Genomic DNA, 72,089 nt, shown 5'->3' on the forward strand with positions numbered 1-72,089 from the left:
CCCTATTTCCTTTTTAAATAGTCCTCATGATGTCAGTATGACGTCTAAGATCTGTTCCAAAGAGACTTCTACCCCTAAGGTTAGCTAAAGCCCGTGGGTAGATTTTATATATAATTTACAGAATTCAAGAGTATCCCTCAGTAGTTCTCCAGAATTCTAGAGTACTTGAGGCAAACATGGAAGCCGTTGGATGAGGCTACATGCCCACAACCAGGAAAATGCAGCAGAAAGTAAGTTTTAAAACATGGTTCAATGAACGGTGAAAATCAATGAGGGGGAAATGAAGCAATTTTGCCTCAGAGATTTTTCACTGCTCGTTGAGTCAAGTTCACGTGCTAATGTTTGTTAACCTGGCAGTTTTCCACACTGGTAAGTCTTTCAGTGTTAATTATGATCACCTGCTATCAACTACCCACGAAGCAACTCCATTCCCATTGCCTTGGTGGGTAAGAGACACCAGTTTTCAAACTGATATTGGATTTCAGTGTTTTTATTTTTGTAGAAATATTGCTACAAAGTCATCACATTTAGCTAGGAGAAAAAAAATTTACAAAATAAATTTTCAAATATCTATTTTGATAATGCACCAAATTCCCTTAGTAATTGGCTGTTTTCAGGATATTTTCACACATCGTTCGTCTGTTTTGTCAATATTTAAAGATAATATCTCTTTTAATCTTCATTTTCTGGAATGACTTTTGCCACATTTCCCCTTCAAAAGGCACATGATGCAGGCTGAAATGTTTATTTCAGCTTATGACACTTATTATAACATTAATTTTTTTAAGAAGAGATGGTCCAGCTATAGTATTTTATCTGGGTAAGTTCTGTAAAGGTTCTTTATAGTAGGAGCAATAAATTTGATTTATTTATTGTGAACAGTTCTGAATCCCTCTCTATTTCTGCATATCAACCCTTAAGAATATATATTGTGTAGAAATGAATGGAGAAAAGGGTTGCTAAGATGTTTAATGAATTTAAGAAAATTTTGCTTGCAACCCTTGAAGACTCTCAGTTTGAAACTTCTTACTGGTCCAGATTTCCCCCCAATCTTGGACTCTGAAACTGTGATGCAGTAGGGGCAGCAGTAGACGATGTCATCTGTTTCTCATACCATAATATACCCCTTATGAGGAAGGCCTAGGGTTGTATTTATCTTCCAGTGAGCAATATGGATGAGAGCTTTCCAGCTCTTGGTTTTAGACATTAAGATGCTATTATTGCAACAGAGCCAAAGCGCAGCCTCAGGGAAGTAGCTTGGGGCCAAGTTTCATGGTCTACTTTTTAAGCTAATAAAACTGCAGCTTCATGGAGCTTCCTCCAAGATGTCTCCAGAGTCTTTACTGCACCAGGATCTCAGCATTAGTCTTGTATGCAGCCTTTCATCGATAGCAAACCTGAGAGTACAACTGAGTTCAGAATCAAGATATTTTTCTCTCATATTTTACCGAATGGAGACATTTATTGTGATTCTCACTTGTGATGAGTCAGCATTCAATGGTAATTAAATCAAGGAACAGAATATGTTGTTTTTACTTTTTCTACATTCATATTTTTATAGAATGCTTGTGGAATTACAATCTTAAAAAAACAAAAACCAAGATTTTTTATTTTGTCCAATCCTCCAAAATTTTAGGTTGATTTTAAAGAGGAAGGATATAACCATAGATAATTTTATAGCATTTTGAATGAATATTTTCATAATATTCATCAAATATTTATTGATTGTCTGGAATGTGTTGGCATCATAGATACAATTTATATTTCTTTAAACAATGTTCCTTGTTCTATGAGCTATCTAAGAAAAGATAAAGAGAATATGTAGGACCGTAAGCAAGCTCTTAATGAGTGACTCAGATGCTTAGACAGAATGGCAGAGAATGGTGTGCTCACCGTGCATCTGGATCAGTTTACCTCAGAGCTGGGGCTGAAGAGCAGCATTTAGACCAATAGATCATCTGAAGAACATTCCACATGGTAGAAACATTTATTAAGATATTTGTGATAATACTTAAAATTTATAATAGAAATAAAAATTTAAAATAGATAAATCAGCTTCCAAACATTTCCTCATTTAATCAAGAGCCAATAATTTGATTACGAGAGTAAGGCTGTGAAAGCTTTGGCTGATCCTGGGTCTCTGCTATTAAATTTGATCATCTGAAAACTCAAATCAGTGACCACTTTACTGGGAAAAATATTCACTCGAATGTAGGGAAAAAACTCACTACAATGAACAGAGTATAAGAGTTAACATTATAAAGATAAACAGAATTCAGACATCAAGAAGTGGGAAGGGCCTGAGACTTGACCACAGTGACAAGCTAAGAAGTTAGTGTGCTGCAGTCCAATGGAGCTGTCAGAAGACAGGAGACCTCTAGGTCAGAAACAAAGGAGAGTTTATCACTCACATGAATAGCAGTAGCCAGTGTAGCAGCATTTGGAAGCGATTTCCTGAACCCCAATTGCCACAGGGTGATACACAGAGGGCCAGGTGACACCTGCTCATGCAGTGGGCTATGTTACTGCAGAGGAACGCTAAGCTTAGGGAACCTGAATCTTTTATAAGGGAAAGTAAGCAAACCTGCCCTCTCCTCCAGATGGAAACATTATCCCTGTTTTCCAAAGCCATTCACTATACAAACACCCTTATAAAGACAAAATCCAGAACAAAGGCAGTTGATGTCTCTGCTCATAAAACAGGCAGAGACACGATAAATCCAGAAAGAACTATCTCTCAAAATCAGATTAATAGCGAATATTTATAACTACAGTCTCCTTACAAGTATTTCGCACGCATTCTCAGAACATGAACAACAAGCTTGTGAGGTCAGGACTTTTCAGGTGGAAAAATGAAGCAAAGAGAAATGGGCAACTATCCCAAGGTCAAACAACTTTTCATTGGTGAAACTAAACCCAGAGCCTGTCTTAACCACTATGAAATCCATCTAATGAACTGTATATTGTTCTCTCTACTACAGATACTAGTTACATTGTCATTAGTGACTCATATACCATACACATTAAGCTAGAAGATGGAGCAATTAGGTTTCTGCTTAAGTAAGGAAGATCATCTAATGTTTTCACCTTCAGATGTATCTGTGTGGTTTTTCAGACCTGAGAATATGATGCACGTTCGAGGTTTCAGGGATTCCAGTATAATATTCTCTTTAGTTCTTTTCTTAATAGGCAATTGTAGCATAATATTGAATTGGACACTGGGAAACCTGGGTTCTAGACTAACTACATCATCATAGGGAAACTATTTTCTCCACGTTGGATCTGCGATTCCTTGTATGTAAAACAGTGTGGTGATCTCTAAAGCTATTCTTGCTCTACATTCAAGACGATTATGTACCTTCCTGATTCCAATCTTTAATATAATTTTGTATCTCTGACAATGTTAAATACTTGGCAGGCTGTAAAAATTATTAACTATGCTTGAGGAGTAAAACCTTTAGAACAAAAAAAAAAAAGAGAGAGTTCCCAGGCTTATGCTAAATGACCATAATGCTCTCCAGCTGAACGTGGGTGTAGTTTCAGAATCCTTCTCGACAATTCCAGGCAGCTATTGTGTATATTGATTAGAATCAGTCTGTGAGATAAAAGTATTTTCTCTCCCCTTTGGAAGATATTGTATAATAACAGCACTTTAGAATTACTGAGCTTAATAGAATGGCTGTGAAAAAGCTGAACCCTTTTACCGTTTACTTATTTTAAAAAATTGGAAGATTCAGCGATGAATAAGATTGCAGGTCTCCCAAAGGAACTTAAAGTCAAGTACGGAAGAAGACATGTTGTAAATGATTACATGTGATAAAGTGTGTTAAATGCTGTACCATGAGTATTTATAATTAACAGAGATGATCAAAGAAGGGAGAGGTCAAACATGCTTAGAGGGAGACTTCACAGAAGTAAAATCAGATACGAGAATGAGTTTATTAACTGGACTAAAGGTAGACAGTATTGCAAGCATAGAAAATACGAGTCAAGCATCAAGGTGGTTAGTTTGCTGTGGCTAGTATGGAGGTGACAAGTACCTGAGGGACAGAAATGAACCCTAGTCAAAAGTAAAGGCAAGACTTGTGTGCCATCAGGGGAGTATTTACTCTATATCATAGGAAATGGCATGTAAATGGACATTTTTAGAGGCAAAGGGGCTAATATCACATTTTAATTTATAAAATTTATTCTGCTGGGAACATGATGAAGGATAGTTTTAAGGGGCATAAGAAGAGAGGCTGGGAGCTAGTTGGAAGTTACCGTAACAGTCTAGGAAGAGACAGTCAGAGTTTGATCTTGGACAGAAATAGTAGGGATGAAGAGGAATGGATTGGTTTGAGAAACATTTAATTAACCCAGGTACCTAGTGGACACTGGGAATGGGAAGGAGAGAGGAATCCAGGATGATAAGTTTCTGTCATGAGTAACTGAGTGGTCAGTAAAATAATTAACCAAGAGAGAATACAGCAGAAGGATAAAATCTGAGCTACAAGGTAAGGAGGAGAAACATGACAAACTCAATTTTGGACATGACAACTTTCAGCTATTGAGAACCATCCAAAGACAGATGACAAAAGGAAAAATGGATTTACAGAGCTGGACTCTGGTAGGAGCGCTGTGCTATAGAATTGCTTAGGAAAAACGATAAGTTTAAGGTTAAGAAAAGAATCAGGAACTATATTGCCAAAAATCCAACAGAAAGAAATATTTCAAAAAACAAGGAGTGTTCATGACAGTCAATTAATAGAAGAAGAAAATAGTTTATCTGGGACTTAGTAAAACTTCACTGGTGATCTTAGCCGGAGCTGTTTCTTTGGGAGTGATTGGGTGGAACAGGCAGAAGATTGAATAAGAAGTGAAAATGCGGTGCGCTAGAGCTATGGAGCATTTAAGATGCTTTGTGATGAAAGCAACAGGAATTCAACTCAAAATAGCTTTTGGATGAGCTGACTTATGATATTACATAACAGAAATTCAGAGATGATCCAGGCTCCAGGATTACTTACTTCAGTATTTCAAAGTAATCAGGGCGTTTCTGTTTGATCTATGCCATCTTCAGCAGGTCTCATCTTAAGACTGGTTCCCCCACAGCTTGAAGAAAGACTGCAGGTACACGTTTTTTCATTTACATTCCAAAAAGAGATAGAAGCCCACCCACCAGCATGAACTAAAAGCCAGGTCTTTCGGTTGTGTTAGGCAAGTTCAGGAAACATGTCTACCCCGGACCAACGATAACAGCCAGGCAAAATCCAGGTGCTGCGAACTAGAATCCACCTCTGAGGTTGGGCCTGGTGGAGAGTTGAACAAAATTCGGGTTCTATCAGCAAAAAAGTGGGGCAATATGTTGCATAGGCAACCAAGGGTGTCCATTGTGAGCTACGTAGCGTGAGATTGGTCACTCCCACAGGCCAGTAGCTAACAGGGAAAGATATGCAAGTGACTTTATAACGTTGTGCTTTTGCCTTTTGATCTGTTTCCTATTGTTGTTTGTGAAATTTGAGCGTGTGGAAGGAATTTGTTAGAGAGAGACTGAAGAGTAATGAAGAGACAGTAAGATCAGAGAGCCTCAGAGAGGACAGGAGCAAATGGGATTAAGGGCACAGAGGGAGCCTTTACTGACAAGGAGCAGGAATGGTGGGTTGATGTTTAGGGTTTGGGGGAAAGTTAGGGATGAAGTTAAGAGAACCCTTACTCCTGAGGGGCTTTATTTTTCTTGTCAAAGGGGAAGGAGCCCAGGTCACTTGGTAAGAGTGATGGGCAAGCAGGTGCTACCCAGGAGTTTGTAAGGAAAGGTCTCTTTTTTGCTTCTTGTAATCCTTTTTCTGGCTCTAAGTCAGAGCATCAGTGTGATGTCCTTAACCCTCCGAGGGCTCCTTGGCCCACCCTGTCTCATAATTGCACTCTTGGGCCACTTTGAAGCTATCACTTTTAATCCCCTGCCCTCTCTGTCTGCTTTCTCGCCTCCTGACCACCCTAATTTCCTGCCCTTTGTCTCCCTTGCTTTTCCTCTGGGGCTTTTGGCTCATGTCCATATATCTCCACTGTCTTCTGTCATGACCTCCAACCACATTGTCTGAGAGAAAGCTAAAGATTCCATCTGAAAAGGATGAAAATAGTCTTATTTTATCCAAAATAGCTTACTACAAGGCAAAAAAAAGGGAAGCTGATACTAAGAAAACATAACCAAAAATGCCATAAGAATCACTTTTCTAATTTTTTTATTTAGCCCTTGATAAACAGTATATTTATATTAAAGAGTGGTAAGGTACATATTCATACAAATTAATATATAAAGATAAAATGAAATTTTATTTCAAAATAATACATTTAATAATTGCAGCATTAGATAATTATCTAATGTTTTTATTTTCCTCATCACTCCATAACTTCAATTTCTTCTAAATTAATAGCGATCCGTGCCAGTAACTTCCTCATTTGTCTGAAATATTTGCCAATAGAACAGTAAAATACTTGCCTATTTTATATAGGTTTTTCATTTGTGTAAATACTACTATTTAATTATAGAAACAGCTTGATTTTTCAGGTACATAAAGTGTTTTTGAAATAGACATAAGACTAAATTTTGGAGTGGGCCAACGTTGTTTTTTGGGTTTTTTAAATAGGAAATGGACAGAAACTCACTCTCCTTTCCGTAGTAGCATGACCTACATAAATTGTTTGTGGCTGTGATTTTCTCATTTTCCCCAGTGAGAGGGAGAAAGATCCCTTCCCCCATCACCCTCCTGCTGCCACAAAAGGGGAAAAAATGATCACAGGAGCTTTGAATACAATTTTTGTTGAGCTTGTTGTTTTCCTCACCTTAGGTGACCAGATCGATAGACAGTCCAGCAGCTGAGAAAAAAATCAGATGACTGGAATACAGCCAGAGGCAATTTCTCTAGTGCAACAAGAGTCCATTCTGAGATCACAAAATTTAAAAGAATTGGTATGCAAGGAGACAATCATATCTCAGTAAATTTGAAAAGGGAAATGCAGATATTAAAGTGACTCACAATAATGCTAATGTCAGAATCACTCTTCCAAAAAAATCCGGTATAATGAAACTGACTTTCCAAGGCCATGAGTGGTTTCCCATCTTTAAAATGTCTGTCTTTATGGTCACTGATGAATGTGTGATAACCACCACGCAGTCAATGCTGCTCTACTGGACAGCCCACTAAGATGGCTGCTCACATGCCCACTGTTTTTACAATGAGCAGCTCGTGTGGCCGGGAATCAAAATGGAACATCCAGCCTGAAACCCAGTGTGCTGCAGAGGCAGCCTTACTGCTCTGTGTGCACAAGAGATGTAGCTCCTGAAACTCAACTAGCTCTCAGACAGGACGGGGGACTGTTATGTCCAACCTTCCTCTCCAGTCCAGGAAATGGATTTATCCATTCAGACATCCTCTTATTCAAAAGCATTTCCTCAGCTCCTACACTGGGTAAGGCATTATAGAAGCCAGCAAATCACAAAAATCTCCGGGAGGTAGGGGACTTTAAAGGTTGCTTCTGGGCCTAGAATATGCTTCTACATCCTATTAACTTCATTTTATTAGCTTTAAAAAATTCAACTAAACTTTTATCTTTTCTGGGAAGTCTTACTTAACATCACTCCTCCATCCTCCAAAAATTCTGAGAGGTGTCTGTCTTTCTAATATGTCTTTATGTTCTAATTTCTACTATAATTTGTAAAGTAAATGACAATGATAATAACAACAATCAACATGTACTGTTATGTCAGGTTCACCACTAAGTAGCTTATTTGCACTATTTCATTTAATTCTTGTGATAACTCTTCCTATCCCTTTAAGACTGCCTGTCCTTCGCTATGGCACTGTCCTCTGTGGACATGGGGGTTCCGTGGGGCTCAGAGTGTCCTTATAAGACAGGCCCTCCCCCAGATGCCTCAACCTCATGAACTATCCCAGGCCTAGTAGCTTCCTCAAGGAAACCATTCATGCCTTTGGTGACCACATCAAAACCTACAAGAAAAATCAGTGACCCAGCTTTCTCATACTTTCCAACTTGAACTGATCATCTATCTTTGTGTGAATCTAAGGGTCCCTCAGAATCATGCCATCTTACCTTATATACCTGTTTAGTTCAGTTACTTTAAAAGTACTTCTCCAATTTATTCAACTCTTTTGATAAATCTTTATATGCATCACCCTAGCAATTGAGGGCATTTAGGAAGAAACTACTAGTTACTGAATGCTTATTACACAAATTGAATTATTTAATATTCATAACCACTCCATGAAATACATGCTAATATACTCATATTTTATAAGAGGAAACTGAGGCACAGTGGGGCAAAATACGTTGTTCAGTTTTCACAACAGAAAGTGGTTGTGACCAGGATTCACACCAGGGCCATCTGATTCCACAGCTTTCGGTCTCCTCGCCTTCACTACATATCCCTCTGCCTGCCCGCTCTACAAAGCTCAGAGCAGATTTTAAGGTCCTTATATAAGGAACTTCAGTTGCACACCATGTCCAGACTCGCCATACAGAATAGAAGCTCCTTGCAGGCAGAGAACAGTCCTGTGACTCACCCATCTATACTTAGAGCTCTGCATGAAGGAGCTTGTCCGTACATATTGATGATTCCCTAATGACGGGCAATAGTTTTCATCCAACTTGCATTGACCCACTTGGAACAAAAATTCCAGAGAAAGAAAATGTGGCTCTTCCCAGAAACCCTGCAAGAATGCTAACTACAGTAACTTCTATTTGTCATTAAGAAACAGAGTCTGCTTTTACGGATTCAAATTTGAAAATAGTTAAGCATCTGGTAAAAAGTATAGGATAGTGAAGTCAAAAATATTAAAACAAAGCCCAACTTCACAAGCACTGGAAATGATATGCCTGTACTTCCTATAATGGGAAATATCCTGTTTTCTTGGATTCACTATAAAGGTATTACGAATTAACACTGCATGGGCACATGTAGCAGCAATATCTGACCTGATATTTCCTTGAATAGGAAAGGAACTCATTTCCTAATTTTGCTCATATTTAATACTGAAAGTTCTATGTTTTCTATCTTAATAATATTTATAAATATCTTATACTCTATATACTATATATGTGCCTATGTATATAATAATGATAAGTAACTCTATTCCAAGGATATGTCTACTTAAAATTTACATCTAACGTTTTTTTAATGATCTTAAGTGGACAGTTATAGAATTTTTTGTTGGTATGAAAAATGATTTTAAGAATATCTCCACAATGTGCATTCATCAGACAGTTTAAAATGTTGTTAATAAGCAATTAAAGCATCCTTAGTATTCAGACGCTGAATCCATTTGCTGAAGATACGTCCGTCTTAGTGTTTTAGAATGTGCATTATATCTACTTCATTCTTATTCTAGGAACATTGCCAAAATTCTTTCTCCAAGGGGAAAAAAATAAGAGGCATAAATATTGTCTTGAAACGGAATGAAAAACTTTGCTGAAGCAGAAGAACAGTTTAATAAAAATTGAGGCTTTTTAATCTTTAGTAATTCAGACATCTATGTTTAAACTCATTAAAATTGTAATTCTCTGAATTATAGGTACATTTGATTTCTTTTGGAAAAACAGAAAAATAATGGAATTTTTCATTAAAAGAGCTACAAAGGACACACACATATAAATAAGCAGTACTAGATTTTTGCGACATGAATAATTTGAAAAACACATGTTGACAGAAAATTTTTCTTTTTAAAAGTCATTCTCGGAATGTTCTAAAATTGCTCTTATAAGAGGAACATTTCATAGCATTACCATTTTAGGGGGAAATAAAACCCTACAAAATTTATTTTGAATGACTTAAAACATGGTGTTTAATATCCATTCATTTCAATTCTACCATGAAAAAAAGTCAGTCCCAGTGTAATGAACCACTATTATTTATTTATTTCAAATTCAATTTATTAAAAATGCACTCATTGCCTGAAGGCCATTGGGAACACACATAACGACACAAAAATACAAAAAATAAATTAAATATATCAACAGCCCAACTCCTCATTAAAAAGATTAACGGGTTGAAACAATGCCACACCAAAAAGATATATTCTGTATTGTATGCATATATAATTTAATTATGACAGCTTACTCATTATCTGGCATCTAGTGAGATTAATATAAAGATTTAGTTGAGTTTTGATTTTCAATTTTTTGGTTGAGGAAGGCTGAGTAAGATCCTTAAACTTTCCAAGTAATGAGGCAACTGTTAGCTAGGATCCAGCAGAATAGCTATGATGGAGCTTTCCTAGTACACAGAAAAATCTTTTGGAGCTTTAGACAGAGGCCAGATCCTGATCATTTAACAGTTTTCTTAGCTCACTAGTATAATTCTTCCTCTTCTCCCAATAACTGACTTTGAGTTCATTGTGCATTATATTAATGGGCTGAAAAGATGTAGCATCCACAGAAAGGGAGAAGTCTGTCAGTATAAGTGGAAAACTCTTTACATTTTACTGAACACTTCATAGGACCCATCTGGCCCCAATAGCTCCTCTCTGGTTATAAATGGCACTTGAACTGTCAAATGTCCTCCTGAAAATGTAAATACAGGAGAAAGAGTCTGAAACAGGAAACTATGGATTGTATATATCACACAGGGAGGAGGGGAGATGGTGAGCCAGGCTTTTCCATTAGCAAAATTGTACAAATAAATTTATCAGATTAGCTAGCTTTCACATTGGAAAGTAGCATTTAATGTCCCGAGGAAATTGATCTGTTGATTTGGGTAGTGATGACAGATATGTGAAGAAGAGCCTTCAGCACTGTGTTGGGGGCTTCTAACAGAAAACAGTGGGAGAAGGTACCTAAAGTAGGAAAAAAGAAGGGGTATCAGAAGGAAACAACATCTCTCCCCACATCTCAATTTTGCTTAAGGCTAGCTCTGATCTAACACCATATTGGTCTACTCACATAATATTTTTTCCTTTCTTTAAGCAAGAAAAGTCACACTGTTATTAAGAAATACTAAATTACTGTATCTTTAAAACAATTTTGATGGCACCTGAGAACCTGACAGTAATTATCCAGTTATTATAAATCACAAAAGCATCATACTCAGAAGACTGGCTCGGTCTATATAAAGAAAGCTGCTCCCACTTGAAAGCAACAAAGAAAATTCAGGATTACCTCAAACATGGCTTGTGACACAAGGGATGATGAAGGTTAGGCTTCATTTAGAATAAGAGAATCATAGAATCTCCAGTTTGTAGAACTGAGTTAAAGGTCACGGATTCCAGGAATCTGTACTAAGATCAAATGCCTTCTGCAACATCTCTACCAAGTTCTCTTCCAGCATGTACTTGAACATCCTAATGGTTGGTGAAATGCTGGATGATTGAATGGATACCTCACCATGATCAGGCTCCTGGCTATTCTCTAATGTTACCTTTTACTGCTTGCCTCCCTGGATTATTCTGATGTGCCACACCAATCTTCTTGCTGTTCCTCAAACACTCCAAGCCTCAGGACCTTTGCACTCGCTCATCCTCTTTGTATACTCCCATCTCTGTGTGTCTTGCTCCCTCCTTTCCTCTGGATCTCTGTTCAAATGCCATTTATGAGTGATGTCCTCCTTGGCCACTTCAGAACTTTCATCCTGCCTTTCCTGTTTTATTTTCTTCCAGAGCATACATTGTTATCTGTCATACTATATATATAACATTTTATTTCCATATTTTAAAACTTTGTATGTTGATTGATGGCCTTATCCCCAATGTTTATACAGTTGCTAGTTCATAGTCAGTGTTTAATAAATATTTATTGAATGAAAGAATGGAAGGTACACCACCCAATTGTACAAGTCAGAAACCTGGGTGTATTTTATGCTCTATCCTCTCTTTAAATGCCCACATCTAATCAATAACAAAGCCCCACTGGGTGTACCTCGAACAGAGTACTCTACCCCTCTCCACTGCCACTTCCTAGATCAAAGCCGTACCACCTCCTCCTTAGATTAATGCAACAGCTTCTAAGTCACTACTTCAGGCCTAGCTTCTGCACATTTGTTTTTGGTAATGCAGCCAAGTGCTATCTCCAAAGCACAAATCTGTCCATCCCCTTCCTTGCTAAAAATTTTTCGGTGCTTATTTTCCTCTAACCGAATCCAAACACTTAATGTGCTTCTGATTTTTTTTTATCTTCAGCCTCGCCTTTCTTTGACTTTGTCCACTCAAAGTATCTGATTAGAGACACTTTCTCCAAGAAGTCTTTACCAATCTCCCTGAACTATGATAAGCGCTCTGTCTAGGGGCTTTTCTAAAATACGCTGTATTTTCTTTGATGTTGAAGTTATATTGCATTCTATTTTTTTGTTTAATGATGTCTTTGCTACTAATTTGAGACTGCAAGCACTCTGACGTCAACTGGCACGTCTGTCTTGTTCATTACTGGGCCTCCAGAGCCTATCATAGAGTAAATATTCAATTCAGTACAAACTGTTAAAAGAAGGAAGGAATTCGACCCTGAATTTCAGGATGTTGCCTTTATCTTGGAGAGGAAATTTTGGTGTCGTTACAAAAATAGGGTTAATTTGTCTGAGGTCTCCGGAATTCGTCAGCAGCAGTCTTGAAACAGTTGCTGAGGTCTGGGTAAGAAAATTATGTAGACTGCACAGGCAACAGTTCGCTCAGCAATTCTGTATTGAGGATCAACCACATGCCAAGAAATCCTCCAGGCGGTAGACAGAGTGGGAAAGAAGATGGAGAAGGTCCCTGCTCTCGGGGCTTCCACACTGGTTAGGGAGACAGACAGCGATCCAGCACACACACAAATAAACATGATCATTTCTTGTAGTAATAGATGCTATAGAAACGAAAACAGGACGCCGGTGATAGAGAGTATCCAGAAGGGGAGTATTTTTGTACAGAACAGTCAGGGCAGGATTTTCCTCCCCAATGAAAGAATAACTTTTGATCTGAGTGACAAGATGGATCCACACATGCAAATTTCTAGGAGGAATAGTTTTTCTAGAAGGGGTCCTTCTAGAAAAAGGTCGGCATACACTTGGTGTGTTTCAGGAACAGAAAAGGTGGTATGATTGGAATGCTGAGCTGTGAGGCGAGGGCCCAGATTATTTACAGCTCTATAGCCATTGTGAGCGAGAGTAATTTTATTTTAGGTTCAATGGGAAACCATTGGAGCATAGCTACCACTTATAAGACCAAAGTTCATCTACGCAGAGTCCAATATATCTCCAAACTAATATAGTGATTCATGCAGCACACACATTTGATACTGCTTCCGTTTAGTAACTCACAAATCATTATAATTAGAAGGCTAGTGAAAATACTGCCCTCTCTCCCTCCATTTTATTCCTTTCTTTTCTTTTCTTTTATTCAGTAAGCACCAAAGTAACTAGTCCTGGGGGGAGATAAAGTGATGAATAACCTCATTCAGCTCAAAGAAACAACAACAAAAAATCCCCAGTTGAATGGTCCATTGCAAACAGCAAAATGGTCATTGTTTAGTGGATGAGATTTCCTCTCTTTAGTATCCAGGCAATGACTAATGATTTTCCTCCAAAGCTTCCACTTTTAAAAGAATGAATAAGCCCCAAAGGCCTCGGAGAGATAAGTATTACTTTCCTCCTGGTAGCTCAGCTAGTGACTGAGAGGAAAAAAGAAACTGGACAATATTTCAAAGCCAAGATCTATAAATGTGATAGCAGATACCGCACTTCTGTACTCCTAAATCGTTTGGCTTTTATGCCATTCTATGTATTTTCTGCCTTGTCCATAAACTCACTCATCTGAAGTGAGCTTGCTTCGAATATGTTTCTGGGTACCCTCACATCAGCATAACTGCATCCCTGTGCATCCCAGAGGAGAGCCATCTCTGTGACCTGACCCACCACTGGAAGACTCCTGTGAAATTGGATGATCAGTGGTCATATCGCACAAATAGCAATGGTACCAGACTTAGGTATTTATTTGCATAGTTTTATTTTCTAGGGACTTCCAAACAACAATAACAACAACAAACTATTACAAGATAATTGCTTGCCTTTTTGAAGAAAAATAGCACATTGAATGCTAATGTAAGTTTCAAGGCATTACTTTCACTCTCTCATCTCTATTAGGAAAAATGTCATGGGTTAATATATTTGTGCCCCACTGAGAATTAAAGAGGAAACAAAATGTTTAGCGTCTGTAATGAGGCCATGCATTAATGTAGGAAGGTCATGCGAGATCACGTATAATAGATATGGCAACATTATTTTCCACAGCAGCCAAGGGGGACTCAACTTAATGATGGGCAATACTTTGAGAAATATTTATTTTTGATGTGAAAAGAAAATAGAACTAGAACATTCCGGATGATGGGAACCATAAATAAGGTTGCCTGCAAAGGATTAGAAAGCAAAAATACTCTTCTCACAAGCTGCATCACCTCCAAGTTCAAGGACCCCATGAAGAGATCGCAATATTTTGTGATGGCAGTGGAATACATTGCCCAAGTTTCATATGTTGAAATTAGCTTTAGTTTTTGGGAGAAATTACCAGATAAAATGAACTAAACATGGGTAATACAGGCACCAGAAAGTTATAGAGAAGCAAAAACCCTAAATGGAGCAAACCGTCCTATATTTTCATTCATCAGTTAAAAATTAACATGGGTTGGTTATAAAATTAATCTTATTGACAAGTTCAGTGTGTTATGGGTTCCAAGTCTATTTTGGGAAAAATGACTTGGTTTGAGATTTTTAGAGGTGACAGTTGTAAATAAACACCTTCAGTACTCAGGATAAAGATTGAACATATTACACTTTAAAAATATAACAATTAATATGAATTAGAATTTGTAGAGGAATCTTTATATAGTGTTTCACAACTTGCAAATTTTACTATACACGGTATTATATAATGAAAATTCTAGGCTTTAAACATAGCACATTAATTTAAAGAAAAATAAGGCTAATCTAAACAGGTAATTCACAAAAGAAGACATGTAAATGACTATTAATCATACACAACATGTTAAATGTCAACAGTAATAAAAAAAATGAGTAAAGAAATTACATCGGGTCTTCTTCTTTTTAATAAATTTATAAGGATTAAGAAGAATGACTAGATGTGGTACTGAGGTTGCTAGGACTCCAAAAATTTCTTATAAGTGTGATAACTTCAAATACTGCTTACGCGCATTTGCATGTTGACTGCCTTTCTGGAGGGAAATTTGTCAATGTGTATTTAGCAATTAAACTTCTTGTAATGATCTTAAAGAAATTATAATAAAGGACGCAAAAACATAGACCCCAAGTATATCTCAGAATGCTGTTTTCAATAACGAACATTTAGAAACAACTAAAGCATCCCACAAGAAAGGATTAATTTAGACGCTGATGCGATATTTGTATAAATACTACAGAGCCTTTTAAAAATGCTGTATTTGGGTGGAAGTGGGTGGGGTCATTTTCATTCTCAGTCCTGATGTTTCCTTCCAGGTAGTTTAATGATCTGACACTCCTGGCTTCTCTTCATCTTGTCACATCTCCTTATCATGGGAAAATGACCGATTTTGATTAGCGAGTTTGGAAACAGTAAAAGGGTACAGGAACACTGTCTTTTCCTCTTGGCAGTGAGTTTTCCTGCCATTGGAATTAGCTCTCCTTCACTCTACCAGTATTTAAAATTGTCTAGACAGCAGTCTTGGAGAAGAAGACCTACATCGGGCCACAACTATCTTTTACTGGGTTTGTATACTGTTCAATTTGGGGTTCAGTATTAATATGGCCTCTGAACTGAATTTATAAGGCACATCTTGCAACCTAGTCTTTCTCAGTGTTAAAGATGACATTTGGGCCCCATTCTGCCAAAACTTCTGTCTTATATCACAAATGTTTACAACTTGGGCAAGGAAGAAAAATACTCTTTATTGCCCCCATCAACACACCAACATAGTAAAAGAATATTTAAAGTCATAGAAGTGTTCACAACGTATTGCTAAGTAGGAAAAAGATAGATGCAAAAACTATAGAGTATAAGGCTTTATGCAGACTATTTTAACAATATTTATCTCTGCTTATAGATTGATGAGTGTTACACATTTAATTTCTTGTATTTTAGCTTGCATCTATTTTTAAAGTTTTCTGCAATTAGTTTGTGTTATTTTTCTAATTAGATTTAAAATGTTACTTGGATGAGTTATTGCAGAATTCTGGAATCTTCTTCCTAAGAGGTTATTATACACAGGAGAGAAGCTTGTCTGTGTGAGATGATAGCCCTGATTCCATATGAAGACAAGGTAAAAAATTAGATAAACACTCTAATTCATTCCAGAACTAGGACCAGTCATCACATATTTGATGACTTATTGGTGAACAGGACGTCATTACTGGATTTCTGAATTTCTTTCTCTGACAATTTTACCATAGGAAAACTGAACACCTATGTGAAATTTTAATTTCCTAATGTATTCATTATCTGCCCAGAGCTGTAGGATAGGCTAGCTTTGTAGTCAGATTTATCCAAAGACTTTTCCCTTTGCACATTTGAATATTCAGAGGTTCAAATAGGTTCAATGGCATGCTTCAGAGATGTGTTAAAAGGTAGAGATTTCTCTCCAAAAAGCCATTCTTTAGAAATACATTTTGTTCATTAGCTACTTGAAAAGACTTTGAATGTTCGCATTTTTTCTTTCATGAACGTCTGCATGAACTTTTTCAATATGGTCATAACTCCAGACTGAAAAATCCTAAGTAACTCCTCATAAAGATGTTTCCCCCCTCCGCTCAACCTAGCCCAGCTCTGTCTGGTAATAAACTCCCAGAAATACGCATTTGTAAATGTGCACCAAACAAATTTAAATTTCATTCACTCTGGGTACACATACGTCAAAAACAAATTATGAGCAGATAAGAATATAATTAGCAAAGTTTAAAAACAGCATATTTAAAAACCTTTAAGCTTCCACACAACTGCCATATTTTATGATAGAGTCAGTCCAATTTCCCAGTTTGTTGAGGAATTTTTCCATTTCCTGCTGCATGATTTCAAAAATTGCATTCCTAATCCTAGTCCTGTGCTCTTCCAACATGTTTAGCTACGAGGAATCAAAAGCAATTTAACATGCTTGTTTCCATAATATTCCTGTTCATAAAAATTGAACTTTAAAATTTTAAAGACATAAACATATTGCAGGGTAACATCTCCAGCTTTGTTTCTTAGAAATATGGAGGGAGTCTTATGAGGCTCCTTATTGGAATAATGATTTTTAGGTTTGTAGTATCTGGTCCCTTAACACACTCCAGAAGGAGATCAGATACCTTTCTGGCTTCTATTTTATATGAGCACTATCAATGCACAGGTGCTTAAATATCCATTTAATAAAAAATGTCAGCAATTAGCCTGGGTCCCTCTCCTTTTTGACAAAGTAGGTTTCAGGGCTAAACCATAGAGCTGTACAGTTGGTGTACAGCACAGCTCCAGAGCACAACCCAGGGGTGCCACTCACATAGACTCTGAGGTGAATGGTATCCCCACAGAGTCATTTCTATCTCTTCTAGATGTGTATTAGATACCAGCTTTAGCCCCAAAGAGCAGAAAGCTTACAGTTCAAGACCACCACAGCCCAAGGCCAGAAGAGTGAACTTTGGCAGTGAGAGGAATGAGATATACCCACTCTTGGAATATTAAGGAGTGACTGAGATTCCTACTCTTCCTGACATAAGCCTGGATATAATTTGAAGTTGAATTATGAGTAGATGCGTACAGCATTAAATGACTCATACGATCAGAGGAAGCAAGGACGAGAGGGAAAAAGAGAACAGGCATGAATGGAGTGCCATTCTGTGTTGGTTCCTGTTTTAGGCGGTGTACATTTTGTTCTCATAATAACCAATGGCAACTTTATTTAAGTAAATCGGTTTTGTGGCTTAAATTATAATGGAAATAGCAAATTATCTTGAAATAATGGAAAGAAAGAAAATGTAAAAAGAGAAAGAGGCAGCAAATACAAAAACAATTCCTGTCCCTAAGCCAGCCAGCAGGTAGGTTCATCTGGCATTAATAAGAGCCCAGTTTGGCAAAGGAGATACATAGTTTCTCGTTCTTATTCTTTTCAATTCCAGTGAGGTGAAAAAATTCAAACTTCCCCCAAATGATACTAGTGATTGCCTTCTTGCTATGAGAATATGCTTATTTGTTTAATTTTCCTTTGTTAAAATTTTCTTAGCCATTCATTTCAATATACAATTAACAACAGATAGGAGGGAAAGAAACAGTAATTCTCACTTTATTTTTGCATTAGATTTTGCAATGGGGCCTGACGTTTGAGGTTAAAAGAGTAATAAAACACAAGGACTATCATTCATTCCTGCTGAAAACTAGGCTAATCAGAGATCAAAGTCTGGAAAATGAGAAAAACAGCCTAAAGTCTCAGTATGTTCTAAAAGACAATAAAGTGCCCAACACCTTCGTAGTGTATCCCTTTTTATATCTAAATCCATTTAGGTAGATTATTCTTAAGAAAATTTACCTAGCCAAGAAGCAGATGGGGATGGCATAATTCCTTATATCTGCTCCTTCCCTCAGGTTGTTAATGACAAATGCATTACAGTTATTTATTACCCATAGATTAAAAGTGTCAGTGTGGTTCAGTTCACAGCAATCTTACACTTTTAAAATGTATTGGGAACTGGGCTTCTTCCCAGTGCTGACAATGCACACGATTACTTTCCGGGGGACTATGTTCCTCAGGAGTACTCTTCTTTATATTTATTACTTTAAAAAATGAAGGTACCATCTGCTCGTGCCTCATAGTTGTTTAAATTGTTTAGAACCCCAGGTCATAATGAGAATAACCATGGCGTACTTCCGTATAGTTAATTTCATCTGTAAATGATGAGCTATGAAGTACTTCCTCTTAGCCCTGCAGTGGACAACAATACACACAGGATGACCTGTAGAAACAATATGTTTTCCAGGGCAGAGAGACACTTTAGACCTTTCCAAGTGGTCTAACGTAGCAACATAAAATTAGTTATTATTTTATACTTCAGTGTCATAAATATGTGACACAAGTAAAATTCTTTATGATTAATTTATACTGGATAATGTTAGACGAATACTTGCACTTATAGATATTCTACTTAATCTTTCTTCTGAAACAGTTTAAGACACGGGACAGACATAGGTCAAAAGACACATTATGAAGACATGATAATAATTAGTCTGTGACTGCAAATTCATTCCATAAGAAATAAAATTATTTGAAATATAGTCATAGGAGCTATAGAGGCTGTAAAATTCTCCTTAATATCTAAACAATGCAAATGGACCATAATAAAGAATAGAAATGTACAAAATGTTGTATCAGAAACTAAATATACTGTAATTGGTTTTTAACCTAGGATCTATGAATATCCTAAAATTATATGCAAAAATTGGGGGTTTTCATGCATTTGCACATTTTCTAAGAAAGGGTCCATCCAATCTGTTTGCCAAAGGTTCTAGTCTCTAAATTTATAAATTGTTATTTCATATCAAATGAAATAAATACAATGCATTTTAATAAAATATTGTTTTTATTTAATTATTCAACTGTTTTAAAGTTTGTTTAAAATAAAGCACTGCTTAAATACACCAGGTACCAGAGACTAGATTCATAAAACATCTGTCACTTTAAAAAGGATGGTAACTACAGGAGAACACAGGAAATTTAATAAAGGGAGATTGTTATAAGTGTTCAAACTGTTAGAAAAATAGACTAAATAAAGCCAAAGCTGAACATTTGTTATATGAGTACTTCTCAGCAAGAAATTTGCATCGAGTTCATAACTCTGGTGCAATAGCGTTTGGTTCATATATTTAAAATAACAACAGGTTTGATTATATCGTGTTTTTGTTTTTTTTTTTTTTTTAAAAGATTTTATTTTTTCCTTTTTCTCCCCAAAGCCCCCCGGTACATAGTTGTGTATTCTTCGTTGTGGGTTCCTCTAGTTGTAGCATGTGGGACGCTGCCTCAGCGTGGTCTGACGAGCAGTGCCATGTCCGCGCCCAGGATTCGAACCGACGAAACACTGGGCCGCCTGCAGCGGAGCGCGCGAACTTAACCACTCGGCCACGGGGCCAGCCCCGATTATATCGTGTTTTTTGAAGCATTCCTGCACAGATATTAGGCTGATAACTACTTGGCATCATTGTGTATATACAAATTACTGCATAAATTAAGAGCCTGAAATGGAGCTGTTTATTTCCTCCTGTTTCCAACACTTTGTTTCTGTGGATGTTAAGTTTACTTTCGGCCCATCAGTTCAATGATTATGTTGCCGTGTTCATCTTCTTAATATTTTCACGTTTGACAGGTTCTCTTTGTACTAATGAAGAGAAAATTATACCGTATCTCTGCACTCAAGGTGAAGATGTATTTTATACGACCATAAATATTTTTTTAAGAGAAACCGATTTAAGCATTTGTAAGCAATGGGCTTCCCTGAGGGCTTATTGGGGTAATAGGGTGAGGGGTGGAGTATTGCACAACTATTATGGCCTCAGGCTTCCTAAGCAGTATAAGAACAAATACTTTGCCTATATGCACGATAACTGTATCAGATGCTTCAGTGAGAAAAGTAACTGAGAGCAGCTTAGGTACCACCTTAGTTAAACGCATTCCTGCCTAACTCTGGGCCACTCATCTCCTCCTCCGCTTTGCCCTCTAGACACAGGGAGTTCTTTTCTATTTATTAGAGCACCTAAGATGTTTTATTATAATTAAATAACTCCTCTCTCCTCTAATATTGTCTGTCCCAGTAAATGTTATTGAAAGAAGGAATTGGAACCCCGTAACCCAGCTGGCTTTTATATATAGTCCAATGTTACATAGTCACGGAACTTGCTCACAATGACCTTCTAAATCTTTTAACAAGGAGTAGTTTGAGTATAAGTTGAACCCCAAATTTGAAAGAGAGTGTTTTCACATAGAGATTTAAATAGACATCTGTATCACAAAATACTATGGATCTTAAGTTTATTCTAATTCTTATTTAAAATGTTTCATTATCATTTATAACCTTGGGCATCCAACAATAACATTTGCTAGAATTTTAGAACCTAACGCTTAAACTTTTTTTAGTCCAAGGGTTTTCCAAAATGTGTTTCATAGAAAAATGCCCCCCAGGGCTGGGATGGGTAGTGGAGTATGAAAAAAGAAGAAAGTAGGTCACAAGCAGAAAGCATCGAGTTTTATCTGTTTTATCAGTTTTATATAGTTGTATCTTCCCTGTAAGCTTTTCTTTGATTAAAGAGTTTCACAACCGATAAAATTTTTAAGAACACTGCTTTGTTCAATTCCTTATACAAACAAAGCCTAAAGAGGCCGCCAAATAATATACCCAGAGTCACATATCTAGGTAGTTGAAGAAATTTCCCCAACCCAAATCAGTTAACATCGGATTCAATGTCCTTCTTTACCTTTTTGGCACTAAAGAGCTTTGTAAATTAAAATTTCATCATTACTTAACTAAAATGTTGGATCAGGTGTCAACATCTTGTAATTTTAGTAATTTGTACCTATGACCTTGCTTATAAGGTGCAAACCATTAAATGCACAGAATCCTGTGCTGGTTTACTGAACCCAGGAGAGGAACTAAGAGAAAACATGGACCTCTTTCAGCCACAGGGAACTTCCCCCTTGAACACCTGCGTGAGCCTCCTCGTAAGCATCCCTGGTTTAGACTTTCCTGCTCTCGACTGTCTCCCAGAGCTTGCAGGGAGATTTTAATTTATATAAGCTGGGCAAATATTTGATGGGTTCCCACTGAGTTTACAAAGCTTGATACTGAGTATCAAGATGGAAATGAATAGCAGTGTGCTCTATGTAAGGAGAAAGAAGATGTCTAGGAAATAGAAAGCATTTCAAACGATACAGTTTATTGCCTGCTTGTACAATCATTTTATTATGTTATTATTTTCTTAATTGGTAAATTCAATAATACTATACAATAAGCAGTGTTGCCCTAAATGATAAAGCAATGGCATTAAACATCTATGGCCATGGTTCTGCACCTTTTAATGTCCTGGACTACATTAACTATCTCACCACTCTGGATCTCCTTTCCAGAAAAATGTCTGACTGCACATGCGCACGAGTTATTTAACTCAGTTTCAATGGAAGTTCCCACTGAAACTGCTGCCTTGTGGTTCTAATAATCACCACCTCTGAAGAGACTTAGAACTCAATCTTTGCCAGGCAACACTAACTAATTGTAAGCATTATTTGAGCACTGTCTAGACGTCAAGTACAATGTATCCGCCTTGCAAGCATTCTCTCATTTCATCTTTACAATAACCTTAATGTAAGTCCTATTTTCATCCCCATTATACAGATGAGGAAAGTGAAGTATAAAAACCTAATTAACTTGCCCAAGGTCACAAAGTACGTGAGTGCACATATGGACATCATCTTAAAGCTAATGTACTTAAATATAATACATCAGTTATCTAAATAATTATTCTCCTGTTAACATGTGGAAACAACTGAGAGAACATAGTGTGATGTCTCCCACACTCCACACCTCCATTTCCTAATGTCCTAAGTTACGCTTAAATTACAACCTAGTCTTGAAGGTTACCATCGGGCAAATTTAAACATTTAATCTGCCTAATTCTTCTCACTTTTTTAAACCAATTTAATCATTTGTAAGTGGATAATTCAATGACATTAAGTACACTCACAATGTTGGGCAACCAGCACCATGATCCATTTCCAGATTTTGTTCAACTTTCCAAACAGAAAGCCTGTCCCCATTTAACAATAACTCCCTATTCGCCCCACCTCTAGTCCCTATAACCTTTATTCTACTTTTATCTCTATGAATTTGCCTATTCCAGGTACCTCAAAGAAATGGAATCATACAATATCGATCCTTTTGCGTCTGTCTTACGTTACTTAGTATAGTATTTTCAAGGGTCATCTATGTTGTAGCATGTAACAGAATTCCATTCATTTTTGAGGCTGAAAAATACTCCACTGTAGGTACAGACCACATTTTATTTACCCACGCACCTGTCAGTGGACATTTGGGTTGTTTTTACATTTTGACTATAGGTAATAATGCCACTATGAACACCGGTATACAAGCTTCTGTCTCTGTCTCTTCTTCAATTCTTCTGAGTATGTGCTCACAAGTGGGATTCTAAAAGTCATATGGCAAACCTACTTAAGTTTTAAAACTTTATTGGTTTTTTATTTCCCATTCTTCTCTGAATAACTTATAAACTGCCCCATCTCCGTTCATCCATGAAGTTTCTGCTAGCTTTCGCAGTGCTGATAATATTTAGAATGTTCTTCCACTCCTTGTCATAAAAATAACTTTAGCGCTTGATACGTGTCGTTTCATTCTAATATTTTTAATTCTGTACCAAATTCACTACGGTGACATTTGTGATGAAGTAAAACATAACACATGATTACAGCATAATATTTTCTCCTTCTGTGTCTTCTTATTTCTTTCAGTGTGCTGTTTTATCTGGATCATTATTTTATGCTGAAAGGAGAAGGAACTAGTCCCAAAGGCTCTAATAGATTCACCAGCTCCCTTACCATCGGTGTAGACACAGTGGAAATCAGTGTATTGAAGGAAAAGGGGCATTGTTTTCAGCTGACATGCAACATGTATTGAAGATGCAAAAGGTGTTTTTTTCACACGATGTCTTAAAATTACCGTTTTATTTTTAATATACATTACACGGATGGTAGTGTGCGTTCTTCCTAAACTCTTTCTTTCTGTCAACTCCATGCATCCTCAAGAATAGTATGTGAAGGCAAATCTACAGGAAGTATCGTTTCAAAGATAGAAAGGGAAGCAGGGAGGGGAAATGAAATAACACAGACTGAGCACCTTCTGTCTGTCAGACACTGGAGTGAACTGGCTGATTTATACGTTTCTTCCCATCCACCTGTCCCAATATCATAGTGAGGCAGGGAGGTCCCTATTGTACAGGTGTAGAAACAGGGCTTGGAGGGGTTAGTGTTGGCTCCAGGTCATGGAGTCAACAACGGAGCTGCCACTGCCTCACGAGATGCAGAAAGACTGCATGGTGAGGATGAGGCGGGGCACCTCATGTTGAGTCGCATCTCACCACTTCGTCCTATAGCTGGCCACTTACTCAATGGTGTCCTTAGGAGACATTGCCTTATATGACTATGCATCCATGCGTTTATTTTTGTTATAAATTGCAAGTCATTTATTGAATCTAAAAGTATCTATTTTAGACGTTTATTTGGAATCTCAGGTGACCAGCCAGATGAATAGGGCTCAGATCTGTAAGTACATTTAACTAATTAACTAATATACAGTTAATAGGGCAAGAAAGTGCTATTTTTTTCTTTAAAAACCATTAACAGTGTGTTGGTGGGAACATATCAACTAATTATCTTTTAAAATTTATACATTGAAATTTACAACAACTTTAATAAAGCTTTTTCCAAGGTAGACCCACTTTGAATCTGGATGACAGCCATAGGTTACTCACAATTTGGTGATTAGTAATGTCTTTAAGATAAAATTATAGAATCCATGAGAATGTACAACCTTAAATATAATTTAACACCCATTCCCCCACACATGCAGTAGATATGGTCGATTCTCATTTACAGATAGAGTTATCCTTTTTTTTTTTTTTTTTTAGTGAGGTAGATTGGCCCTGAGCTAACATCTGTACCAATCTTCCTCTATTTTATGTGGGATGCTGCCACAGCGTGGCTTGGCGAGTGGTGCAGAAGTCCACGCCCAGGATCCAAGTCTGCGAACCCCAGGCTGCCAAAGTGGAGCACCTGAACTTAACTGCTATGCCACGGGCCAGCCCTAAAATTTTTAAAAAATAGATTTTGATTGTGGGAACTGAGACTTTAAGCAATGACAAATCCTACATTCCAGATTGTAGGACGATGAAAGGAATTCCACAGCACGTAAACAAGTTCGAATGAAAATAATTGATGGAGAAACTTTCTAACCATGACTGTATTACCTCAATGATAATTAGGGGCAATAAATTAATTCCACATCTGAGTGGGAAATTATAGAACAAAGAAGATCCCATCGACGTGAAGATATTACAAACTATAAAGAACAATTCTAGCAACGCTTTGATTTTTATCCTTTAATTTGTGAAAGTGCAGAGCTGGTATTTCTCTAATTAATATAATGTTTGTTCTTATTAAATTCAAGCTCTTAAAATGATTAATTCATCATTTAGATTGCCTGTAATTAACGCTATAGATTTATCGTGCAAGTAAACCTTTTAGGGAGCATTTCTTTGATAATTTAAGCTGAGAAGTTCATCCAAAACTTTTATGAAAGAAGTAGCAACCACAAACATGATAAATGATACATAAACACATTTGTGTACCCCCCCACACACGTATCTACACTTCTAAATACACCTATATTATGTCTTATTTGTGACAACTAATTCCCCTGTTGCACAGCATTGAGTAATGCTACCCTGTAATGCTTTCTCTTGACCCCACTCCCAGCATCAGCTCTCCTGAGTCCTTTCTATCATCCTTCAGATCCCAGGTCAAATATCATTTCTTTCTTAAAAGAGAATTTGTATGTTACAAAATATCTCAAAGATTCACTAAATAATACAACAGCTACTACTACCTATATTTAACAAAAGTTAACATTTTGTGATGCTTCAGTTTTCTTTTTTATATGACTTTACAAATACAGATAAGGTCAAACTCTTCATTCCTTCCCCTCCCTTCTTCCCCAGTAGAACTACCCAATGCTGCTATGTATGACAGAGACTCTGCCCGTGACCAAACTTCAGTCAGGATTCATCGAATCCTCTTCTCAACTAGGCCTCAATTTTTGGATTTTCATGTTTGTCTTTGCATGGCCCAGTTTTAGCCAAAATCCTGCTAACTTAGTCTAGGCAGAATCCCCTACCCTCAATATCTGATTCCCCTCGATATGTAATCAAGTTTCTTTCCCCTCACTATCTCTCAGGTGACGTCTGATCACCATGGCCTGCCTTCACAGGAACCCTGTCAGGTCAGTTTACTAAGAAGTAATTTTCTATCCATTTTCCCCCACCCTGCTCCTTGGCTATAAATCCCCATTTGTGCTTATTGTATCCAAAATTGAGCCCAATTCTGTACATAGGTGGCACCGGGACAGATGTATCATTATTCCTTCTTATAGAACTTGTCCTTTTCCTTCGAAGAACTTACAGCACTTTGAATTATATACTTGGTTAAGTACTTAATTGATTAATGTGTCTAGAGTATAAGTTTTTTTTAAGATAGTCATCATATTTATTGTGTTCATCAATTATTACATGTTGAAAGTATTTTGACTAAAAGAATTGTTGCTGGGGAACAAAGGGGTCCTCAGATTAATAAGAAATGGATGGTTTGAACTCATCCTCAGATAAATAAGCTTAACAGCAGCAGTGTTTGGGAAAATCATGTTTGTTTTTCATGTCTGTGGCATTTTTCTTCCAATAAGCATTTATTAGTCACCTATCCTGGGCCCTGACATTTTATTAAGTTATACTAAAGGCCAAAGTGAAAGACATATTCTCTGCCCTCAAGTAAATAGCAATTTCCAAGAACATTTAGATATTCTTTGAAACCGACATCTTTGGCAGACTTGACTTAAAAAGTAATATCCTTGTTATTATCTATTGAATCGGTTGTAATCCAGGTCTTGTCATATGGGAGCTCACAGTACGTGTTTAAAAAGTGATTCATAATGATAAGTTACGAATCTTAATCAGTAACTTCAAAAGGATTCTCGAATAGTCACTCACTTCATTAACTGCCTTTATTTTTAAAGATTTTGGCGACTAAACATCAATGTTACCTTTATGGATATTTGCCTGAAAGTGACGGAAAGCTTTGCAACTATAATGATGATCCATATGCCCTACAGCAGAAATTCAATGCAAGATAATGGCCTGCGTAGATGTGAAATTGGACATGTATGCCGAATGGCAAGAAATCAAAGATAAATTAATGAGAATGCTCATAATTACATTTATGTGTTTTCCCTATAATAAACTTTTGAAATGAAAATGCACATCTGATTTGTCCATGTGCTTAATGAAGGGGAAAATTCAATCTAATTACATTCCAGTTGAATATTTACTCCTAATGCAGTACTCTTTTAGTTTTTTAATATTTTACTTTAAAGGATAGTTCCAATAAACATAATATATCAAACTAGCAAAAAAGAAGTTTTCTCTAAAACTAAGACAATGATTCTTTATTCCATTATACATTAAAATTCTCTAAACACAAATACATTTTAAATCTAAAGTTCACTTATGCAATACTGTAAAAATATATTCATGAAATTCTTACAGATTCTTTTAGAGCGATCACTCAGAAAAATACTATTTAGAAACAATAGTCTTTCACCTTAAAATTAAATGATATATAATTTAATATTTTAAAAATAATATGCTATTAATAAAAGTGCATTCACCTATCTGAATTTGGTCTTTTTATTCTATGATTATATCACCTAAATCAATTATAAAAGGGTGATAAACATTTTGTTTTCATGTGAATCTATTTAGTTATAAATCGTATTTTGTTAGATTACCATCCATGTGAGGAAATTAATAATTAATCTTTCAAATTTTTATTTCCAATCTAAATTAAACTCATTTCTCCCACCTTCTTATTAAATTAGTCTTCAAATCCTGTCACTACCAAGAAAAAAATGTCTATGTGTTCAGATAAAAAATAGATACTATGTGCATCTGAGATACAGGTAAACATATTTCTCTATAAAGTTTAAATCCGATCAGGAATTTATTTTTAACCCCATATGAAGACAAATCACATACACACAGCTGGATTGCACATCAATTGTCAGTCATTTTCCTCTCTGCCATATGCCATCTTTTCAAGGCAATATTGATGTGATAATAGAAAGGAAGGTAACTGTGGACCAAATCCGGTTATAATACCCCACTACTGCTCCCAATCACTTTCTGAGTACCATTCTTCCCTTTCACTTTTAATTTTGAGAAGAAAATAAATAGGGAGGGGGCAGGTAGGGAAAAACAAACAAAACAACTGGAAGTCACAACTGTTTATGAAGAAACAGAGCGAACATTTATGAAAGGCCCGGGGTTCTCCGATATCCAGCACTCTTTTGGAGGATGGCATTCCCAGCCAAGTGTATGCACAAGGGTATTTAGTATGAATATATTCAGTTGAAATAACATTAGCTCGTGCTATGGACTGAATGTTTGTGTCCCACCAAAATTCATATGTTGAAGATCTAACAGCCTGTATGATGGTATTAGCAGGTGGGGCCTTTGGGAATTAGCCAAGGTCATGAGGGCACAGCCCCATGATGGAGTTAGTGTATGTAAAAGAAAAGGAAAGACCCAGAGCTTCCTCTCTTCCATGTGTGAGGTTACAGCAAGAAGGTGGCCATCAGCAAGCCAGGAAGAAGGCCCTCACCAAGAACCACATCTGCTGGCCCCTTGATCTTGGACTTCTCAGTCTCCACAACTGTGCAAAGCAAACGTCTGTTGTTTAAGTCACCCAGGCTATGGTATTGTGTTACACAGAGTTTGCTATTTGTGATTCAAGTCTACCGGAAATAGGAAGTTGCACCTGGCAGCTAAGTAGCTGTTTGTGGCAATTACTAACAATCTTTTAAAGGAGACTTTTGAAATCACAGTAGTTATTCGTATTGCTTTTTCTAGAGCTTTCTCATTATCACAACTTCTCACAGGGTTTCTTCCCAAAAGATCAAGAAGCAACATTGGGTACCTTAATATCTTCTTAATCAGGCAACCTCTAGCTCAATGGAGCTAAAGCAAAATGGAGCTAAAAACAAACAAATCCTACCATATACACGTTAAAAGAAGAACAAGAAAAGCTGCCATTAACACTTACATAGCCCTTACTACGAGCAAGGCATTTGATAGTATCTCATTTAATGCTCAAAACAACCCTTTGAATGAGATAATATTACTATCCCCACTTTACAGATAAAGAAATTGAAGCATAAAAAAAGTGATTAATTTGCCCAAAGAGACACAACTAGGAAGTGATCAGTTCAGAACTAGCATCTCAACAATCTCAGTTCAAATTCCTTGCTTTTTAATTGATTCACACTGAGTTTCTAAAGTATTAATGGATGCAAAATTAAAGTATTTAAAGGATAAAAATACTTGTTTATAGCTGTTAGAACCAGGTGTATCCACTTACAAATAATTCTTAGTGTGTAATGTCTTTTCTTGTTAATATAGTCTTTTTCACTAGATTTTTGATTTTTAAAGTATTTCTAAAAATACAGAAATTAGAAAATAAAGGATAAAGGAAAAAAAGAAAAGAAAAATTGGGTATACTTCCCTCCTCTGATGACCATTCCAGCTCATTTTCTAGTGGTTATTTTTCTAACAATGGAATTACATTTTTCAAAATTTGAGCCAAACCTTATTTACTTAAAACACGCAGATGATATGATTTCTCTAGTTTAATACGGAAAACTTCCAGTGAACAAGCCCTGGCCTCCTTTCTGTCATTGAAAGCAATTTAAGGTAGTTAATCTCATGCCATAACTCTTCAATATATGGCTTTTTGATGTATTACAACTCTAAGTTGGAGATCTAATTCAATATATAAGAATAAACTCATATTAGTGCACTAGAAACTTTCCTTTTGGTAGTTTTGTATATAGTCAGGAGAATTAATGCACTGTGTACTTATCCTAATTTTGTATTTTATTTAATTCTATACTTAGGGTTGCCAGACAAAATACAGGATGCCCAGGTAAATTTTAATTATAGATAAGTTTTTAGTATAACTATGCCGCATGTAATAGATACTGCTTTTCTTTTCTTAACTCCCCAGAGCTCCAGTATATAGTCATAGATCCAAGTTGTAAGTCCCTCTAGTTCTTCTACGTGGGATGCTGCCACAGCATGGCCTGATGAGCGGTGGGTAGGTCTGTACCCAGGATCCGAACTGGCAAACCCTGGGCCGCTGAAGTAGAGCGCACGAACTTAACTACATGGCCACAGGGCCAGCCACTGTAGTATATACTTTTATTTGCAAAATCTGGTAACTCCATATATACTCTAGTGTTTAAAATGGTACATGTGAAATGTTTTCTTTTTTGACTTTCTTATTGGGATGTTTGGACTTTTATTCTGAAAAGTTTCATAATTGAATAATATCAGCACTTTGAAAAAATGCCTGGGAATCGAGCTTCAAATTAAGATCTGATCAAAAATCAGTGCAATACTTTTGGATATATGGCTAGAACTGAAAAGGCAGAGCAAAATAAAATTATGAAAATCATGGAATTTGATAATTATTACATGAGTTCAATAGCTGGTATTAGAAATAAATAAAATTATAAGTGCTGAGAGCTTGAAAGCATGTGAAGTACAAGGCGTAAATTTAAAGCAAGTCTATGGGAAGCCACTCCACCTCCTACCCTCCCGACACTTACACACACTCTCTGTTTAAATTTAGATTCTTTAGTTTGTCCTTCTCTTGCTCCTGCCCCCTACTTGTGGAAATGCCTACTGCTAACGCTTTCTTAAAATATGTTAAAGATCAACACATCAACATTTAATTAAAGCTTTCTTCCAGAAACAATGAGAAAGAGCACTGGAAAAAAAATATCTTTTCACATTGAATGCTGTATTTGTAACAGAATTTTCTATGTGTGAGTATTTCCAGAAACTTGTGAATACAGAAAGTTTAGCCAGTAATTGAGGGTAGGACCATATTGTTCAGTTAGACTGTATTTAATAGTATTTTCACACTTATTATTTGAGACATAGAAATTTTAGAGAATCACACTTAGGGATGCTACATATAACCTATTTTCTATTTGAAAAAGCTCCCAGAGATGTCAAATTTAGGAACAATGGAAATTTTTCAAGTCAATTTTATTTTTCATTTTTTTTTTAGCCTTAGCATTTAACACCTTGACCAAGACACAGCAGGCACCAATGAATGGCTGTTAAACAAATGCTAATTCACTGTTTTCCCAAATGCCTCGCCTTCTATTGTCTCCCTGAGCCTGGCATATATGTTGCTCCATGCTCAATGAGGTTTGATCTAAATTTAAAAATGCTTGCTGGATTAAACTATTTTATTTATAGCTCAAAAGAAGTTGATCCTCTTTGAAAGTGATTTGTGGCTTATTCAATTTTTTTTTAATCACCAGCAAATGGTATAGTGTCTAACATAGAGTAAGCAGCCAATAAATGTCTCTAGGATGATCGGTGAATGAACGAACAAATGTGCTAAAACACCCCATGTTGCTCATTTAGGCTTTACTGCCCAGTGCATATGTTGGAAATTTCCTTTGATTAAGTCACAGAAGTTTGCAGGCTACTTTCAAGGTAAAATAGGAGAGTACTATAGGAAAAATTAATGGAATCTTAAGTGAGAAGATATATCTTTTTTTTTTTTTAAAGATTTTATTTTTTTCCTCCCCAAAGCCCCCCTGGTACATAGTTGTGTATTTGTAGTTGTGGGTCCTTCTAGTTGTGGCATGTGGGATGCCACCTCAGCACGGCTTGATGAGCAGTGCCATGTCCATGTCCATGCCCAGGATTTGAACCAGTGAAACACTGGGCTGCCGAAGCAGAGTGTGCAATCTTAACCACTCAGCCACGGGGCCAGCCCCAAAAAGATATATCTTGATGTCGAGGCTCTTTCTATTCTGGCTGAGGAGCCTCAGGTAGATATGTTATCTTAACAATGGAGGTAATAACAATACCTCCTCATATTAGATGTAAAAGGATAAATGAAAACAGGATTCAATTGGAAAGCTTCAGCAATGAACAAATAGGGAAGGAAGAAATTTTCCTCTACCCTCTAGGTTCTTCTGGCTGGTCTAAGAATTAAATTGACATGAGACAGAATAACATGAGTAAATCAAACAAATTTAATCACACATGTACATGGGAGAAACCCAGGAAAACTCAGTAACTCGCCAAAATGGCTGAAACCACTTCCTTAAATATCATCTTCAGCTAAAGACAAGAGAGGATGTTGCAGGTAGTGGTTTGGGACTTCCAAGGGGAGGAAGGCAACACACATGGAGATGGAAAAGCACATGTTTGGTAAACAAATGTTTGTCATGCCTTGTAAAAACAATTAGACATCGAGAGGAGTTTGATCAAATGGGCCTTGCTAGGTTCCTCCATGTCTACCACACCGAGTTCATATTATACTGTAGTTATCCATGGCATTAACTGCTCCCTGAAACAGGCTTTCTATCTTAAATTCTTTTAGGCAGTTAGGGGGAAAGTCAAAGTTTCTTCCTGACTCTTTTGTTCTTAAAATAATCAAGTCAAAGAGACATATTTGGGGGTAGCAAACTCTGATCCCCTGCAAACACATATAACTGAACAAATGCACATGGTTTTCAGTTCTACCTTTTACTCTCATAGGGATGTTTCATGTTGAAGCAATGCCCATAACTATTGATAAAAGAGGAATAATAGCTCTGCAATGAAGGTTATTCTAGCTATATCTAAAGTTACATTGTACCAGAAAAATAAATCACCAAATGTTGAGTCTACCTTATATACAGAGATCAAGGCTGATCCACTGTCAGCCAAAAATGGGTTTTCAAACAATTCACCTCCCAGGCTTATTCTTACCTGACTTCCCATGAAACTTACTTTTACCAAGATTGGGTTTAGATTCTGGACTACACAATTTGTAAACATGCCACAACACTCAAGAATTAACTCATAGGACCCTATTTGCACAAGCCACCAAGTCAGTTACTCAATCAAATCCAGGATGCTATTTCTATTTCCATAATATGGAACTGATCGTCTAACTAGGCAAGAGTGTAACGATAGTTCTTTAACAATTTGTTCTTAGTATTGAAAAAGGCTAGCTTATCAAGCTGAGTGATTTTAATGAATATAAATTGCAGGGATCCAAAATAGAGCTCATTCTTACTTTCTCAATTTTATTGTACTGCCAATTCCATTTTTGTTCTCACTTAAGCTTTCCTTTGTCTATTAAGAAATATTGACAAGTAATGTATCTACTCCATGCTTATGCTACAAACTGAAAATAATATTCCCCAGAGATGAATTAAGCCTTAGTCTCAGCACGATATGTTTGAACATCACACGTTGGAGCTCTTTTTTTCCTAAGATCCTTTAAAAGCTTTTCAACTCCAATGAAAGTATATGTGTCTTATAGGTGATTTGATAACACAATCAGATGTCTTAGCATTGGTGAATTTGTTTTGTGATTATTAAAATTTCCCCAGCAAGGTACAGCCTCCACTTCAGACCTGTTTCACTGCTTCATTTCTGTCATATAAGGAGATGTACTCTTTGCAAACAAGCAAATACAACCAACCCGAGGAGAAAAAGCAAAGATAGGTAGCCGTGAAGCCAGATATTGGGACTTGAGTAACTGTAAAAATTGATTTTTTTTCTTTACAGTTAAATTGCTTGTCTACTTGATACTACTTGGAAGAAAGAGTTATTAGCATAACCGCAGCAAAAGCTATCCTTTGTCTTAATTTCTGCCACACTGCTTTGGCTTGAGAGACTGTGATGTTGAGAAAACATGACAGGATGTGTAGAGTTCTAAATAACAAAAGTTCAAGGAAGTTCATGGCCTCATAGAGACATGGAGAGAATTTTTCCTTCTAAGGTGCTAAGAATTGTCTAGAGGCAGAAAGGGCTGCCTAAACATTGCTTTCCTTATGTTCGCCCTGTCTTCAAGAATCATGAAAATCATCAGGTATAGAAGCTGATTCTCCTTTCTTATTAACAACCTTATATTAGATTCCCACCTGTGTTTGGTCCTTTCTGGGGCATGTCCCTACCTGGGCACAGGGCATTGGAGAGATGTCTCCAATGGGACACACATGAGCTAGAAATGAATTGAGACTTGACCTATCTTTGACCTTGGTTATGCATGGTGACTTCTCTTACATTCTTAGAATTGATCCTTTTCTCTCTACCTATCCATCCCTCTCTGCCTCAGATCTACAGAATACTCATGCTTTCTTGGCTCTTTCAATTCCGGTTTGTATGTTAAACTTAAACTCCGGCCAACAATTTCAATGAATATAATTAGAAAAGAATTGATTTCTGCTTTCCAACTCTTGAGTCATTTCTCCATAGATAAATCTTTAAAATTTTTTACTTGATCAAATTCTTCACACAAAATTACAAGTACTATGTATTTAATTTACAAGTGTAAGATTTGGAACTTTTCCAAAATATTTACCAAACAAAATTAACTTTACTTTTTCCTTCCATCTTAACAGTTGCCGAGAAGATGAAATATAAGGAATAAGGGACAGAAGTCTACGAGCTTATGATCTGATAAAATATTTCTTTTCCTTTGGGATCAAATAGGCATGCGAATAAGCACATCAGTGGCATACGATTACATAAATCCCTCAACTGCAATTCTATAAACACATTAATTAAATACATGTTTGATTACTTATTTATACTCTGCCAACTTAAAAAATATTTGAGGCAATTATGTGAAAATATAATGGCAATGCTTAAATATAATATTGCCTCATATTGAGATGTGAAAATATTAAAAATATATTCATATTCATATGCATATTCTGAAACATTATTTGCATATTTAATATATTATCCATGCTGTGCTTTCTCCATATTTTTGAGACTTGACATCACTATGAGTTTCTATAATTTTGGCATATATTTTTTATTAATTATCTTAGTGATCATTGTTTTACAATGAGCAACATCAGGATTTTGTTTCTTCCACGTTCTTACTCTTCTTCCTGTTGTTGTGTGTGTGTCGGGGGGGCATTGAAATATGTAATAAAACAACATCTTTCCATCATCAGGACTGTTTTTTAACTTTCCGGATTATCAATCTTTTGTTGACTTAGCAAAAGCACTTTAGTCACCACTTGCTGCTATCAATATTATTTGGCTTTTCAACCACTGATTTGGGAAAGACTTCCATTTCTTTCTTCTTCAGTTACTTTTCTATTCAGTTCTCAAAACTGAGAATTTACAGTTCATAATTTTTGTTTGCTAATTTGCTTTTCACTTCTTCTTTTGTCTACTTGACTAATTAGGCAGGGACTAGGCCAAATTCTTGTAAATTCAAAAGCTATAGGCCTAGTCAAATTAGAGGCATGTTAGTATTCAGCCTTTAAATACTTCAATTAAAACAATTAAGTGATTTCTACTAAATGAAACACAATAAAGAAAGAATCTGCTATTTTGCAAGCCCTCATTTTTAAAATATCTGTAAAAATGTAATGTTCAGTTAATGTGCAGCAGGTTTTCAGGATAATTAGATCTGAAAAGCATTGCTGGTAATCTTATTTCCAAGTCAAGACTATCCCTTATCTTGCGATAAGATAATGTTACAATAACAAGGACCGTCAAGCTAGTTGATGGGATTCAGTGATGCTCCACTCTGATGCTCTGCACCTCCAGGGAATAATGCTCTCTGACCATTGAAAGTTTCCTTTGGTAAACTTTCTCATCCTAACTTGTTTTTCGTATTATAATCTGATAAGATATTTATAAACAGTCTCTCACTTTGATGTTTGTATGTGAATAAGACATTTTTAAGTTATATGATGAACTTGGTACACTGTTTAAGTCTGCAAACAACTGTCTCTGGATGCTCAGTTTCCCACATACGGATTAGGGAAAAATTTTCACACTTATCTTATTCAAGTTGGTAAACAGTAGCATACAGACTGAGTTAGAGTGTGGTGAAGTATTCCAGGGTTACGATTCCTTGTGTTTGCTGCTGCTACTGTATGTGCGTTTGTGTGTGTGTGTGTCTGTGAACTGCCAAAGAAAACTTAAGTGAATATGGTGATCTTCTCTCGTGATAGACTAGGCTACTTCTAAATAGAATAGTAGGGGTAACATTTACTTTTTAACACAGCTTTCTCAATACAAGTGTTGTTACAAAAGAACATCCTAAATGTGTCTCTTAACACTTTTTGTGATAGCCTGGCTCAAGCACTTGGTAATTAGATTAGATGCGAATATTTAAGTAAGGCTTTATATCTGCCACTTCTCTCAGGGTTGCATTGCTAGTCAACTGATGATTACGTTCGTGCGATTATATCTATAAAGCCCCCTCTTTATATAATTGAAATCCCTCAATTATATCATTGTACAATTGATTTCAGAAAAATGTTCCTAGAACTTTGCTCCTTCACCAAAAATGTCTGTTGTATTAATTTCCTATGGTTGCCCTAACAAATTACCACAAACTTAGTGGCTTAAAATTACATATATTTATTTTCTTTTAATTTTGGAGGCCAGAAAAATGAAATGACCTTTACTGGGCTGAGATCAAGGTGTTGGCAGGGCTATGCTCCCTCCAGAGACTAAAAGAACATCCATCTCTTGCCTCTTCCAGCTTTTGGTGGCTTCTGGCACTCCTTAGCTCATGGCCGCATCACTCTAATCTCTGCCTCCACTGTCACATTGCCTTTTCCTCTGTGTGTTTGTTTGCAAAAATTTCCCTCTGCTTCCCTCTTATAAAGATACCTGTGATTGCACTTAGGGTCCGCCTGGATAATCAAGAATAATCCTCCCATCTCAAGATCCTTAATTTAATGCTATCTGAAAAGCCTTTCTTTTTTTTCTTTTTTTCTGCCATACAAGGAAATAATTAGATTCCAGGTATTGGGATGTGGATATCTTTTGGGGCACCATTATTCAGACTCCATACCACTCAAACTTCTATGCAAATGCCAAGAACTATCTGTAAATGCTATAATTTAAGTGAAAAGAAAAACTGACATTATTATGTCATCAGCAAAAAAAATTGAGGAAGATTAGCCTCAAGCTAACATCTGCCACCAATCCTTCTCTTTTTGCTGAGGAAGACGGGCCCTGAGCTAACATCTGTGCCCATCTTCCTCTACTTTATATGTGGGACACCTGCCACAGCATGGCTCGATGAGCAGTATGTAGGTCCACACCCAGAATCCTAACTGGTGAACCCTGGGCCGCTGAAGCAGAGTGCGTGAACTTAACCTCTACGCCACCAGGCTAGCCCCAGTGTCAACAATTCTTGTCATAGTTTAACTCATTTTAAAATTTGGATTTCTAAGTCTTTATAATTTATTCTCCCTCTGCTTTATTTTGCCTAAATATGATTCAGATTATAATTCATTAATGAATAAACCGAAAATGTGTAAAAATCTGGAACTTTCAAACATATAGTTGTTGTTTTTCTATTTCATATGTAGGATTTCTTTTCCATAAGCCTCAGAGTATAATTCTAAAAGTTTAATGAAAATGGACAAATACTATTACTCCATTTCAATTCTACAGTCCTGTATGAAAAATACTTTGCACAGTGTTTTCAATTCCGTTATTACAATTTTTACCACAAGAATGAGGTGTCAGATTTTTATTGTCTGATATATGTTGGGAATTAGAATTGCATGCCCTATCACCCTGACCTTTATCCATATTCCACATTTTGATTGGCTAACCTTTCTACTTCTTCTTCCTATTTATAGCTTTACTTAACGAAGAGGAACAGGTGAAATGTCCAGCCAGTAAATATACAGAATAGCAGGAGGTCAAGCTGATAGGGGAGACGGGTAAATTTCACACAGGATTTGTAAGCTTCCAATGCCAGGACCTCATTGTCATGTAAAAATCTAAATAAAAATGTAAAATAGCATAACTAAATCCATTCTCTAAAAATGAGTAAAAGAAATGTGGCAAATTTAACTCATTCTCCATAATGTTGCAATTTCCTAGCCTTCCATGGAAATATCCTTGAAGGTTTACTTGAGGTCACCAAGTCAGTTTTCATTATCACTAAAGTGATGCATACATATATTTGTATCTTAAGCCTTGTATAAGGAAAGCTATTTCAGATCTGTCATCTTTCTTGGTTGATACAAAATCAGAGATTGATTATGACTATTCCAACTCTTCTCTGACAGAGCATGTGCTGATGAGCTTTTGGCAAAACTACAGTTCATGACTAACAAAGACTTAACTTTACTCTGAATACCTATATCCCCAAACTTCTTTTCACACTCTCTTTTGAGCTCAATATTTCATTTGTAAGCATGTATCCATCTACAGTATCCAGATCTGTTCCTTTTTGTTCGATTAGTCTTTTTAGTATATTTATAATTAGAACAAGAGTGCCAAAAATTACCACCCAAGTTTAGAATAAACTAGCTTTTGGAAAGAAATGTTTAATTTAAAAATAAACCTAAATTTCCCCCAGATTTTGAAATACAGCAATTAAAGTTATCATCTTACATGCATATTTCCACAAACAAAAAAATCTTAAATCCAACAAATTTGTGTATTAAATGCTGCTTCAAATGCAATTTCAAAAGATGGCATTACACAAACCAATAAGCAAATAGTGCACGTTCTTTGAGATGTCTTCTACACCTTGATTCAGTGTGTCTGGCACCTTTGTTCACAGGAAGGAGTTAAGCATGAACTAATTATATACCAAGTTTTCCAGTGCCTTCCAGAAACATACATCTTTGAAGACAGTTCTTATTGTCTTTTAAAAATAGGTACATGGCAAAAATACTAAAGCATAAACATTTTTGCCTGGCCAAGGGAAACAAATAAGGTTTAAATTTCGCCATCCTAGCATAACAGAGCTTGACTCTACTATTGACTAATAAAGCACACTGGCTGGTCAGGAGTAGAACTCTGGTCCTGAGAATGAGACCCAGGAATATCCTTATCTCGTTTCTCTCAGGCAGACAATGCCCTGGCAACTGCAGTAATACCTGCACCTATGTTTTGTTGATGACATGCTGTATACTTACCTGCTCCTAAGTACTTTATACACACAACCTTATTTTAATCCTTATAATCACTTATAAGTAATTCTTATTCATAAGAAAGTCATATGAGGATCAAACTCATATCACTTTATCAAGTTTGCATAATTTTATAAATTAGCAGAGACAAGATTTAAAATCAGATATGGCTGACTCCAATCCTCTGTTCTTAACCCATATCTACATAATAAATATGGAATTCAATTTTATTGAATTATTTCTCATATATACATATAGAACTATCATTTCACACCAAAGCATAATTCACAAAGTGTGTTGGGATAGAGCAAAGAGCAGGAGAAGAGACAAAAGGATGAGATTCAACTGGTGATTGTCTAGAATGATCTGTTGATCTTTTGTTTTGTTTTGCTCGTTTTTAATCTAAAGGAATGTATCCTGTAAACATAGTTGTTTTGTTTTGTGGTGGTGGGTCTTTTTTTTTCCCTCTTCAAACAGGTGGTACCAATTAAGAGATTAACTTTCCTAACAAGTATATGCTTGTTAAAATCAGAGCCACAGGTCTGGAGAGTTAGCTGACACCACTCATGAAAGCTGAGACAACCATCAAGCATACAGTGTGTAGACAGGGCCCACCTTTCTCAAGGCCAGATGGCCATAAAGTGCCCCAAAGGCTGGCTCCTCCCCACAGCGTAGTTGCCTCACCTACTTTGATTTCTTTTCCATTCTTTCAGCGGAGTCTTTCTTTCTTCCTGCTTGCCTTATTTAGAATTTCCTGGTTTTCACCCAATGGCCAAGCTCCAGGCTAGCTGTATTCCTAATTCCATGTTATCTCCTTCTTAGCAGACACTAGTTTAGTCCAGCCCTACGGAGAGACAGATTCTGCCTTATCCTAGCGAATAATTCTGCCTGCTTCCATGACCTATATGGGTACAATCCACTAAGTGACTAATAGTAGAAAATGCCCTAATTCAAATAGCTGAAGCACTTATGGCGTGTCTCTCTAAAAAACAAACAAAAAAATAATCAAGTTTCAAATGAGCCATTTAAAATGAGCCAGTACATTCAAGGGGAAAAAAACTTGATTTCACTTTAAAGCTACACTTTGAATTAGTGAGTACAAAATTGAATTTGTACAATTCTCCCAAACACTGGATCCAGTTAATTTCCACACCTAAAGTTGTCATTTTGAAGAATGAACACAACTGATTAATACGCTATAAATAGGATTGACAAATACAGGCAAAAAAACTTGCATATACCCATTACAGTCGTTTATTTTTCTAAATTCACATTTAGGGTCAAATTTCAGATAACTGCATCTAATCAAAATCTATCTTTGCCACTCTCCCTCTTCATATTTTGGAAATCCCTCTGCCCCTCAGGCTTTCAAGAGCTAATAGTAGGTACTTCTCACTCTTGTTTTGTTCCCTAGATGCTAAAGTTTCCTATTGCTCCAAACTTTTTTTGTCATCCTTCCATCACAACTTGGCTGTCCTTGGTTCCATTCCATGAAGATCATTTACCACATGAAGTGACAATGGAAGATAAAGTCATATAAGCTAAGTTATTTGTATGAGACAGCTGGATAACATTGCATCTGCTATGTGTACTTTCAGAAGACACTCAAGTAGTCATTAGGAATTTTAAACATTCGAATTTCTTCTAAAGAAGATGTAGCTAAAGAAGATATTCTGGGACTAGAAATGCCTCTACATAGCTCTCACGTTACTTAAGTTCTTTCTAAACATAAAAGGTGATCTCCTCTAGATCGTTGTATTAGCTGTGAAGTCTCTCTAATTATCCTCTGTTGAAAAACCAATTTAAAAATAATTATTAATAAAATGTGTTGGTTTTCATTTTTATTCAATGAAATGTTTACTCTAAACTAACACAGAAATAACCATATTAGTTACTTCAGATAATTTAATATCTATAGGCAGGTAAATCAAAATCCAAATTCTCTTCAAAGGTAACTGCATGAACACATTAACATTATTATAGAAATCGACTGATCTTTAAACATACAGAGTATCAATACTTATGGACCTTAGAGCCCTTTAAAAATTCAAAGAAGAAAATCGGTCCTCCTAGCATTCTTGAGCACAATAAAAAGGACAATAATATTTTGCTAATTCTATCCATATTGCATCGAAGATTGGTATCAGTCAGCAAGCTGATCAAGGCAGGTGGCTTAAGGCACCTGTGCGTGGAATTCTCTTATCACAAGTACCTAAGAGCACTCTCTGGCCAACGTTACCTCAAGTTTATGACGTGACAGTTGCCCCCCAGCAAACTAAGAGGACATGACTAACAGACTTAAATAAGTCCATATTATTCATTTCATTTCATTTCAAGAGTGGTCACAAGGGAGCATACAGATGTAGCAAATTAATAAACACCATGGAAAGTGGGGGATATTGGGTGGAATTCAGATCACTAGGGACCAAGGCTATCTGGGAAAGGGCCCATGAAGGCTGAAGGGAGAGAGACAAAGGAGGAGGCTGAGGGGAGGCAGGTGGAGGAGCAGATGCCCTTGCTAGGGGAGGAGAACTCGAACGGCAGCAACACAATAGCTTACACCCAGTCACCTCACTTAAGTGAATATTTCATCTGCACTTCGCTTGAGAGACTAGGGGTAAACCGTTGTAGACTGGGACAGATTGGAAGGGCTTTGAATGCCAGACCAAAGACAAAACTTTATTCTGGAGCTGCGATATATTCCCTAAAGGATTGTGAGCAAAAAAATTGATATGATAAAAACAATGCCTTGGATTACTTTGCATAGGAAGAAGAGAAGTGTGCAAAGAAACCAGCTATGAAGCTATTTTTGACACAGGGGAATTGAAATTCATTTTAAAATGTCAAAGTTCAATTAGACAAAAACACTGATAAACTTTTCTTTAATTAGGAGAGAGACTGAAGTATGGATTTTGTTCTAAAGGATGATGTGATTTTATATATATTTATTACGTATACATACTATACATATTATATTATATATATATACACAATAAACTAATATGTATATATTAGTTCACTATAAACTAATTGGTTTATAGTGTCAGACAAATTAAACTGCAAATAGCCTATAGCCAGTAAATATTATCATGGGGAGGGTTCCATGAAAAATAGGCTGGGGCTGGAGTTACAAATTAACTCAGGTAGTCACTGCTTCCTCTTCTGCATTGTTTCCAACTGATTTCTCTCCCTGAATATTTCATCTGCAAATCATGATGAAGAAAGATCAAATAATCTGTTTATAATGAACATGCCACCAGGTACAAAACATCCTTTAACCTACAGACCACAGGTAATGAACTCAGGTTGTGTGCAATTAGAATAGAGAGCAACTTTACTTTTCCCTGTAAGACCAAAGCATAGGTCCTTCAGAAATAAGATATTCCATCATTTGGCAACACTATTATTAAAGGCTGATGTTTTAGATTTTTCTATTTCATACATTTTAAGAGGTCAGAGGTAGTGAACTATGTTTTACATATTGAGCACAGGACATTGCACTTTAATAAGATTCTGTTATTGCAAATGTTATCTTTTAGTGAGAACTGACATCAGTGAGTTCTATTAATGAATTTAAAGATGGAAATTGAGATGCTGAAAAAGCATTAAGAAAATAAGATATTTTGAGAAAATTGTCTTGATCTTTGATTTGTTACCATGGGCTTTTTGTCAAGTCTATAAGAGCCAGGGTGTCTTTTAGGTATGCCCTTCATCGATGGAAAAGAAAAATGCTTGAATTATATAAACTTGAAGATTTAAATTTGTCTCTTTCTTTTAAAATTCAGATGTTATTCACCAGCCTAGCTGATTATGAAGTAAGAATTTAATTAAGTCTCTCTACTTCTAAAAGTTTAGAAAGGTATAAATGTTAAAATACATTTAGTTATGTATTCAGTTTGGGATTCAAAACTGCATTCTTTGATGAGTGCTTTGAAAATCTAGAACTGCGCTGTCCAATATGACTTTGGCAATAAACACACTGCTCAGTAGGGTAGCCCCTCACCACAACTGGCCATTGAGCACTTGAGATGTAGTGAGTGCAACTGAGGAACTAAATTTGTAATTTTATTCAATTTTAATTAATTTTACATTTAATAGTCACCTGAGGCTAGTGGCTACCATACTGGACAGTATATGGAAGACAGAACAAATGGTTAAAGCCATTATAGTCAACTGGTCCTGTCTGGGTTCTGAACTGGACTCCATATTCCCTCCTGTTATCTCCTGAGGAATAAGAGGAAGCGTCCAATACACTATCTTCAACAAAATCTTTCTGCTCTTACAACTATTTATTTTAAAATTAGCCTCTCCTCCCTCAACCCTCTCCCGTTGTCATGAGCCTTCCAATCAATAACTATCCTGTAGGTTCCCCTCTTCAAAGAGGACAGATAACCTCAAGGAAATAATCTGGTCTCCATTGTTCAGAGCTGGAGATTTTCAAGGCTTTTGCTCTACCTGCAAAGCCACTTCCTTTGATAAGTCCGTCATCCCTTAATTCTTGGAACTACTAATATGGTTTCCTAACTGGTTTTCTTATCTTCATTTCTGCTGCTCCTTCTCCATTTCCCTTAATCCTTCTTCAAAATTACTGCTTTATTGGTATTTCCAAAATGCAACCCCAATGTTCCTTACTGATGTAAAATCCACCAGGGCTCCCTTTTGTTTTCTGGGGGAAAAATGAGATAAAATGCAACTCCTCAGCACAGTCACAGATGTAATTTTATGTTCTAGTTCTCTCATTTCCTGCCACTCCACAATTTTTATTTTATGCTCCCTGAACATGTAACTTTCTCTTGACACCTTGATCTTGCTCCATGCTGCATAGATAGGCTTTCCTTCTATATAGGCTGGAATGATCCTTCTAGTCTCTTCTTCCTAATCCTCGCCCCTCGCCCCCTGCTCCTATATTGGAACACACACACACACCACCAGCACCACTTCAGTTACACGCACCTAGCATGGTTCAAGAAATACCTTCCCCAGAAGACATTGCTTTATCCCCTCCACGATGCCCTCTTTACCTCCCAATCATTATATCCTGATTTCTATCACAACTCCCACCATAATGAATTGAAATTGTTGTTAACTGTTTATATTTTTTCCGGGAGCCTGTGGGCAACTGGAAGACAAGAACTTCATCTTTCCCACCTATATTCCCAGTGTCTGAGACCATGAACTCAGCTACCCAAGAGTTGTTAAATACGTGAATAAATGCCATAATGAGAACAGATTGAGACTGAAGATTTAGAGACAAAATAAAAAATTAGAACAATCCAAAGATAAGTAAAATTCTGTGTATGTATTCAAAGCTTCCCATTTGGAGGCCTTAAGAATAGATGATTTCACTGTTATGTGTGTGTATACATATGTATTTATATAAATATATATACATTAATATAAATATATATACTTATTTAGACACCGATATTTATATTTGATTGTTCCTAGAAAGTACATAAACATGATTTGAAGATAAAAAAACGTACTAGAAACATCTTCTAAGGAATAGAGAGCTTGAACTAAACAGGTTATAACGTTATTCGCGAAACATGCAGTCCTGCTACCGGTGACCTTAACTTGTTTACAAGGAAAGTAACATCCGCACACTTATTTATGAAGGCATTTTCTTTCTCTTTTTTCCTCTTCCTTATCCACAGTAAGACAGAGAAATAGTGTGAGTTATTTAACCAATAATTCTATGTCATGTTTAGGCTATCACAAAGTTAGTACAAGATAACACTTTCCAAAGATGAATATAGTTTACTCAACAAGGCCTTTATCTACAACCATATTAATAAACAAATGAAATTGGAGTCCTTAAAATGGAAAATAATTTCTGTTTAATACAGCATATCTCCTAATGAGCCTCACAGGCATTTTGTAAGTATAATCCTTATCTATTCTATAAAATAACAAGATTTAATTTCTTCTACTCCAGGAATGCCCTGTAGATGGCTGAGAAGGCTATGTGAAGTTGAAGGGCATTGGACAGGAGTATTCTCAAGCAGCTCTACCCTTGAGTCAGGAAGACACCCAGAAAATGGCAACAGCAAGGAACAGAAGCCAGGACGCAGCCCAGGTGGCACAGCACACTAGAAATCCATCTGAGTAAATCAGATACCACAATCTGAACTATTTAGAAAATCAAGTATTCAGAATTTGGAGAGCACTTTTGCCTCTCTAGAAGTTTCTGTGACACAGATACCTCTGGCAGTGAAGTATATCTTTTCCTTACAAATAGAGTTTCCATTTAAAACCTCATATCTTAAATTACTTTAATTCCTGGATGAGCACAGAGCCTGCAGCATGCTGATATTTCCCTATTCAATTTGGAATAGAGATAATTCCCAAGTAATTACATTAATGTAAAGGAAGGCGCGAGATAAACCAGGATGGCAGGTAAAGCAAAAGTCACTGATGTTGGCATTTTAAATAAGCATACAGATTTAAACCATTATGAAAATACATTGCAGAAGAACTGAAAAGTTGGTCCATCCCACTTTCCTATTTAACTCCAGTTGGGAGAAAAATGCCCCTCTCTTACCTTTTGTGAGATTAATACAAGAGCTAGTGACTCAGATGCATGAAAACTATTTAAAAGGCAACATTACAAAAGACGAATTTGAGTTGCTTCAGCAAACACTATTAATGCAAAGTAAATGTCCCACAACCCAAAATTTGAAAACCAGTTGTCAAATAATTGCCCATAGAAAACAGACTCTGTAAATCAGCTAGTCAAAGAGATAATCAATGTTATATATGCATAAATGAAATTTGCACAGCAAGACTAACGTAAACACACGGGCAGAATGGAAAGATTTAGCCATAGGTCTATTGTTCTTCATTATTAAAATTATCTGGCATTAATCTGTGAAATTTCTATGGGAAATATTATTATTAGAATGAATAAATTTGATCGAAATTGTAAAATGGTAGGCTAAATTTAAATAATTGTATTAAATTTTTTTCATGCATTTAAGCACAATGGAATTCCAAATGTTGAGATGCGAGAGTTTTTAAAAAGTTATTGCATATACGTAGCACTTACTGTTACTTCCTTGCAGCAAAAATCTATATCCACCAGAAGAGCTTGAACTTATTGCCTGTTGAAAAGTCACAAAAACATGAATATGTTAACTTAAAATACAGTAAAGTCTGAATTGCAATAGCTAAAAAGATTCTTCTATGTTCATAAATAAGAAATATTATAACTATAATCTCCTAGTTTTAGTTTATTTTCATGAATTAAAAACTACAAAAGGCAAGGGGAAATTATTTCTCAACAAACACCATAAGTTAAAAATACTACTGAAAAAGGACAAGAAAATTTCAATTACAGAAAAACAAAAACATCCTTGTTGGAGTAGAGAATGTACTCATTCTCCCGACTCCTTAATGTTTATAGGTAATCTGATCATTCGTTTATATTCAATGAATAAAGAATAGTTTGAGTTACATACTGATTAGAAACTTATGTTTTATTGTTTACCCAGAGTTTTCTTTGATTGAACAAAACTTTCTTAATCCATCAAACAAATACAAAAATACCGAAAGGAAAAAGATCTACTCAAAATAGAGACACTACTTCTGAACAATTTGAGTTTATATGGTGGCAATACACAGTTCAAGTACACTATTTCACTCAATCTTAGATCAATTTATTGAACAAAATATAAAACAAGTCATTTATCATATGCTTGATATTGAGTACTATCTGAATATTCAACCTGAAATAGAGAAGTTAAGTAATTATCTAAGTCACTCAGGCCAAAAGACCAATTTACAAGAATTACCCAGCTCACTGGGGCAAATATTATTGGAGGAATCTTTTCCTTGAATTATTTCTTAAATGCTAATTTGAATTTTCATGGTTGGATGTTACCAAACAGAGATAGAAACATAACATGGTTTGAATTAGACATGCATAATCACAAATGAAATCATCTGAAAATATATTTTTATAAAACAAATCTGTAATCTTAAAAGAGATAACATTTTTATTTCTCCAAAAATGTTTAAAAATATACTCATTATATTGAAACTTGCTTTGGATTTAAGTGTCATTTCATTCTAATTATCCATTTCCATTTTATCCGTTTATCCATTTTAATTTCTTTTCCTTTTCCAGCCACTGTTAAGAGCACAAGGCAACTTTCAAAGTCTTTGTCCAGTAACATGCTCAATGCTGGTTTTAAAAGCCATCATGCCAAAATATTCCCCACTTTATAGAGTACAAGAGGGAACATTTAATACAAAGTTGCAAATGTTATTTTGTTTAATAAGCTTCTTTTTTTTCAAGTAATCAAAATCTGCCAACATAATGTATTCTTTACATATTTCTCTACTATGTTAAGATATTTTTAGGATAATAAGAGTTATTTCCTCAAGAAAGATACCAAGATAAATAATAATTTAAATGTTTTCTCATCAAACCTCTTATTCAAAAAGCTACTTAATAGCTGTTAATTTGAGGTTAAACTTAGAGAACTCAGCTAAAAATAATTAATGACCCATCACCTCCTGCTCTTTAATATTTTTGCTAGGAAGTGTTAGCATTTTGACATCACATCCTATTATTTTTGTTAATATAGGGCAAATCTTTAAAATGTATGGTTACAAATTATTTTAAAATTAATTTTACATCTTATTATAATACATACAAAGTGTAATTTTCATTTTATGTAAGAATAAGCTATATCAAATTAAAATACCCTTATCATTAAAAAAAGAACACTTCTTGCTATAAAAATAATTTCCTAGCCATAGGAATTATTGAGATATATCATCTTTCTTTGGATAAAAACAGAGACATCATTTGAGATTATTTTTAGTTTCTTTCCTTCACTGTTACATCTTTACCCTTTCATACTATTTTTTTAATCATCCTGCTTAATGGCAATACTCTAGTACCACTACGTGCCTTGCTCCTGTTGAGATGGTAGAAGGCGTTAAATCTTGCTAGAGGTATTTGGAGAGTAGAAGCTGCTATTAAATGGGAGGAAATGAGCGCTTCCTGATTTTCGGATTTAGATTGCATTTAAGGTGGTTGGAGGAAGATGAATCATGAGATAGAACCCCCACAGTGGATTTCTTCAACATCCCTGCACTTCCATCTTTCAGTAGGATTGCTTTCCTTTTGTCAAATGCCCCACCTGGGGATACTCTACCTAATAGCCTTATGGCTTCTATCATTGTTGAGATATTTGAGTTGTGGAAATCTTTCTCTAAATGAAATACTATTTGGAAATCGCTGCCTTAGAAGTTGGAATGGGGGACCCAGAGCTCTTTCTGCTCCCTGTGTTCCCTCCCCACCTGCAGCTCCGAGCCATCTCTATGAACCCTCTGGGTTTTCAGGGAGCAAAGTCTGAAATCCACTTCTCCATTTCCATATTCTTTCCTTTCACTTCAAAACACAGTAGGAGAAGAGATCTGGGGAGCTGTAAGTTTTCTGGGAAAGAAATGCGAGGCAAGAAACAATGTACAGGATTTGAGTAAGAATAAAAGAAAGAGACCACGTTTCAAGTAAGTTTGCAAGGTTATGTGCCAAAGTGTTCAGAAAGCGGTTGGGAAACACAGCCCTGAAACAAAGCAAAGAAATTCTACAAATAAATGAAACTTTACAGACAACTTGGACATCTTCATTCTCCCAGATGCTTTCTACCTATCTATTTAAATCACTGATTTTCTTATATTTCAGATAATTTGTAACATGATGCACATGATTCGATCTGAGAAAGATGTTAATGTGGTTCTCTTCCAAAGGCCAAATTCTTAAGCAATCAAGGACACGTGGTCACCCTTATATTATGATAATTGCCTTAAAATTCTGCCACATCTTAAATTACAGAGGTTGATATACTACAGAAATTGACTCATAAAATAGAACTCTGTTCCCTAAAATGTCTTCCCAGATACAATCCTTACCCTTTTGTATGCTCTTCATTGTTGAGCCAACTAATATCTAACTACATTTGGAAGAAAAAAATAAATAGAGAAGAAACAAGAAAAAATAACCCTGATGTTCAAGTAGCTGCTCTAGGATTCACACCTGAAATCCTGGAGAGTTTGCACAAGGATTTTGGCTGACTCCGATGTTAATTCTCTCCTTTAGAACGCTTGGAAGCTCAGCACCAGCCCTTGGTCTCCAGCTTGCCAAAAGACATGCTGGTTTCTTGGTATGGTTTTCTAGCTCTTTAGCTATTAGTGCATAATTTGACAGTATGCTGCCACGGTAACAGAATTCATTAAGGGCTTTCAGTTTTGTTCTGCCAATGAGGATTTTTGGTTGCATGGAGTGCTGGCCTCCAAAGATGGATCCATAATATTTGTCTTATAAAGGCTTGTCATCTCATAGCATGACTGATGCTACAAAATAATCCATAATGAGCCAGGTTCTCCCAGCACGAGCTACTCCCTGAGCCTAAGTTAGGCACTACTGGAAACCACATTCACTTCTTTATCATCAAACTTGGGTGCTTAAAATAGACTGCATGAAACTGGATACATCACGCAGTCCCATCTTGCATCATTGGGGTTGTGGAATGGATTAGAGACGTAAACCCTAATGTTCATTCTCTACAATATCCCATTATGGATAAAAACATCTTCCATATTGTGACAATTTTCTTTGTATAGTCATTTTCAGAGGAAAGGTTTGCTGGAAATAATCATGTGGTTGATACAGAAAGCAAAAACAATGTCAATGTTTTTAACCAATATTTTCTTATACATATGACTTCAATAAAAAATTTTAAATACCTTCTGGTATTTCCAGCTATATTTTTAATACCACAGAATTACATTTTGACGATGTGTTCTCCTTTTAACTATTGGATTGTTTATTAGCCTTTTTTGTGGTATGTAATAGTGACAGTTTAAAAAACCTGTGAAATCTCTATGCTAGTGAGGTCAAAGTAATTGAGCTAATCCCTGTGGAGATTGGGTGGTTCCAGAATGAAGAACTAAACTACCTTTGCATCCTTTCCTTATATTTGTGTACATGATACTAGTGAGAGATTCAGAAGGAATGAGGGCAAGCAGTAAGTACACCGGAAAATAAATCAAAGTGTAGTAGTGGGTGAAGAGAGGAATTAAGCATAATCTTTATTGAAAGCGGTCGTTCTCAATGAGGAGTAATTTTGTCCCACAAAGGACACTTGGCAATGTCTGGACACATTTTTCATTGTTACAACATGGGGTTGCTACTCTGATCGAGTGGGTAGAGGTCAGAGATGCTACCAACATCGGGCAATACACAGGGCAGCCCTCCTCTCCCCTAGAGACACACAAAGGATTATCTGGCCCAAAATGTCAATACTGTTGAGGCTGAGGCAGCCTGGTTTAGGGAAAGCTTGAAAGGCAGGGGAGAGTACAAGTCTTATTTGTCTACAGTTAGTTAATCTGGTTTATAGGGCAAAGAGGGTGAAACAAATCTACAAGGAGAATTGGCCTTAGGCTTTGAGGAGAGCATGAGCTCAGGATTTCAGGAGAGGCAAATTCACTGCTTCTCTCCAGTAGATGGGAAAAAGGGAGCCCAACACCACCATCGTGTTTTGCACAGGGCTATTCGAGAGGTAGAGCATTGATGGAGCAATGCCACAAAAAACGCCCCACCAGGTGACAGGCCTAGCTGGCAGCTGAGTAAGGGAGAGCATTCAGGGCTCCACGTGCTCTTTTGGTCCAGAGTCACTTCTCAACAATTTCCCCCCTTTCATATACTACTTTCATTATCCTATATTGTCATTCAGAATCTTTCTTAGTATTTTGATATACTGCTACATTAGTTTAATTAATTTACCATCCTTTTGGGGGCTTCTTTTAATTCTTACAAATCTTTCACACCAAAAAGAGTTTCCAGCTGTTCTGGGGACGTGGTATATATATGTAATTTTTCATTTAGTTGGTTCCTTCTTCTAATCCAAATGGACAAAATTTTGGCCTTAGTATGGTTATTGATATAAGAGTAGAAATCTCAGAGAATAGGGCCTCTCTCCTGCTAAAAATGGCATACATATAGTAATAGTGTTTCATGAAGGATATGTAGTATTCGTCATTAGTGAGCATCACTGCCTCTCATTTCTTTCTCCTTTCCTTCACCACTCCACTTTTTGCTTACTTGCTTTTTTTTTAGTGAGGAAGATTGGCCCTGAGCTAACATCTGTTGCTAATCTTCCTCTTTTTTTTTTCTTCTCCCCAAAGCCCCAGTACATAGTTGTACCTACAAGTTGTAGGTCATTCTAGTTTTTCTATGTGGGATGCCACCACCACAGGAACTGATGAGCAGCATGCAGGTCTGCGCCCAGGATCCAAACTGGCCAACCCCAGGCCGCCAAAGTAGAGCAAGTGAACTTAACCAATTGGCCATGGGGCTGACCCCCTCCATTCTTTTTCTTTCTTCTTACCTTCCTTCCTAATTCTTACCATATTTATCGAATGCCTATCCTGTTCTAAGTTGTGAAAACACAAAAATAAACATGGCATGCTCCCCATCCAACAGACGTGGAAAGGAGTACATCAACAGAGAGGGCAGGAATCAGACCTGTCAAATGTATTCCACCACAGAACAGGTTTTTCATTTGTTTTTTATAAGAATTTGCTCAGGACTGATAAATGTTTTTGTTTTGGGTTTTTCTCCCATTATTTTGTTTTGTACAATATTAATTTTTAGGTAATATATTTCAACTAAACATGAACATCAGAAAATGGTAATTAGTATTCAAGAATTCTGGACTTAGAAATTCAGAGTTTTACATTATGTATCATTTATAAATGATATCAAAAAGCATAATTAGATAATATTTTGTAGCCAGCATCTTACAGTTTAAGTAAAACAGAGGTCAGCTGAGAGGGACCGTCTTCAGCCTTGAGGAGAAAGATGCTCAGCTCTCATCTAATTTTCACGTAAAGTCAAGTGGGTAATTGTCCAGCCAAGAAGAACAAAGGCACCAAGAAATTGCTAGCAAGTTCTTCTATTTTAAATAAATGATACTTCTACTCTTAGATTGCCTTAACTGGAGACATATTATCTTGTTTTGAAGTTTGGCAAATATACCAAATAGAAAGTTTAATATCTTCTAGTGCATCTGAAGATAACAACAATGGTTCTCATCACTTCAAGTATTCGTCTAATAACTACAGAGTATTTCCCCCACATAAAGTAAAAATAAGTATCTATCTGTTTCTTCTGTTTTCATGTTGTAATATAAATAGTTAAGCATTTTAATGATAATATTCTACAAAATAAATCCTGAAAACTGTATAAAATTTTATTGATTCATTGGAATCGATGTGAATAATTATAATCTGCCATTAAGATTATTTTTAACTGCTATAAAATAACGGGAGGATAACTTGATTGGATTAATGCAATTTTAGCAGTTTTTCAAAAAATGTTTTCTTTCTTTTACCTTTATGAACATCAAAGAGAAAATTATATGAATTTAACAATATGAAAAAATGTTTGATAATGTGTATCTAATATTGACCATTAAAATTTAAAATAAAACTGTAGTACAATGGAAAGCCATAGGAATTTTGGAATGTATATTCCATAGAAATAGAGAAGCCACTTTTCTCTAATGAAATAGATGTAGAGGTTGGTCATCAAAAAATGCTAAGAAATTGGATAGTTCATATTAATTTGTAGTACATTTTCAAAGAATGAATTATTTTCCATTTAGAGACATCAATACAATTTTTAAAGTACTAAACATTTAAATTAATAGTGGTTTCTATTATGATGACATCAAAATAGTCACAATGATACTTATATAAGAGAATGGAACTTGATGGAATACTAAGTAGACATTTACATAAAATATAAAAATGTAAATTAATGTAAAATATCATCTTATAATAATTTTGTTCTAGGTTATAACGAAAAAGAAAAACAGCCTCTCAGACTTTTAATGAAAAGTACCCAAAAAGCTCAATACTTGTTAATAACTCTACATAAATGAGATAATTTTAGAATGTCTAGAACCAAAACAAAGGAGGCGTCAATGGCCGATGCTATTTGATGACAATCATCGTCATTCACCAAGAAGGTAGGATGGTCAGACGCTAATTGCATAGACTCTGGAACAAGACTCAGCATTTGAATTCTTGTTCCCCCACTTCCTAACTTTACAAACTTAGGAGGATAATCTCTAGCACCTTCAGCTTCCTCCTTCTCCTAATACAGAGTTAAAACTGCTCCCTACTCCTAGGATTGCTGTGGGAATTCAATGAGAAAATACAAGTAAAGCTCTTAGAACAGGTCCTCTCATAGATTCAGCATTTGCTGAACGATGTTAGGACTTTTACCAATATATTTTTTAAATCACCAAAATGTTCCATTAAAAACAAAACATGACAGTTGGCACTTATACGTAAACTATGAGTGCCATAGATTAGCCCACTGTCCCTTAGCGATATGGCTCCTAACAGGAACGAGAGTCCTTTCTCACGCCGTAAGCAAATCCAGTTACACTTCCTGCACAGATGCATCATTTCTAAGCTGAGGAGGCTGGACTCCATGCTTTATGTGATTGTAAACTCCTGGAGGGTAGGAAGCTTTATATTTCTCTGATTCTATAATAAACTCACTGAGACAGAGTTGCTAACCTTAAAAATAATAGAAATAACTATTGGTTTCCACTATGTACCAGGCAGAGTGCTGGGTACAAAACTAAGACTTCAACTATGAAGTAGCTTGCCACAGGGAACCAACCAGCAACTAGTTGGAACTGGAGTTCCAAAATATTTTCCAGGCTTAGAATTGTATTGTTTTTATCATATTTTCCCAATGAGATCCAGCATATAATTTTTATAAATGGATTAAAGAAATGTTAAAGAAGGCTAATTTAAAATCTGGGGGCATGCAGAATTAAAAGAAAAACAATAACAAAATAACATTTTAAAATATGAATGCTTTTAAAGAAAGCTACATGTACTCTGATTATAACCCGCAACCAAATGGGTTATGATGATCAAATCAAGATCAAGTGAATAATCAGGGCCGGCCTGGTGGCGTAGTGGTTAAGTTTGTGTGCTCTGCTTCAGCGGCCCAGGGTTCACAGGTTTGGATCCCGGGTGTGGACCTGCGCACCACACATCAAGCCATGCGGTGGTGGCATCCTACACACAAAATGGAGGAAGTTGGGAACAGATGTTAGCTCAGGGCTAATCTTCCTCAGGAAAAAAAAAAAAAATCAAGTGAATAATTCTCCCAACCCAAAGAGGTTTGATTTAAAATTTTAAAAATTCAGTGCAGTATAAAATTCAGGAAAAATGTGACTTATCTTGTGGAAGACATAGAATTACCCTCTAAGATCTTACAAAATTGAAAAAGAAAATTAGAAAGGAACTGGATTGTGTCAGAATTAAAGACTCTATGTATGTCAGTACCCAATACCTCTGTATTCCCTGCTCAGAGTACCTGTGCCTGCACAGCCCCCAAATGCAAAGATGGCTCCACATAAGCCTCTGCTGGTACTGTCCTAACTACAGGCAAGATAGAGTTCTGAGTTCTGCTCCTTATCTATTGCTGCCAATAGGGACTGACATGTTATTACGGATATTCTCAGTTGTGATCTCAAATGGGAATACCATTTTCCAAAGCCAATATAAATCCTAGAGAAGGATAACTCTCCTGGGTCCAATGGCATACTTTCTGTGATAGAAAAACACCGTAGGATGTAAACATTGTGACATTAAACCGTGTTGGGATATCTTAGTGGATCATAACATAAGAAGTATTAAGTGATTGTCTCAGAAATGAGAGGCAGCACCTTTATGGCGTAACAGAGCATTTCTGGTTCATTTGGCTCTAGCATCCTCTTCATTTGAATCTATAGCATCATCTAATTCTGATGAATCCAAATTCCTCAGCTTGGATTTTATTTATTTTTTTGTGAGGAAGATTGGCCCGGAGCTAACATCTGTGCCCATCTTCCTCTATTTTGTATGGGGAATGCCACCACAGCATGGCTTGATGAGCGGTGTGTACGTCCATGTCCGGGATCCAAACCCACGAACCCCAGGCCACTGAAGGGGAGTGCGTAGACTTAACCATCACACCCCCAGGCCAGCCCCTCAGCTTGGATCTTGATCATCTTTACCAAGTAGTTCCCATCCGAATCTCTCCAACATCATCCCTCATCAGTTCGTGGAAAGTGAGACAGAGATGACAAAGGGGAAAGAAAATTTTCAATATGTTCAATTTGCCTCTCTCTAGTCAGGATCACTCTAAAAACAATACAAAATAAAGGGCTGTTTTAAAAACTCAAGGAAATATTATATAAACTCTCACAGTAATCTTTGATAAAGGGGCTTTTAGTCACAAAACCTGTTCGTATATCTTACTTGAAGGTTCTTCTTTTAATTTAAAACCTCTCTTGTCACTGTGAAGTCATAACAGCTGAATGGCTAGGGCGCAGTCTATGAGATAATAATGTCTTTAATTAACTAGGGCAGGCAGTGTAGTTGAGGAAAAGACGAAGAATCACGAGATCTAATCCAGGCTTGGCCACTTCACAGCTGTAAAGCCTTGGACAGTCTCCTTAACCCTATGGACGCTCAGGTCCCTCACTTGCAAACTGAATACTTATAACTACCCCTCTGTTTTACTGTGAGAATTAGAAAGCATGCAAGTGAAATCCACGTTTCGCTGCCAACCACATACAAAGTGTTTAGCAATTGGTTCCCATTAGTGGTAGTAGCAGTTGTAATTGTAATAATAATTTAGAATGGTAGCAATTAGTAGTAGTAATAACTTTAATAATCCTTCAGGGGAAAAAAAAAAACCCCTGCAAATATCTGCAAAAGCAGAAAAGAGCAACAGTCCTATAAATAGAATGTCTGAGTGCTAACGAAGAGACAAAGGGCATAGGACAGATGGTGACTGTGATGGTTGATTTTATGTGTCAACGTAGCTGAACCATGGTGCTCAGATATTTGGGCAAACACTATTTTGGATGTTTCTGTGAAGGTGTTTTTTGGATGAGATTAACATTTAAACCAGTGGACTTCGATAAAGCAGGTTGCTCTTCATAATGTGCATGGGCCTCATCCAATCAGATGAAGGCCTTGAGAGTACAAAGACTAACCCCCTCCCCGATGAGGGAATTCTGCCACTAGACTGCCTTTGGACTCACCTTGCCTCTCTTCCCTGGGTCTCCAGTCTGTTGGCCTAACCACAGATTCTGGATTTACCAAACCTTCACAATCATGTGAGCCAATTTTTTAAAATCAATCTCTCTCTCTCTGTCTCCCCCTCCCTATCTTTCTGCTTCTCTCTCTATTAGCACACACATCCTGTTTCTGTTTCTCTGGAGAACCCTGACTAATACAGCCACTAAGGCCCAGCAGCAAACTTTAAGCTGAAAGAGCAACAATCAGGATCTCCAGTGTTGAAACCCATGGAACTCTTTGTCAATGTGCTATTGCAGCGTTGTATCTAACATGTAAGTTTCAAAATCAATTGTATTATCCCTCTGTCCTTCAAACTTAAGTAAAAGATATATAATACTTAAACATCTTGATCTTCGGTATTTGCCACTAAAAAATGATAGGGGGAAAAAATCAGCAATCGCCCAGTGGTGTAGCCGTTAACTTCACGTGCTCTGCTTTGGCAGCCGGGGGTTTGCCGGTTCGGATCCTGGGCGCAGACCTACACGTGGCTTGTCAAACCATGATGTGGCAGGTGTCCCACATGTGAAATAGAGGAAGATGTGCACAGCTGTTAACTCAGGGCCAATCTTCCTCAAAAAAGAGGAAAAAAACCCAACTGAATATCAATTCTCTAGAATGAGAAAAGATAAATCTTTTTTAATATGAATATTGTGTCTTTAGAGTTCTCAATAGAGAAATAAATCTGAATAATTTGTCTCTTCTAAAGAATGTAAAAAGCACATAGTTTACAGGAATTAGCATAAAAAAGTGCATATAACTAGAAGGTAAATGTTACAGTAAATCTTCCATTTCATGTTGTTCACACAGAGCTGTATTTTTAATTATAAAAAAGAACTGTACAAAATATAGCAGTATTGCAAAGAATGCATTTCCTTGCCCTCTATGATTTGTATACTTACATAAATTTCATTTGTCAGTTATTTTTATATTAAAGACTTAGAAACAAGGCACAGTGAAACAAAAATAAAATAAACAAGAATTCCAGTTAATGCTTCCAAATTTATCCTTAGATACTCTGATGCATCTAAGACCACATCAGAGAAGAACCGAGAAATTTAACCACAAATACTTCATTGACCATTTAATTTTCTACAAAAATTCAAATAAAGCCAGTGACGGGAGCAGGTGGGAGAGGATGCTTTTTCAGTGAGATATCAAGTGGTTGTAATGTTTAGAGAATAAAACGGAATCTCACGAGTCTATCTTCAACAAATAAGGATCAAAATTATAATTGTGGATTATTATGGAAAATGCCCTTCCTGGAAAGAATAAAGATCAATTACAAAAATGATACTTCAACTCTCCTTTAAAATTGTTGTTTCTCTACAATACATGAGTGCTTTACACACATTATACCATTGTGCAGTATGATTTATTTTCTAATTTCAAAGTGCAGATACAACATCAAACAATTGTCAACTCAAGTCTCACTAGCTCCAAAACCCTAGTCCCACTCTAGTCCACTGCACTGCGCCTCCTTCTTTAGGGAATCCTCTTGGCCAGGTCCATTGGCTAGAAACATATATATACTTACTATTTAACATTTTTTTTGAGGAAGATTAGCCCTGAGCTAACATCCGCGCCCATCTTCCTCTACTTTATATGTGGGACGCCTGCCACAGCGTGGCTTGACAACTGGTGCGTAAGTCTGCACCTGGGATCCAAACCGGAGAACCCCAGGCCACCGAAGTGGAATGTGTGCACTTAACCACTGATCCACTGGGCTGGCCCCTCTTTCACATTTTTGAAAGAGATATTTCAGTAATTTTTATTAAGCATGTTTTTGGCTGGAATCATTCTGTACATGTTTAATGATTTTACAATAAGTGTAAGTACTATGTACTGTTGGGGAATCCCATCGTGGGAAAGATGTGGGCTTCCCCCTTGGGAATTTGATCAGGCATGCACAGCTTTCTTCCGTAGCTTCCACGTGTTCAGTGTTTATGGGCTGTTGTGACTTCCATTCCGACTTAACTTTCTCATTTCTTGCGTCTTCTCTTCTCTTTGCCCTGTGTTCTCTGCAGTCTCTCTCAGTAAATGCATTTCTTCTCACTACTTTAAATTTCACCCAACACAGATGACTCAAGTCTCACACTGTCACTAACCCACTTCCAATGGGCATATCTGCAAATTAAAATATATGGGCAGAGGGGTTGACAGTTATGTATGGAAAGGTCACAAATCCCTTCCAACAGTCCCTTAGAGTAATGTATGTGCCAGGCAATTGGGGATACACATTCAGCAGTATTTTCTAGAAGTCTCCCAGCTGAGAGCAGGAGGACCAGTCTTTTCTTCAGAGGATATATTTTGGCATCAGACTAATTTCCCTAAAATAGATCCAATTTAAATTTTAGTCAAAACAAACTATTTGTTCATTTTGAATAGACTCATTATTTTCCCACTTTTCTGGCTTTGTTTACAATTTTCTGTTTACCTAAAATGTTCTTCCCTTCTGAGCTCCGCTCTCATTTTTCAAGTTCCTACCGTCCTCCAAGCCATAGCTCAAACACGACTTCCTCCAAGAATCATCAACTGCTCTCAGCACCACAGAGCTGCGATCTCTCCTTCCTTTAACCTCATAGGGCTTTCTCCCCATCTCCTTATTGCCCTGTTTGCCTTTCTGTGTGCATTTATAATTTTCTCTGGTTATAATCACAAGAGGGACATCAGCAGCTCTCACAAACCAATAGCTTCTTGGGCCATCTAGTCTCCCTCTTTTCAAAGATCAGTGCAGCCGCAGCAGCAACCTGTGACTTTCTAGAGGCTCCAGCAGAACCATAGGAAGAGCATCTCCTTTCTACTGCAGTCATTATTGTTATACTTTAGGCACTGAGCAGCAGCTCCAGGGGAAGCTGTCTTGGATCCTTGTGCTGCTGCAAATGGATGGCCGCATGGAGGGGCCATCAAATTTGATTCTTTCACAGAACAGCAAACTCAGGGCCCCTGTGTGGTGGTAAAGAAAGCAGATATAACGGCAATATACGGTCTCTTTATGAACCTATTAATACAAAGTTCCAACAAGAGTATTAACACACATCTGGGAACTTTTACCCAGTCAATTTGCTGTGAAAAACAAATTTTGTTAACTAAAATGTCAACAGGAGAAAACGATTTATTCAGATATTGTTTCCTACTGAACGTCTTCATTTTAATGAACTTTGACAATACTCATAGCCAATCTAGTACAAAGTAGTCCATTTTATCTTCTTAATACCTTTCTGACTGTGATCCAGTTCATGGCTACATCTCTTATCCCTCCTCTTGTGTGTACCACTATCCCATTCCTCTCTCTGAGATATCATCTTCTCTCCTGCTATGGGGTCTTTTCCATACTGTTCCTTCTCTCTCTGGAATTCTCTTCCTCTCCCTTTGGAATTTCTCTTAATCCTTCAAGTCCCAGGGTAGATGTCACTGTCCTGTGGAAGGTTTTCTTGACACCCCAGTTTTTATACAAATGCTTTCTTGACATTATAACATTATGTAAATGTTACATAATTTTTAAGAACTGGTTTCCTTTCATTGATTGTGGTGAATTCAGCATAAAGTTATACATTTATATGTATGATAATCTGAATGATCTCTTTCTCCGCTAAACTGGAAGCTCCTTGAACTCAGGAACTCACTTTTTTTTTTTTTTCATTAAATAACCTGAATCTAGCACAAATCTATGCTAATGGTAGGCACTTAATGCATGCTTGTTGAATTAAAGCATTTTGAATGCTAACCATGGCATATAACTTAAATGCAAAGTTATTTGACTATAAGTATACTTGTATAATTTTAGAAAGGAGGGATGAAAAAAGTCTCAAACTTTTCTCCCACAACATCTGTAAAAGATGCATACAATTCTTTCTAAAGGAAGCAAGCAAACAAACTAACAACGACAACACTGGAATTTTCCCCTCTATGGTGTCTTTCTCCCTTACAGCCTTCCCATTTGCCCATTCTGTCACCCACGTCAATCAATGCTTTCAGAATGATTTCCTTCTTTTTCATCCTGTGGAAATCCCAAGGGTACCTTTTATTTCCTGCCCTCTGCTTTGTGTTGCTTTTACTCTCTTCCAAGTCCTCATCATTCCAAGTCTAGATTCCTATCAAAGACTGAAAATTGGCCTCTTTTTCTGGACTAAAATCCATACTCTAAACACCCTGTTCAATATATTATTCTGCTTCTCAAAATCTTCATTGACTGCAAAAACATAAAATGGGACTCGTCCAACTTGTTTCAATGTCTTTAATTAGTAGATATTATGCCTCCCAAATTTATCTTCCTTACTATCCTGGCATTCTGCACATGTATATCTTCATTCTTGCCACTCTCATTTTTTTTGAGGTACTTAGTAACCAGGAATATTTTGAAGTTATTACCTAGGAAATCAGCATATTATTGAAAAGGAACAGAAAAAATGGTTGAACCATTTGCTCTCCTTAAATCTCAGAGTTTTTATTAGCTGTTTTGGAAGTTGTAAATAGCCTCAATCTTGCAAAGCATACCTTTTTCTCTACAAGGCTATTTGGTGGCTGAGACCTAATCTAACTCTTTAATAACACATTGACCATATTCCAGCTAAGGCTTATTTTGACATTACAGCAGTGGGTATGTTGATACATGTTAATTATTACTAAAGTGATATTACCTAACAAGCTCCTTGATTTTAGGCAATATTTATAGCGTGTAAGAATGATTTATCCTTCCAAAAATAGAAGAGGAAGGAACACTTCCAAACTCATTTTTTGAGGCCAGTATTACCCTGATGCCAAAATCATATAAGGATGTCATAAGGAAAAAAAGAAAAAAAAGTAAGCCAATATGCCTGATGAACATAGATTTAAAAATCCTCAACAAGATATTAGCAAACCATCTTCTACAATACATTAAAGGGATCATACACCGTAATCAAGTGGGATTTATTCCAGTGATGCAAGGATGGTTCAACATCCATCAATCAATCAATATGATACATCACATTAACAAAATGAAGGATAAAAATCATATGATCTCCCAATAGAGGTTGAAAAAGGATTTGACAAAATTCAACATCCATTTATGATAAAAACTCTCAACAAAATGGGTCTAGAGGGAAAATACCCAGAATAATAAAAGCCATAAATGACAGGCTCATAGCTAACGTCATATTCAATAGGGAAAAGCTGAAAGCTTCTCCTGTAAGACCAGGAATAAGACAAGGATGCCCATTCTTGTCACTTTTATTCAATGTAGTATTGGAAGTCCTAGCCAGAGCAATTAGGCAAGAAAAAGAAATAAAAGGCATCCAAATCAGAAAGGAAGAAGTAAAAGCATCACCATTTGCCGATGACAAGATATTATACATAGAAACTCAAAAAGACTCCACCAAAAAACTGATAGAACTAATAAATGAATTCAGTAAAGTCACAGGATACAAAGTCAGCATACAGAAATCTGTTGAGTTTCTATAAACTAATAACAAACTATCAGAAAGAGAACTTAAGAAAACAATCACAATTACAATTTCATCTAAAAGAATAAAATACATAGGAATAAATTTAACTAAGGACGTGAAAGACCTGTACAAGGAAAACTACATGACAGTGATGAAAGAATTTGAAGAACAAACAAATAAATGGCAAGATATCCTGTACCTATGCATTGGAAGAAATAATATTGTTAAAATGTTCATAGTACCCAAAACAAGATTCAGTGCAATTCCTATCTAAATTCCAATGGCATTTTTCACAGAAATAGAATAAAAAATTCTAAAACTTGTATGGAAGCACAAAAGACCCTGAATAGCCAAAGCAATCTTGAGAAAGAAGGACAAAGCTAGAGGCATCACACTCCCTGACTTCAAACCATAGTACAAAGCTACAGCAACCCAGACAGTACAGTACTGGCATAAAAACGGACACACAGATCAATGGAATAAAACAGAGAGCCCAGAAATAAACCCATGCAAATATGGTCAATTAATTTATGACAAAGGAGCCAAGGATATAAAATGGGGAAAGGACGGTCTCTTCAATGAATGGTGTTAGGAAAACTGGATAGCTACATGCAAAAGAATGAAACTGGACCACTATCTTACACCATACACAGAAATTAACTCAAAATGGATTAAAGACTTGAATGTAAGACCTGAAACCATAAAATTCCTAGAAATAAACACAGGCAGTAAACTAGTCGACATAGGTCTCAGCAATGATTTTTTGGATTTGACACCAAGAAAAAGGGCAACAAAAGCAAAATAAACAAGTGGGGTTACATCAAACTGAAAAGTTTCTGCACAGCAAAGGAAACAATCAACGAAATGAAAAGGCAATCTATCAAATGGGAGAAAATATTTGTACATCATATATCTCATAAGCAGTTAACACCCAAAATACATAAAGAATTCATACAACTCAACAGCTTAGAAGCAAACAGTTCAATTAAAAAGTGGGCAGATGTCGGGGCTGGCCCCGTGGCCGAGTGGTTAAGTTCGCGCGCTCCGCTGCAGGCGTCCCAGTGTTTCGTTGGTTCGAATGCTGGGCGCGGACATGGCACTGCTCATCAGACCACGCTGAGGCAGCGTCCCACATACCACAACTAGAAGAACCCACAACGAGAAATATACAACTATGTACCGGGGGGCTTTGGGGAGAAAAAGGAAAAAATAAAAATCTTTAAAAAAAAAAAAAAAGTGGGCAGATGCGGGGCTAGCCTGGTGGCTCAATGGTTAAGTTCACATGTTCTGCTTCAGTGGCCTGGGATTCACTGGTTCAGGCCCCGGGACTGGACCTATGCACCATTTGTCAGGCTATGCTGTGGCAGGCATCTCACATAAAATAGAGGAAGATGGGCACAGATGTTAGCTCAGGGCCAGTCTTCCTCAGCAAAAAGAGGAGGATTGGTAGCAGATGTTAGTTCAGTGCTAATCTTCCTCAAAATAAAAAGGGGGGAGCAGATGATCTGAATAGACATTTTTTCCAAAGAAGACATACAGATGGCCAACAGGTATATGACAAGGTGCTCAACATCATTAATCATCAGGGAAATGCAAATCTAAACCACAATGAGATATCACCTCACACCTGTTAGAATGAATATTATTAAAAAGACAAGAAATAACAAGTGTTGGCTAGCATATGGAGAAAAGGGGACCCTTGTGCACTGTTGGTGGGAATGTATACTGGTTCAGCCACTATCGAAAACTATGGTGGTTCCTCAAAAACTTACAAATAGAACTACCACATGATGCAGCAATTCCTCTTCTGGGTATATATCCAGAGAAAATGAAAAGACTATCTCAAAAAGATATCTACACCCCCATGTTCATTGCAGCATTATTCACAACAGCCATGACATGGAAACAACCTAAGTGTCCAAAGATGGATGAATAGATAAAGAAAATGTGAGAGAGAGAGAGATACACACATATACAAACGATTAAATATTATTCAGCTTTAAAAAGAAGGAAATCTTGGCATTTGCAACAATATGGATAGAACTTGAGAGCATTATGTTAAGTGAAATGTCAGACAGAGAAAGACAAATGCTGTAAGTTCTCACTTATATGTGGAATTTGAAACTAGCAAACAAAGCTGACCTCATAAATACAGAAAACAGATTCGTGGTTGCCAGAGGCAAGGGGTGGCGTTGGGCGAAATGAGTGAAGGGGGTCAAAAGGTACCAACTTCCATTTATAAAATAAATAAATCATGGGGCTGTAATGTACAGCATGGTGAGTATAGATAATAACAGTGTTTGGTGCATTTGAAAGTTGCTAAGAGAGTAAATCTTAAAAGTTTTCATCACAAGAAAGAAATTTTTTTGGTAGCTCTGTATGGTTAAGATGTTAACTAGACTTATTGTGATCATTTTGCAAGAATCATTACATTATATACCTGAAACTAATATTATCTTATATATCAATTACACTTCCATTTAAAAAAAAGGAGTGATTTATGCCTATGTGTCAGAAGTTGAATCTAGTTTGGAATACACTGTCATTTGAATCAGAGCTCATGTTTAGAGTTGAAAATTATTTTGCAATCAATCTTACTACGAGCATTGACGACCTTTAGATCCTCTGTTGCTACAGAAATCTATCCGGAACTCCACGCCACAATACAAACTTTTCCAAAATAATTAATCCACCCTTCAGTAACTAAATGTCATTGGAAAGACCTAAGGGCGGACCTATCTAATAAAAAAATATTTGTAGAGCAAAATTTTAAGAGGTTCTCAACGAATGAATACATATCTGATTCAATGACCACTCTAAATTGTACAGAATGAGTCAGTAAAAAATAAAATCTATCACATGAATGTACAAAATTTTTGCATATGGATTTAAAAATAACTGCATTCTCTTCAAAAGGAGTACTGTTCAGATTTACAGTGTTCAGATTTACCAGCAAAAGGAAAATAAAGACGTTCATCTTCTCTGGGTGATACATTTTTAAAATAAGTTTTTAGTCCCTTAGGTAACAAAATTGTCTTAAAGTCTAACATAAATTTTTAATTAAAAAAATAATAGGTGGAAATCTTTTGTACTTTGAAGCGCCTATAATGATGCTTTTGTAAACAAAGTACTATAACAAATGGAGATTGTTTTATTGCCTGAGGATTATTTTTTATCTGCTACTACACAAATATGCTGCCAAGTGGCAACTGCATACGGGTAGAAGCAAAATTAAATGCCTACAATTGCCATTAGCAATTGTGAAAAATATTAATCTGTCTGGAGGAAACTAATGGACTAGATTAGAGAAACCAAAATCTTCATCTTATAGAAATCAATAGCCCGGATGTATTTCCATCAGATAATGAATTACAGATGTGTGAGCTGAAGATTAAGTAGGCCTTAGTATGTATTCTGCCCACACCTATCAATTTTATGTCTCTATTTCTCAATCTGCTTTATATCAATACTATATTGTAGCTAACTATCTCTTTATTTTCAAACAAGATGGTTATTTAGACACTACATAAAGGAGACAGGAAAGTAAATCTATGTTTTGTTCCTTAGGGCTTATAAACCACATCAGCAACAAAGGAACTATAGTTAATTTATATCAGATAAGATGATTAGTAAAAGAAATTTTTTTTTCCTTTTAAAACACCCAGCCTGTGTTTACATGTGTGCAGTTACATTAGCTCAAAGTAAAAGACTTATCATTATAATGCACTGTAGAGTATTCATATATACATATAAATAAGCAGGACCACCGCATATTTTGAGAACCTCATAATAAACGGTGTTTCATAAAATCACAAAATAGATTGGCTACGTCTACTCCCATTTGTAAATATGCGTCTAACTTCAATCCAAACAGGAACATGAATGCATTAAAGCTTTTTGCAACTGTCCTTTCTTAAATTTCTACTGGAGTCTGGTTAATTGAGATTAGAACTTAATTGAAATCTTTTATAGTATGCATATTTTATGTCAGAAGAAACATATCCCCAAATCTCACTGTACAACTGTTCGCATTAAGATGAGAATGCTGGGAGAGAATGGAGGACGGGTCTGCGCCTTGGACTACATTCAAGGATATTCATTTGCAGAAGAATGAAAAGACCATTGTTGCAGGGAATTACTTGCACGGGTTTATCTATAAGGTGGTTGTAAAGTAGGATTCCAGTGTCCTTCCGTCTAAGGACAGTAAACTTCGACTAGCTCTGGCAGTCCCAGGGGAAGACGGATCCCTGAAAGACACTGATTGGAACTAAAGTTTCTCACAGATTCCAGTAAGGAAAGTTTGTTTTCAAATATTGCAAAGTGTTGGCTTTCATAATGTAAAATCTCTGTATCTACGGCTCTTGGATAAGAATCTTTTTGTGCTGAAATCCAAGAGCTGAGTGAAGTGGCAGCAGAGTGGGAGAGAGGTTGGAAGTGGGTTAATTACGCCAGAATCCGCTATACCGAGAGAGTAATTTACCGGGGCCTGACATCCGGATGTTAGGACTCACATGCTGGGAGCTGCTCTCCGTCTTATCTCAAAGATAACTTAAAAAGCCGCCTTTGAAGAGGCAGTAGGTCATAGCTGAAGGAGTCCAGGGATGGGGCAAAGATCCACGTGCAGTTCTTAGTTACTAATTGTTCTTCCAGAATTTTCTTTCACTGGACGTCAGTTGTCTCTTCTGTAAAATAGGGACAAGACAACTGGCCTCACCCACAGGGTGCTTTTCTCAAAGGAAAGGGGGGCTGCTTTTGATAGCTTTAACAAGTATCAAGTAATACGCAATTAAGATAAGAATTTTCATGATAGAGGCCAGAACATAGAGGAATAGCAAATATTGTTGGCAAATAATGACTATTTTTAATACATTTGAAACTCCAAGGACCTACCTACCTTCAGCTGATATTCTCAGCCCTGTGTCTGTTTGCTGTAATTCTGTTTGCTGACATATGAAAGAACCAGTCTTTACAGACTCATTATCGTGGTGATGTCTACTTCCGCCACCTGAAACCATTTGTGCTTAATGTGACGGAGCAGCAACTGCCAGCACCTACCACGGAAAAAACTAAATCAGCATAAAACTTCCCCGTGAACACCAGGGAGAGAAACTAATGGCACGTGCAGGGGAACAGTGCGCAGCCCCCAGCACCGGCGATGTTATTCGCAGCGCCATCAGCCTTGCGAGCTGATAGGGTGACAGCTGTCAATTGACTCCGATCATTTACAATTTTGATTCGAAACACTGTAGTAGGAAAACGTCTCCCACATTTGTCCTCTGGCAGACTTTCTGCAAAATTCAGATCGTAGGGCTAAACTGGGAGAAGGGGCTGTGACCGGCGTGACTGGCTCCTCAATGACCCGTAGTCCTGGGCTCTAAGTCTTCCGTCGTCCTTTAGAGTCACTCTGAGAATATTTTAGTGGAATGGCTAAGCAAAAAATCAAGCCCAGATTCAACATCTCTTATATTGTTCTCTGCACTATAACATGTGAATAATGCATATACAATACATTCACATTGTCAAATCATTTCTCGCCTCTTTCCCTGACCCTTACATGCTTAATAACTTTATTCTCTCTGCTCACATATGTGCTCCAATCATAAAAAAAAGTCTTACCACACTAGATCTTACAATCTTCTCTCAGAGCTGTGGATCTGACTTATTCGCTACCAAATAAGGATGGATCATACCCTCGATGCCTCCACTTTCTTAGAATCTTCTCACTTTCTCCTTACACACTGTCACTAGCCTATAAGGCCTTTATGCCAGTGAGAAAGTGTGCTCCATAAAAACATGTGCTGTCATCTGCCAGAAAATTGTCGTGATGGTTGAAGAAATCTACCATGCCAATGATGTAAACGGTGCCCCTTAGATTTGGGCAGTGCACAACCTGCACAAATGTAAACTGTGATGTTGAATGCAGGAAGAAAAGGAGAGGAATCAAAGATAACTCTTTTGCCTGAAACCTGACTTATTTGCAGAAAAGTGTGGCTGTTAACACGGATACAGCAGTAAAGGAGAGCTGTCTGAAGGTTGGGAGATAATGACTTCAATTTTGGATAAGTTAGGTTTGAAAAGTACTAGGATATCAGATAGGCAAGTCCAGCATGCTGAATAAAGCTCCAAGGCAGAATGTCAGGATTACAGGTAAGGTTTTAAATGTATCTGCATTAGGTAATATTTAAAGCAAATGGAGCAGAAAAAGAATTAGTTCAGAAGAGAAATTATAGACAAAGAAAGAAACTTGAGAGGCCTGTTTTATTAAATGAGGGAGGAAATAAGATTTTAAGGAGAGGACTCCTGCATATGGTTGCAGTGTTGTGCACTGCACGACTCTGCAGGGTGCTAACCATACCTTACTTATCATAGATTCTCCAGAAGATGGCAGTGAAATGTCTTGAGGGAAGGAACCCTCTTTCCAATTCACAGAAAGGAATTACAGACTAGCAATAGCAACTGTTTATAAAAAGTTGTCAAGCCATATTGATTTTATCTTTCAAAATTTTTCTTGACTCCATTCTCAAATAGTCTTTCTTTTCCTTTTTTTTTTTTTTTTTTTTGGTGAGGCAGATTGTCCCTGAGCTAACATCTGTTGCCAATCTTTCTATTTTTGCTTGAGCAAGATTGTCCGTGAGCTAACGCCTGCACCAATCTTCCTCTATTTTGTATGTGGGACACCACCACAGCATGGTTTGATGAGCAGCATGTAGGTCCACACCCAGGATCTAAACTCTCAAACCCTGGGCCACCAAAGCAGAGCATGCCAACTTAACCACTATGCCACCTAGCTGGCCCCTCAAATAATCTTAAAGTAAAACTCTGATCAGGCCACACTCCATGAGCAACACCGTAAAAACTCTTTAGTGGATTTCCATCAACTAATAAGTAAAGCTTGAACTCTAGACTGATATTCAGGACTGTCTGCAGTATTGTCCTTTAAGAATAATACTTTCCAGGGGGCTGGTAGGATGGCACAGCGGTTAAGTGCACACGTTCTGCTGTGGCGGCCTGGGGTTCGCTGGTTTGGATCTCAGGTGTGGACATGGCACCACTTGGCAAGCCATGCTGTGGCAGGCGTCCCACATATAAAGTAGAGGAAGATGGGCAAGGATGTTAGCACAGGGCCAGTCTTCCTCAGCAAAAAGAGCAGGACTGGCAGCAGATGTTAGCTCAGGGTTAATCTTCCTCAAAAACATAAATAAATAAAATAAAATGAAAAGAAAAAAGAATAATACCTTCCAGGCCAAATGACTTATTATTCTCTACCAAAAATATTCCATACTTTCCCGATTTCCAGACTTCGTCCATGCTTCAGCAGAGTGTATTATTATAACTATTTTACAGATGATATAATTGAAGTTTAAATTCAGTAATTTGTCCAATTATAAATTTCTAAAGTCCATGTTCTTTGTCAGTAGGATATGCTACTCAAATTAGTTGAAATTTTATGCATTACTCATATTTGTTTTTATACCTACAGTATTGGGTATATTAGTTGAATTGGCTGTTTTATATGAGCTAACATGTTTAAAATTTGAAATTTACATGTAACCATTAAATATTTAGGTATTTTTATTATTATTATTCTGATTACACAGTTGTCAGCTAATTCCAAAATAAAAGTCTCTGGGAAAGGAAAAGAAAACAATCTGTATTGTAATTTTTAGACATAAATTATCACATAGTGCTACAAAGTATAAAATTATGAGCATTTATGAAAATATTTCTTTGCTGCTCACGCCAACAGGACTGCACATCCAATATACAGTCAGCTCTCATTTGTCATTGTTAAAAATGATCCACAATGGAGCAACAGGAACTCTCATTCATTGCTGGTAGAAATGCAAACTGATTACAGCCACTTTGGAAGACAGTTTGCCAGTTTCCTGCAAAGCCTAACATCCTCTTGGCGTAGTGGTTAAGTTTGCACTCACCGCTTCAGTGGCCTAGGCTTCACCCATTCGGATCCTGGGCGTGGGCCTAGGCACAGCTCATCAGGCCATGCTGTGGTGGCCTCTGACAGAGAAGAACGAGAATGGCTTACAACTAGGATGTACAGCTATGCACTGGGGCTTCGGGGAGGAAAAAAAAGGAAAATTGGCAACAGATGTTAGCTCACGGCCAATCTTGCTCACCAAAAAAATCATACCTTTAAAAAAAGCAACAAAAAAACTTCTCAACATACTCTTATCAGATGATCTAGCAACTGTGCTGCTAGGTATTTACCCAGAGAGCTGAAAACCTATATCCACACAAAAACCTGCACTTGTAGGTTTATACCAGCTTTATCCAAAATTACTAAAACTTAGAAGCAACCAGAATACCTATCAATATAGGTGAGTGGATACACAAACTGTGGTACATCAGACAATGGTATATTATTCAGTGATAAAAAGAAATGAGCTATCAAACCATGAAAAGACAAGGAGGAATTCACATGCATATTGCTAAGTGAAAGAGTCAGTGTGAAACGGCACATACAGTACGGCTCCAACTATATGACATTCTAGGAAAGGCAACCTTATAAAGAATAAAAAGGTCAGTGGCTGCCAGGAAGTGGGAGGGAACTGGTGGAGCACAGGCGATTTTAAGGCAGTGGAGCTATTCTGGGTGATGTCATAATGGTAGATACATAATACGATGCCTTGAGCAAAACCCATAAAGCTGTACAACACAAATAGTGAGCCCTAAAGTAAACACGGACTTTTGTTAATAGTCATCTACCAAACTGGTCCATCAATTGTAACAAATGCACCACTTCTGTGTAAGATGTTAGTAACAGGAGAAACCGCGGTGGAGGACAGGGAGGGAGTATACAGGAGCTCTGTAATTTCTGCCCATTTTTTCTGGAAACCTAAAGCTGCTTTAAGAGATAAAGTCTATTAACTAAAAAAACTCAATATTCAAATTAATGCATATGTGACATAACAAGAAATATAAATATTTGACCTCTGTTCCCGGTTTCTGGCACAGAGCTTCTAAAAGCCTTGTAACTCCCTGAAAGATAGGGGTGAGGCAGCACCTTTTGTCATAATATTTGGTCTTAGGCCTTAGTTCCTTGCATAGAACTTCTAATTCTCCTGAAATTTCCTGAGTGACACAAGTGTGAGCAGCATTTTCTGTTATTCGTAACAAGCCCCTTTCAATCATGCTTGAATGTATGCTAATGAGGTGACTTGAGAAGGATGGGCTGGTTGCCAGAGGAACCAATCATGGGATTGGAGCATTGGAGTTTTCAGTCCCACTCCCCACAACACACACCACTGGGGAGGGGAGAAGGGCTGAACTGAATTAATTACCAATGGCCAATGATTGAATCAGTCGTGCCTATATGGAACTTCCATAAAAAACCCACAAAAGGGATTCAAAGAGTTTCTGGATTGGTGAATACATCAAGGTTCTGGAAGGGTGTGAGCCCAGAGAGGGCAGGGAAGCGCCATACTCCTCCCTCCGCCATACTTGCCCCATGCATCTCTGCCATTTGGCTGTTCCTGCATTGTATGTATCCTTTATAATAAACCAGTAATAGTAAGTAGAGCCCTTTCTGGACTTCTGGGAGCCATTGTTGCAAATTATGAAACCCAAGGACGGGGTCATGGGAAGCCCCAATTCACATCTGGTTGATCAGAACCATGGGAGGCCCAGACTTGCGATTGGTGTCTCCAGTGGGGGCAGTCTTTATCCTGTGGGGTCTATGTGAACTCTGGCAAGTTAGCGTCAGAGGTGTTGTGAGTAGAGCAGGAAACAGCTTTCTCTTAGTATATAATAAAAATCCATGAAATAGTAACATTCGTACAGAACAAAGTACAGATGACAAGGATGTTTGTGATAGTGATGGCCTTTCTCCAATTACTTTGCCGGTACCCTGTCCTCCACTCCTGCCAAATGAATGTTTCCTCTATTCCCCTGCCAACAGAAGCAAACTCTCTCCAATATAGACCACTTTCCCCGGAGCCTCAAGATCCTCCTCCTGAATTTCTTGCACTTACCAAAATTCATCTTCAAAGAGCTGACTGAATTATCAAAAGGTTCCCAGAGGCCATGTACACAGATGATGGCAGAAAACTGATGCTAAACACCATCACTTTGTTAATCAGCACTTTACTGCCTTATTTTAATTTTCTCCTTCTTAATGCTTTAAAGCTTTTAAACCACACTTAGTTCTCTTCTTTATAACTTCTTATTGCTGATGGCGAACATTTTTAGAAAATAAAAGTATAGAGATTTCTTAACAGAGACCATTATACCATGAGTATATTAAACCATAAAACAATTAGTTCCTCTGCAATAATTTACAGTTAATTTTTTTTTAGATTGTTTCTAACCAGGAGAGAAATTTCTTTTGTTTGGCAGTGACGTCTGTTTGTCTTGCTCTCCTGGGAGATGGTCATTACCCACTTTGCCCTCTTGCTGTGTCCCTTTTGAGAATCTTTCTCCTCACCTTACACACAATTTTCTAAATAAGTTTTCTTTCGAATCCCAGACAGGGATTTGGATCATTAAGACAAAGGAGATAATTTCACCACACTTTCTCTATTACTAGTTGAAAATATGACAAATGATTTTCAATCACTTTGGAGTCTTTGAGCATAGAGGGAGGAGCCTTGTGTTCATAAAGACAAAATCACCCATTGGACTACTTAGTTTTACACAAACAAAAATTATCTTGCATCATCAAATATTCTCCCCCTCGCTGATGTCACTGATGC

This window comes from Equus quagga, chromosome 22 (assembly GCF_021613505.1).
Source record: "Equus quagga isolate Etosha38 chromosome 22, UCLA_HA_Equagga_1.0, whole genome shotgun sequence".
NCBI lineage: Eukaryota > Metazoa > Chordata > Mammalia > Perissodactyla > Equidae > Equus > Equus quagga.